Source organism: Euphorbia lathyris, chromosome 6, assembly GCF_963576675.1.
Source record: "Euphorbia lathyris chromosome 6, ddEupLath1.1, whole genome shotgun sequence".
In the NCBI taxonomy this organism is placed as follows: Eukaryota; Viridiplantae; Streptophyta; class Magnoliopsida; order Malpighiales; family Euphorbiaceae; genus Euphorbia; species Euphorbia lathyris.
The window spans coordinates 33,129,846-33,201,934 of NC_088915.1; the positions used below are offsets into that span (position 1 = coordinate 33,129,846).

The 72,089-nt window shown below is 38.6% G+C and overlaps 1 protein-coding gene across 1 annotated transcript; it reads left to right on the top strand.

The window, feature by feature from the left end:
- Positions 1 to 32,207: 32,207 nt before the first annotated feature.
- On the top strand, positions 32,208 to 34,002 carry LOC136233375 (alkane hydroxylase MAH1-like). The gene has a single exon (XM_066023008.1). The coding sequence runs from the start codon at positions 32,230 to 32,232 to the stop codon at positions 33,751 to 33,753; it is 1,524 nt and encodes a 507-aa protein (XP_065879080.1). The 5' UTR covers positions 32,208 to 32,229; the 3' UTR covers positions 33,754 to 34,002.
- The last annotated feature ends 38,087 nt before the right edge of the window (positions 34,003 to 72,089 follow it).

Here is a 72,089-nt window from a genome sequence, read left to right on the forward strand (position 1 = left end):
CATCTGGTAGGTTCGTAATCAAGCGATATTTGATGGCGCGCTCCCTTCAATCCAAAGATTAAAATATAGGTTGATTCATTTAATCAATGAAAGATCCAAAGACTCGATGACAGAAGAAAGACCGCCCCCCGGAACCAAACTATGTAACTGTTCGTTGGATTGCTCCGCCGGGTAACTGGCTGAAAGTAAACACTGATGGAGCTTCGAGTAGTTCTGGAATCGCAGGAGCAGGAGGTGTTTTTCGAAACACTAGGGGCTTCGTTCTTGGTTGCTACGCTTTTCCTATACTGAACGCTCCTGCACACATTGCTGAGCTCAAAGCAATTATCTACGCAATCATTGCAGCGAGAGAAAGAAATTGGCGGAACATCTGGATTGAATCCGATTCAAGTTATGCGGTTCAATTGTTAAATAACAACAGAGGAGAGGTCCCTTGGAGAATCAAAAGAGAATGGCAAACTTGTTTGAATCATCTCTCGATGATGAATTGGAGAGCCACACACATTTTCAGGGAAGGAAATCAAGCAGCTGACAGACTCGCGAATTAAGGACAATCGGCTTCTTCCATCTGCTGGTGGCACTCGGCACCTCAGTTCTGTCAGAGTCTAGTGTTCGATGACATGTGCAATGTAGCTCATATCCGCATGATGTAATTTTGTGTTTTCTTTTCTTGTTTTTTCTAACTCTTACTTTTATGTAATTTTCTTTTATTTTTAATAAACGGGATGTTGGATGTGCTGGAGGTGCCAACCTAGTTGGGATGTTCGGCCTTCCTTCGAGTCCCAACCTTCATTAAAAAAATGGAGAATAAAGAGATAGTTAAATCAGGAAATGTTACTCCTTATTAAATTAAGAAATGTTACTCCTTATTGAATATTGGTCATTGACCATGACCATTGACTATGACCATTAAAGAAAAGTTAATAGGAAATGAATTTAATAAAATAAAAAATTAAATCCGAATTATTAAAAATAATAATAAAAAATATTATTATTTTTTTAATAAAAAAATATAGAGTCCACATCACATCAATCCAACCCGGTCCAGATTGAAGATTAAGATTGATTTTTTTTTTTTATTTTTTATTTTTTCGTAAATTGAAAATTGGGCGAAGTGACCAGCCCATTAATAACAATTGCGAACAACAACTTCATTCACTTAACACGAAGTGAAGTTGAGCCCTATGAAGTGGTTATTAAGGGGGCCTTGAATTTTGGTCTTCAACTTGCAATTTTTTTATTGGGTCAAATACATAAATATCATAATTAACTATAAAATTACAACTAAGTTATATAACCAAACTTAATTCTTAATATATCATTATTCTCTATATATTATAATTTTACACTATAATTTAAAAAGTGTAGACTCCAATTCATAAATTATAAACCTTAGAAAATATATTCTAGACTTCTAATTTATAAATTTTAATTCTTAAAATATATTAAAAATACTAATTTTACTAATTTGACATAATCCAAAAATATGAGTTGACATAGAAGATGAATTTCTGTGTAATTTTCCTTTTTTATTTTACGATTTGGGTCGATGTCCATTGCAGGGTCCAAACTGAAGCCTTTTCACATTATAAGACAATGAGTTGGAATGAAGTTGACATATACATCAGGCTAGCCTTCTAATTGAAAACTTGTGTGATGAAGAAGATCATATCCATTTCCTATGGATTCTCATGTGCACTTTATCTTTGAGCAATAGGGGGCAGCAAAAGAAAGAGGTTGTTAAGTACTGTTTTGGATTGGTTGCGTCATCTTCTTGTTGATTTCTCCATGTTTCCTTGATTCATCTTCTTTTCAAAAGTTCCCAACTTCATCTTTTTTTTTTTTTAATATGGTTCAACAATGTTGTAGATTTTTTTTTGAATAGAGAAGAACAAATTGGAGCTCAACTTAAACTCTATTTTTAGTATGATAATGATGAATTTTATTTATTTTATAATGTTATATTATTTATTTTAAAGTCTTATACTATTTCTATCCCGATTCGGTCATGCCTTGACTGAATTGGCTTGGACAATTTTGGGCCAAAAATTTTCAACATATTTTATGTGCATTTCACCCCGAAACAAAAATTAGAGACATTCAAAATTGATTTAAAAACTCAATTGAATTAGAAATATACAAGTTCTTGTCATGAATGCGCGCTAGTGACAAAGATAGGAGGTTTGCTTGAGGTGACAGTGTGGTACATTGGTTTTGAACGACGGGGGTAGGAGAAATCTCCAACAAAGATAAACAAGGTTTGAGACATTATTGGAAAAAAATCATTTGTAATTAGAAAAAACCCAGGGTATCCATATTGGGTAAGTTCGTTACAATTGCATGCTTTACTATTGTAACGGGGTCTAAGTCCATTACATTTTTTTTTGTTACATGCACTGATAAGATCCTGTAACAAATAACTTCAGAACTGTAGGTCAATTGTAATGGATTTTAATAGATCTTGTTACAAATATGAGTAATAAATATAATATTTTCGTCAATCTAGACTACTCAAAACATGAAATGTGACTAATATTGTGCCATATTGGTCAAAATTTCTCATCAAACTGAATGTTATATGCACACAATCTTCACAAAATTAAAGAGCATGTACATGTATAAAATAAGAAAATAGGCAACAAATCATATAAAATGAACCGAAATTAATACTTTTGTATTTAACAAAAATAAGTGAGGGTACACATGAACCAAAATTAATATTTGTATATGACCTTGAATAAACAAATACACTTTTATTTTACAGTAACGATTAATAATAATTCTCATCCTAAAAACAAAATTTTCTAACAAAAACCACAAATTAATAAAACCTATATATACAAAATGAAATATCTCAATTCTCCTCTAAGTATTGTTGTTGTATTGAATCACTTTAAATAGAATCGTACATGATAAGATAGTTACAACAGAAACAATTTCAAATACAAAACCTAATTGACCTATTCTTTAGGAAACAACCTGATATGAATAAGATACTAACAACTAATAATATCTACAATATATACCCTGTATCACCTCCCCTCAAGTTAAAGGTGGATGAACCTTTAACTTGTCTCGTAAAGCTAAGAACCGAGCTTTAGAGAGTGGTTTGGTTAGGACATTAGCAGTTTGATCCAGTGTCGGTATATAACAAACTTGGAGCTCTTTCTTAGCAACGTTGTCACGAACGAAGTGGTAATCAATCTCCAAGTGTTTAGAGCGCTCATGAAAAACAGGATTCACGGTCAAGTAGGTAGCACCCAAATTATTGTATCAAAGAACAGGACATCGAGATGAACAATAGCTAATGTCATACATTAGCTTTCAGAGCCATAAAATTTTAGATGCAAGGTAGGCTAATGCCCTATACTCTACTTCAGTTAATGCACGAGACACGGTTCGTTGCTTCTTTGAACGCAATGACACTAAATTCGGACCAATATAAACTGCATAACCACACGTGGACTTGCGATCATCAACATCACCACCGCAATCGGTGTCTGTATAGCCAACAATATCTAAGGATTGACTCCGCTGGATCCGAAGACCATGATCTGGTGTAGATTGCAAATACCTAAGTATCCGTTTTGTTGCTTTCCAGTGTTCCGTGGTTGGTTGGTGCATAAAATGGCTAACTTTATTAACTGCATATGAAACATCTGGGCGTGTGATGGCCACATATTGTAACCCGTCTACAACACTCTGATAAAGGCTCCGATCAGAAAATGGTTCACCAACCTCAAGAGACAGCTTGGTCGAAGAACAAGCATGTGTAGATATATGCTTGGAATCAACCATTTTAGACCTATGCAAAAGATCCTAAATATGACAGTTTCCCAAGATTTTTAATTACAAACGGGTCCTGTAGCTTTGCAACAAGTTTTGAGAAAGCTTTATTGTCAGTCCCAATAACAAGTAGGTCATCGACATAAATTAAACAAAACATGTGAATCACATGCTTTTTGAAGCAATAAAGAGAGGAGTCATCCTTCAAGAAAACAAAACCGAGTTGTAGAAGAGCTGCAATAAGACACTTGTGCCACATCCGATGAGCTTGTTTGAGCCCATACAAGCTCTTTTTGAGACGACATACATGATTTGGAAGCATTGGATCAATAAATCCTGGTTAACACAGAACACCCATCGATTACCAACAATATTTGTTGCTTCATTAGCAGACACTAGTTCCCAAGTACCATTTTCAATCAACACATTATACACAAGTTGCATCGCCTCTCGCCAATGAGAATGTTTCATTGCCTCTGTGTAACAAGTTGGTGTCGGAACTGATGCAACAGCTTGTAACACATTGGGTTTTAAGTTTCCTGCCTTGCTTCTTGTGACCATAGGATGGGCAGATTCAGAACGACTAACGAAATTGACACCCAACGTCATTTAAAAAACTTAACAGAGATTTACACTCTTCTAATATAAAACAATAATCAGACCTAAAAGGTCATTCCCTAAGATTAACTACCCTAGCAACATCCGATTCAATCTCACATCTTCCAAAACCTTTATTTTTTAACCAGCACCACGCTTCCCTTATACCCACTGCTTCTCAATCTTTAACATGAAAATTGTCCGAGAGAAGCTTAGAAAACTGTTTACTCTTAATTTTAATAACTTAAAATTAATACAATTTTAATTCAATATAACTTAAGATTATCCATTGACCGGATAAATATACTAAATTGTCCGGCCATCGTTACTTCAGGTATATTTTTGGGACAAAATATAATCTAGGTACCAAAGTGTGAATTAGGTTAAAGTTTAAGTACCATTGGTGTAATTTATTCCAATATAAAACTTCTTAAATTAAGCTACATTGTGTTTAAGATTCTTAACATGTAAAACAAAATTGTGTCTAATAGAAAAAAATCGGATTTAGGAAGGGCTAATTGATAGGGGTATTTTACCCCTATCTTTTAGCGTGATTTACGTGTTGATTTTGGATAAAATAAATAAGTTTAATTACAAAAATAAAGTTTTTTGATAAAATAAAGAAATAAAAATAAATCTCGTACTTTCAGTTAATTTTCCATGATTTTGATTAGTTTAGGAAATAAAAACGTCAAGCTAACTCGGCTCGCAAGATTTGTGTTTGAGGTACGAGCAAGGAGCAAAAATCTACTCAAATACGCGGGGCGTATCATCCTTTACGCGGGGCGTGAAACATGTTGTCAGCAATAATTGCCTTATCCGCAGGCGCCATGTGAAATTGACTCAGCATACGCGGGGCGTATGACACATGTCGGAAATAATTGGCCTAATCCTGAAAGTCAGACTGCACTGTTGTTAGACAAGGTGCCGAACGGCCTCGCTCGGGCGGACCGAGGGATGGACACCTCATGGCGACGTAAGCGGTGATTGGCGCCGAAAGCAACCAATCGTGGAATCAAGCTGCTCGGCAGGACCGGAGCTCGGAGTATGGAAGAGTCGCCACCCACGAATGGGAAAATGAACACCGATCCCTTGCGGGAGACCGGTGAGGGTTCGGGAAACTTAGGTACGAGCCGAGAAGGCTAGCTCCTTTCCGGAGAAAGGCTATTAGGCACCCCGACATCGCCCGGTTATGAACCACCGGCCTCCTACTCAGCGTGTTAGGCGATAACGGACTAATCGCATATTTCTTTAAGTTTAAAATTCATTTGAAACCTTTTCTTTCTCGTTTTGAAAACCGTTTTGAGCATGTCATTAAAAGCCATTTTAGTAAAGAATCACCCATTTTGCATAAATTTAAAGTATATAGGAAAGAATCACCCATTTTGCATTAAAAGCCATTTTAGTAAAGAATCACCCATCTACGCTAATCTCGCTCCCAAAAACGAGTTTATTTACATGGTTCGTACCTTAATCGCCGTTGGAACGATTTAGGTACGTTTCAAAGCCCTGTTAATGATGATCACTCGAATCGCCGTTGAAACGACTTGAGCGTTTGAAAACGTTGAGCAAACAGTTTTAATCTAAAAACGTGATTAAGCATACAAGTCAATTTATTTTGTACAAAACCATTTAGTTAGGAAAACAATTCAAAACTTCATTATTTACAACGAAACAATTTACAATGTTCGCTTAATCCGTCGTTGGAACGGATTAAGGTTTCAACATGTGATGTTTTGGAAACGGTTTAAAAACGATAAAAAAGGTTATTTACACTTTAGGAATATCTAGAAAAACTTTTAATTTAAACAAACAACTTGAAATCTCTTTTTGTCTTTTATTTTCCCCTTTTCACTCAATTAACCTTCACTTGAACATAATTACAACAATTAATGAATTAAATCTCAAATTCACCCAACTCAAATACATTTGAAAGAGTATATATATAAGTATGAAAATAGAGTAAATATACATAGATATACGTATGTACAAAAAAAATGAGTAATAATGCCCACTAAAACAAAATAGAGAAAATAATACACATTAATAAGTAAAAATAGTGATGAAAATACTACTAGGTATAATATGTTTTTATTCTAATTAAAAACATGTAAAAAAATGAATAAGATTCATAAATAAGAAAATAGTATTTAACCCCCCCCCCCCCCCCCCCAAAAGGTTTGTGATAAGTATATATAGAAAATAACCCCTAATAACCCCAAAATAACAAATATGTATAGTTTAAATGAATTAAATGAAAAATCTATAAATATACATATAATCTTATCAAATCAAATTAATGAAAAATAAGATCTAAACATGTTAAATAAATATATACAAAAAAATTAAAAATAATTTGAATACATATATTACATAATTATACACACATATATATATATATATATATATATATCAAGGACCAAAAGTCTAAAAGTTGAGAAAGAATGACCAAAACAGCATTTTTTACATTTCAGCAGCTTTACCAGCGGAAATTCCGTCGGTAAACTGCCTTTTGTGACAGAAGATGGAAAATTACAGAAACAGTACCTAACATTCCAGATTTGTTCAAACACTTTAAATTAGATCTATTCTATCGTTTTGGACCTCCGAACTACCCAAATAGGATCATAGTCTATAACAGAGGCTCCTAAAACGATGTTTTATTTTTAAAACGTTAATTAAAAATATTTTCAAAAGCTTATAATTACAACGTTTTTTAATCCCGAACTACCTTTGAGTCGGATCACGGTTCGTATTGGGATATTAAAACGAGGTTTTTTTATTTTAAAAACAAAACCAAATGTTTGTTTAACACGAGACGAAAAATTAAATAAATGCGGAATAATAAATAAAATGTGATATATAAATAATTAACTAAATAAATAAAACTTTAGAATAAATAAATAAAATGAATAAATAAATAAAATAAATAAAATGAGTCTAGTCCTCGGATAATACCTCAAGATCGGTATTTGACAGCTGAAGTCAGTTGATTCCACGAGTTACGATTTTTGTGTTTTTCGGTGTTTTTAGTAAAATTATCACTTTTAGGAAATTCAGATTTTTTAGGAAAAAAAATGTTTTTTTCCAAAAAAATAATTTTTCTCTCTAAAAAATGTTTTAGAGTGAGAAGCTCCAAAAAATCCTCCATCCTCAATGCATGGGGATCCGTGCCTTTTATAGGCACGGATCCCAAAAAATTTTGGGCGTAGCCCGACGGGCGTCGGGCTACGCCCAAAATGTTGGGCGGACGCCCAACTTGCGTTGGGCGAACGCCCAACTTCTGTTGGGCGCTCGCCCAACAGGCGTTGGGCGTTCGCCATACGTCATTGGGCGTTCACCCAACGGACATTGGGCGCTCGCCCCACCTACGTTGGGCGCTCGCCCCACGTCGTTGAGCGCTCGCCCAACGGCTGTCGGGCGCGCGCGCCCAGCGGCCATCGGGCATGCGCCCCGCACTGTCGGGCGCGCGTCCAACTGTTGTCGGGCGTGCATCGACTGCCGCTAGGCGCTCCCACCACGTCGCTGAGCACTCGCGAGCCGTCCACTCGACGACCGCAACTCCTACTGAACTCTAGTTTTTTTTATTATATTTTTTTGCTTTAAAACTCCCGGAACCAACCGTTTCAACCGTCTTGTTACAGGTTTTCGTCACAGGTCCTCCGACTCGGTGTCTACAGTTGCCCCTACTTTCCTATTTTGACAGTGATGTGTGTTTTGAAAACGTTTTTTGCTAACGCAACACATGCAATGTAAATATATTAAAGTAAAAGACACGTATAGAGTAGGAGGAAGAATACCTGATCTCTGCGCTGCGCGCTCCAGCTTCGTCTTCGATCCTCTCCGTCCTTGCCTTCGAATCGGCTGCCGGCAGACGTTTTTCTTAAGGATCCTAGCCTAAATCGACCGCGGGTAAACAGCTCTTTCTAGCGACCCTAGTCTCTAAATCGATCGCGGGTAAAAATGACTCAAAAGAAACCTCGGTCGTGGACCAAAGGTAAGAAGGTTCAAAAGCAACCTTGGTCGTGGACCGTAGGTAGGATGGCTCAAAAGCAACCTCGGTCGTGGACCGAAGGTAAGATGGCTCAAAAGCTACCTCGGTCGTGGACCGTAGGTAAGATGGCTCAAAAGCAACCTCGGTCGTGGACCGTAGGTAAGATGGCTCAAAAGCAACCTCGGTCGTGGACCGTAGGTAAGATGGCTCAAAAGCAACCTCGGTCGTTGACCGTAGGTAAGATCGCTCAAAAGCAACCTCGATCGTGGACCGTAGGTAAGATGGCTCAAAAGCAACCCCGGCCGTGGACCGTAGGTAAGACGGCTCAAAAGCAACCCCGGTCGTGGACCGTAGGTAAGATTGCTCAAAAGCAAAAAGGTTCTTTCTAGCAATTCTGAATTCTAAAACACTGTCGTCTGTATTTTCACTGGAACTATTGTCTCGGGTATTTGAGTTGTTTGATAGGAACGTCCTTATCTTTTCATCTGGAACACTTTAGACTAAGAATTATTTTTCTGCTGACTGTTGTCTGTATTTTGACTGGCGCCACTGTTCTGTAAAATTTCGACTGTCGTCTGGAGTCATATTCTTGGGGTATTGGTCACCTCTTGGCAGAAACGCAGGCTCAAACGGACTGCAAATCGGAGGTCTGTGCACCTGGTAATTAATTATTTACTTTTTACCTTTATGTCACGTCGTACCTTTTTCGCTATTTACGGGAATGCCGTTCCCTTCTTCTATATAAGGTGGTGGGGTTTCATTTCAACCCCACACCTTCTCTCTCTTCTCTCTCTCTCTAGCTTCTAACTTTGAGCATTCTTGTGATGGGTTCGGATAAATACGATGGCACGAAGGGTATGGATGCGGGTTTCGAGAACCTGACTAGAGTGGTCCCCTTTCAGCATCCTGCTTCTCATCTGAGTCGGACCAACATTAATCCGGTAAGTACCCTTTTACTCTTTTATCCTTTGACCAGACTTCTAGGCTTTAGTAGCCCTATTTTGAACATCATTTGCATGCTAACCTCTAAGCCGTTTAGAAGACCTTTAGTTAGCAAACGTGAATTTCTATGCACGTGAACAATGTTTTATTTATTTTTCGAAAGAATGGGGACTATATGCATGTGAACAGTAAAAATACGAACAATGCATGCCAACTGTAAAAACGTGAATAGTGCACGTGAATAGTGAAAACATGAATAGTGCACGTGAATAGTAAAAACATGAATGATGCATGCTAATTGCAAGGAAAAACGTGAATAGTGCACGTGAATAGTGAAACGTGAATAGTAAAACCGTGAATAGCGCACGTGAATAGTAAAACCGTGAATAGTGCACGTGAATAGTAAAAATATGAATAGTAAAAAATAAACGATGAATAGTAAAAAAATAAACGACTAGATTAAATGCTTTTAACCCAAACCAGAATTGGATTAACCTCCTTGCAAACACGCAGGAGAATGGAACATCAAAGAATAATGAATCAATCAAATTCTATACAAATGATCCTACGAATGAAATCTCACAAAGTAACGATCCTAACTGATAGGAACTTCTAGGTTTAAACATAACCGAAAGAATAACCAAGTTAACAAATCTTTATTAGACGTAGGCATAGACACGAGGTTCTCGAGGAGTAATGACTTTAGTTTGGCCTTTTCCTTACCCGTTCCGTTCCTTCCAGGTCATTGGTATTTCCGGGACCACCGAGGAGATTCATATCTGGTATGCCATGCTTAGCCCAGTGGCTAAAGCCCGGGTACGAGAGTTGGGCTTCGAGCCTTTTATCCTGGCGTTGCCTCGCGCCAATGGAGTGTGCGACCGGTTCGGCCTTCGCGCTTTATGTGAGAGATGGGTAGACTCGACCCATACTTTCCACTTCTCATTCGGGGAGATGACGATCTCACCCCGCGACTTCTCCTTGCTGACCGGATTGCGGGGTAGCAGTATCCCGGTTCCCCTCTTCTTTGACATGGTGCATCCCCTGGTTGACCGTGCCGAGTTAGCTTCTCTGATTAGACCAGGAGTCTATACGGGTGTCAAGTCCACCCTGGTGAAGTTTATTACTACCTACGGATTACTGAGTCGCAGGGACTTCTACGGCCGAGATGACACGGATCAGGCCGTTCGTAGCTTTCTTCTATATGCCTTGGGCGAGACGATCTTCCGCACTAAGAGCGGGATGATACATGCGGGTCTTATCCAGGCCTTTCGTGATTTGGATGCGGTGTCGTCTTATGATTGGGCAGGAGCCGGCTTGGCTTTTCTGTACAAGTTCCTGGATTTGACTTGCCGGAAGCGTAAAGATTTCGGTGGTTATACCTTTGCCCTCCTGGTACGTCGCCTATCATTGGCTTCTCTCCTTATTCTTTTTGCGATTTCTGCTTTTGACATCCGTTTCTACGAGCAGGTTTGGGCCTACGACAGGCGGATTCTTCCGTGCACCCGCAGGAGCCGGCCGCGTGTGGTTAGGCTTCCACTCATGGCGCGGTGGAGTGATTTTGATTTGGAGGCCGAGGAGGGGCGGACAGTGGCGCGATTCCTAGCATGGATCGACTCGCGGACCTTAGGACAGGTGAATACCTTCTAACTATTCTCGATTTTCGTTCGATCACACCTAACTCTTCTCTTTTCTCTTTTTTTTCAGATTCGATTTAGATGGGACGACCTCAACTTTGGTCCCGATTACGCTTACGTTACCCGCATCCAGGGGCAGCAGTGCGTACTTACAGGTCCCTATGCGCGGGCATGGTACTTGGGCGACCGGGGAATCACCGAGGTTAGCGCCTCGCATTGGACACCTGGCGAGATTCCTGCATCCATGTTTACGGTGAGGACCATGCTCTTGTCGGACATTCGTCGCGATTTGACTAGCCGATTTGCCCCTCGAGATGTGTGGGACCATGCAGGGGGTGATCGACGTTATTGACTCCGGCGGACCTTCCTGAGGTTGTGATGGACGTGGATCCCAGGGCGGACGTGTTCTCAGCGGAGGCTGTTGCTGCAGTTTTTGGTCGTGAAGAGATCCCGGTGAGTGCTTGACTTTTTTATTCTTTATTTATGAGGTGGTTAGGGATGTTTATTGTGTCTTTACGTGCAGGAGGGTTCCTTGAGGAGCGCTCGGACGTCTGCCTTTTTCGATGGTGCTCAGGCCCGGACCTCTGCGAGCAAGCCTTCCTATTATGCAGGCGAGTCCTCCGGCGTTGCTCAACCCGAGCGGCTTCGCCTCGGCACACCCTTCCCAATCCTAGGGCGAGATTTTCTAGTGATTCATTACGGCGAGGCCGGTGTGGCCTACTCCGGCATCGAGACAGCCCCTTCGGTTTTTACCTCGAGGATGCCGTTCGATCCCCCTGATGCCCTCCATACTTCGAGGGAGACGTGTACTGATTATATGGGATTGACCGGTTATTTCAGAGAGCAGCTCACTCTACGCTGCGCCGGCCACCTGGTGAGTATTCTTATTCTGTAATAGTGTAGTGAAATGTATGCGTGTGATGCACATATGTATGTATGATATATTTTTTTCCTTTTTTTTTATTTTTTTTATTTTTTTTTATTTATTTATTTGCAGAGTGATCTTCATGCAAATGAGCAGCGGTTCAGTGAGTCGCAGCGGGATGCCGATGCTAGAGTCGGGCATGTCTATCGCGAGAGAAATGCTCATTGGTCGGGGATGATGCGAGTGGAGACCGAGGGGCATCTTGCTGCAGAGGAGAGGACGCGAGTGGAGACCGCGGGGCGCCTTGCCGCCGAGGAGGGTCCTCGGGTTGCCGAGGAGGCCTTATCTGCGGAGCGGGCTTCTCATCTGAGGGACTTTGAGGACTTCTGGGATTTTCCTCCTCATTAGGCTCATTATTTGCAGTTTCTTCATTAGTATTACCCCGATGTATAGTTTGTATATAGGGAGAGGGGTGGATAGGACGTAGGCTTTTTATGTGAAAGAGGTAGGAAATGTATAACTCATGATTCATAATACAATGCATTCAGTAGATTATAATGATTCCAATCATCCTCTTCGAATATATTCATGCCTTTATTTATTTACAAACAATAGAAATACTCAGCCGCTTGCACATTATTTTCATAATTGCTCAAAATATAACCACTGTTACCAGGATCCGCCTTTTTTCGGTTTTCAGATCCCAGCGATTTTCAACTCTCCTTTTATTATCCCGGAATTTTCAAACGAGTGCCCTTTCGGGTTTTCACCCATTGGGATGTCCCTTATTGTTGCATAGGTCGCCCTTCGCGGGTTTTCAACCTATCGGGAATTTTCATTTCTTTTTTTTCTTTTTTTTTTCTTTTTTTTACGAAAAGTATTTCTTAAGCCTATCCAGATTGGTAGGTTCGGAGAACTCCATGCCGTCCATAGTAGTAAGCTTCACCGCCCCTTTGCTTAGGATTTTCTTCACGAGGAATGGTCCTTCCCAGTTTGGCCTGAACTTGCCCCTAGGGTCGGTGTGCGTCATTCGGATCTGTTTCAGCACCAGGTCCCCTTCTTTGATAGGGCTGGCCTTGACCTTTTTGTTGAAGGCTCGGGCCATCCTTCTCTGATATAACTGCACATGGTAAAGGGCCTCCATCCTTTTCTCATCCACTAATGCTAACTGCTCATATCGCTTCTTCACCCATTCCATCTCGGGAATCTCTGCTTCTACTGCGATTCTTAACGATCGCTTTTCAATCTCAATTGGGAGGACGGCTTCGGCCCCATATACCAAGGAGAACGGCGTTGCCTTAGTTGACGTTCTAACCGTCGTCCGATAAGCCCATAAAGTGAGTGGAAGCTGCTCGTGCCAATTCCGGTGCGATTCTACTGTCTTTACGAGAATCCTTTTAAGGTTTTTATTAGCCGCCTCTACTGCGCCATTAGCTTGTGGACGATACGGAGAAGACCTATGATGCTCAATACCGTACTCTTGGAAGAGACTTCTCACCTCTCCCTGAAACTGGACCCCATTATCCGTGATCATGTGATGAGGCACTCCGAACCTGGTGATCAAGTGCTTTTCAATGAACTTCCTCATCTGCTTAGACCCCAACTTGCTAAATGATTCTGCCTCTACCCACTTGGTGAAGTAATCAATGGCGACTGCAATGAATTTGTGTCCGTTTGACGCATTAGGCCTCACCTCCCCGATGATATCAATGCCCCAAGCCGCAAACGGCCAAATGGGTGCTAACACGTGCAGTTCCATAGCTGGTAAGTGATTATAATCTCCGTGGATTTGACAATCATGGCATTTCTTCGCACATTCATTACAATCTCTTTCCATGGTGAGCCAATAGAAGCCTTGCCTCACGATTTTCTTTGCCAATACTGCTCCTCCCATATGGGCTCCACAAATTCCCGAGTGTACTGACTCCATTGCCTTACGGGCTTCTCCCTCATCCAAGCACCTCAGTTGTAATCCATCGGAATGTCTTTTGTAAAGCAAGTCATTATGGATGACGAACTGCTGAGCTAACCTTCTAATCACAGCCTGATCCCTAAGTTCTGATTCTGCCGGGTACGCCCCACTTTTCATGAAGTTTACGATATCGAAATACGAAGGCTTTTCATCCGCTCCCAATAGCATTACGTCTTTATAGCACGGTTTGTGGGACCTCCTCAGCACCAAAGGCTTCGAGGCAAGGTTCCGAGGGTTATCCCATACTGACACCAAAGTGGCCAAAGCATCCGCTGCCTGGTTCTGTGCTCGAGGAATGTGACAAAAACGACACTCGCTGAATCTCTGCGCCAATCCCTCCAACTGGTCTAGGTATGGGCGCAACCTTTCTTCCCTTACTTCCCAGTTTCCCTGCGCTTGTTCGATAATCAGTTTTGAGTCGCCCCAAATTTCAACATATGATGCTCCCAGCGCTGCTAATGACTCTAACCCATAGATGCACGCTTCATATTCGGCCATATTATTGGTGAGAGGGAAGGATAGCTTCTTTTCCATTGGGATCCTTTCTCCTTCTGGTGAGATAAGTAGCACTCCTACTCCGGCTCCATTTGAGTTAACCGCTCCATCGAAGAACATTTTCCACGGTATAACTTCTATTGCGTTCAAGTGCTCATCGGGGAAATCATAATTTATCTCCTCCTCTTCCGCGTTCAGAGGCTGATTGGCCAGAAATTCTGCTACGGCTCTCCCCTTAATAACCTTGTTTGTTACATATTCGATATCAAATTCGGACAAGAGCAACAACCACCGGGCTAGCTTCCCTGTTAGAGATGGAGTTCGGTACAGATACTTCACGGGATCCATCCGAGAAATAATGATCACTTTGTAAGATTGAAAATAGTGCCGTAGTTTCTTTGTTAGCCATACTACTGCCACACACGTCTTTTCGATCATGTTATACTTAAGCTCGTATTCCAAGAACTTCTTACTCAGATAATACACCGCGTGCTCCACACCGGTGTCCCCTTCCTGGGCCAGCATTGCCCCAATAGATCGCTCCTCGATCGCTACATAGAGGAGAAGCGGTTTTCCAAGTTTAGGCGGTCTCAGAACCGGTGGATTAGACAAATAGTTCCGGACTTGCTGGCACTTATCATTCCAAACCGTGGGTTGATCTTTTCGTAGCAGCTTAAAGATCGGCTCGCAGATCGCAGTGAGTCTTGCTATGAACCGACTGATATACTGAACCTGTCCCAGAAATCCTCTCACTTCTTTCTCATTCTTTGGTGCCGGCATTTCTCGTATGGCCTTCACTTTGTCGGGATCTACCTCAATTCCCTTGTTACTGATCACATAGCCTAAGATTTTCCCTGATGAAACGCCAAAGAAGCATTTCTTCGGGTTTAACCTTAGCTTGAATTCTGCAATTCGGGCCAAAAACTTCTCAAGTGCCGTGAAATGCCCCTCTCTCGTCTCCGACTTCACCATCATATCGTCCACATAAACTTCTACCTCTTTGTGTATCATATCATGGAACAGTGCCGTAGCCATTCGTTGATAAGTTGCCCCGGCATTCTTTAAACCAAACGGCATTACCCTATAGCAGTATGTTCCCCACTCAGTTGTGAACGAGGTCTTTGCCTTGTGCTTTTCTGCCATCTGAACTTGCATGTAGCCCATGAAGCCGTCCACATTTGTGTGCAAGATGCTCGATGCTGCACTGTCGATTAATACGTCGATGTGAGGCAATGCGAATTCATCTTTGGGGCACGCCTTGTTAAGATCTCTATAATCGACGCACATTCTCACTTTACCGTCCTTCTTCGCGATTGGCACTACATTTGCGACCCAAGGGGGATAGTCGATTACTTCAATGAACCCTGCTTCTAACTATTTCTTCACTTCCTCTCGGATCTTATCTGCCCATTCCGGCCTCATGCGTCGGAGTTTCTGTTTCACGGGCTTAGCATCAGGGTATGTCGGAATACGGTGAGTTACGATTGATTGATCGATTCCTGGCATGTCTTCGTATGTCCAAGCAAACACTATTTCGTATTTTTTAATTATTCTCTCAAATTCTTTCCTCTCTTCAGTAGTTAATTCTTGAGCAATTTGTATAAGTTTAGGATTTTCATCCGTGCCAAGATTGAAAGTTGACATTTCTTTTGTATTGATTTCAAATGTAGGCATGTTATATGAATGAGAATGCATGGAATGATCAGAATCAACATCAAGTAAGTAAGCAAAATCAGAATTCATTTCATTGATAGTGTTGGCGAGTACATCGTCGGATTCAAATAAAGCAGAAATACAATTGTCATCAACAGGGTTCTCGGGTTTCTCATAAGGCTCGGAGGTGTTGGGCTCATCCACCGCTCCCACAGTTGCTTCCATTGTGATGACATGCTCCTCGGCATTCAGATCTAACATCATGATCTCCTCGACGAAACAGCTCGCCTCTCCTTTGCCCCACTCGGTAACATCATTGAAGATCTCAAAACCTGGCAGAATCTTTCCTTCGGTGCTAGTCCACGACTCATGAGCCCCCGAATAAACCTTCCCGTGGCCTTCATTCACAAAATACTTTTTTAGGCCCACCTGTCCCTCACCACCTGTGTTGGACGGACCTCCCAGCTCATATCCCAAACCCCTCCGGGTTTTCTGACTCTTGAAGTCTGGAAATTCTGGCAACCCTTGATGGTGTGCTCCCAAGCCCATACCGGGGATGAAACCCCCTTTCATCATCTTCACCACATCGGCGGTCATGCTAGACTCGTAGATCCCAGAAACTTGGAATCCGAAGAAAAGCTGAGGCTCAATTCCCAATGCCGCCACTGAACTCAATTTCTCAGCTCTGATCGTCACTATCTCCTCCCCGAAGAAGAATTTGATCATTTGGTGGAGCGTGGAGGGCACACCTCCTAGCTTATGGAACCATGGGCGTCCCAACAACACAGCAAAGGTCACTGGTATATCCAGCATAGTGAACTCAGTTTCTTCCTCATGCGGCCCCACCTTCAGCTTGGCTTTAAAAACTCCTTCGATGTGCCTACGACTATCATTATAAGCCCTGATCACGGTTTCCGAGGCCGTCAGATCTCCTCTTTCTACTCCCAATTTGGACAAGAGTTTCAGCGGGCAAACATTAATGGTCGATCCATCATCAACCATTACACAGCTGGTTTTCTTCCCATTAATTTCAGCTCGGATGTATAAAGGCTTATTGTGCGCCTTCCCTTCTTCTGGGAGATCCTCATCGGTGAAGGTGATTTCAGTTCTCTTTTGGGCCATGATTGCCCCTACTAGTGCCGTCGGCTCAGTATCGGTAGAGATGACCAAATTCTGCAACTCTTTTATCAAATTCTCGCGGTGGTATTTAGAATGGCACAAGACCTCCCACACAGTAGACTTAGCTTGTGTTTTCTTCAGCTGCTCGAGGACTTGATCATCAGGCTTGGGAGCCGATCCTTCTCCCACCTCAGTTTCCACCATTGGTGCCTTCCCCTCGTCCACTCGACCTGATCTTGTCATAACGGCAATCTCCGGCTCGTCATCAGATTCATCCCAGATATTGATAGGAATTCTCCGATCGGCATCCTCCTCCTCCGAGGAACTCTCCCAAATGTCCACAACCATCAGATCCATTACATGAGGGACGTTTGAGTTCAAATAAAAGGGATCCGCCGATCCATACATGGCCCAGCCTATCAACTCCTCATAATCCCTAAGGGACACTCTGCTCATCCTTCTTGCCACCATCGGAATAGCGCCTCTCTGTATGCACATGAGCTGCACCTTATCACTCATCATTTCATGACACTGCTCGTAGCGATACCTCCACCTCCTAGCGTAATCCACAAACGGTTCCTCTGGGAATTGCCTGATCCTATCCAGATCTTTCAGGGATCCCGTCCATGGAACATACATCTCATACCTCGACATAAACGCATCCCTAAGAGGTATCCAATGACCCATTTCTTCCTCTGATAGGCCTTGGTGCCACAACAAGGCTTCTCCCATGAGAGTTTTCGGGAAATGTTCATGTAATTCACATTGAGGGAACCCAGCGTCATACATATGGTTGTGGAACAACCTTGCATGCTCAACAGGATCCCGATATCCGCCATACTTGGGCATTGCCAACACCGCTTCAGGTGTTTCATAAGAGGGTGAGTCTGGGGTTTGCTCCGCAAGCATCCATACTGTATATTCCTTAATGAACCTCTTGGTCATCGCGGCCCAATCACATTTGATATGCATCGGGAGAGACATATACCACATCAGCGGCTCCCCCATCAGTGAATTGCAAAACAGACTGGTGATCTCTTCTTCTTTAAAACCCAACGGCCCTATGGCTGACAAGTAGAAGTGAAGGTGCTCCATTGGATCTTTGTTGCCGTTGTATTTACTGACAGCTGGCAACGGATGCTTAATAGGCCCAATTTGGAGCGCAAAACACTCCGCAGTCTTATCTTTAGCTTTCTTGTACTCCTAAGAGGTATCCAATGACCCATTTCTTCCTCTGATAGGCCTTGGTGCCACAACAAGGCTTCTCCCATGAGAGTTTCCGGGAAATGTTCATGTAATTCACATTGAGGGAACCCAGCGTCATACATATGGTTGTGGAACAACCTTGCATGCTCAACGGGATCCCGATATCCGCCATACTTGGGCATTGCCAACACCGCTTCAGGTGTTTCATAAGAGGGTGAGTCTGGGGTTTGCTCCGCAAGCATCCATACTGTATATTCCTTAATGAACCTCTTGGTCATCGCGGCCCAATCACACTTGATATGCATCGGGAGAGACATATACCACATCAGCGGCTCCCCCATCAGTGAATTGCAAAACAGACTGGTGATCTCTTCTTCTTTAAAACCCAACGGCCCTATGGCTGACAAGTAGAAGTGAAGGTGCTCCATTGGATCTTTGTTGCCGTTGTATTTACTGACAGCTGGCAACGGATGCTTAATAGGCCCAATTTGGAGCGCAAAACACTCCGCAGTCTTATCTTTAGCTTTCTTGTACTTCTCTAGGAATAAATCGGACAACTGTTCCCAATCATGCTTGCAGGAGTCAGGCAACGAGTGGAACCATCCCAAAGGCTCGCCAATTAACGAATGGTGGAACCACTGAGCAATCTCGTCCACCCCAAAGGATTCAACAAACATATCATGCATATACTCACGCAAGTGCACATCGGGATTCTCTCCTCCACTGAATAGACTCAATTCTGGCACAATAGTTCGAGACGACCCTTCCCCGGTCTCTTCAGCACTATCTTCATCATACGGTGCTCCACCGTCTAACCCTTCATTCATCGGTTCACCCTCCTGCTCCTTGCCAAGGAAGGACACATATAAACCATTTCCAACATTACTCTTCTCATCGGAGTCCAACAACTCCTCTTCATTTTCCTCGAAGGATTCCATGACTAATCTTGCTCCGAGCCCAGACCCGATTATGTTTACCCTATGGTTAGGCAATGGATTACACCTAGTGGAAGGGTTCGCTGATGAAGGATCAGCTATCTTCTTTTCCTCAATCAAATCATGAATCTCGTGTTTCAGTCTCTCGCAATTCTCAATAGTGTGCCCATAATTACTGTGGAACTCGCAGTATCCCCTAGCTTGTATCTGCGGAGTAGGCGGTGCTTTGTTATAAGGAGTGAGGGCTTTCAACAATCCCTTCTTCTGCAATCGTTCGAAAAATTTTGCGTAGGTCTGATCAAACTTGGCGAACTGCCTCTTCTCGATAGCATTAAGATCAAGCACTTTCACCGCAGCCGACTCTGTACTCGCGTTTGGCCCTCCGGCACCATATCCAGACTTTGTCCACTTGGTATAAGCTTTCTTCGGCTCTCCGTCCCCCTCGACTGTCAAGGCACAGCTATACATCTGATTAAAATCGGTAAAAGGCATATACCGCAGCTCATTCTAAATATATGGCAACGTGTTGCCAATTACCATTCGGATCTGATCCTGCTCAAGCGGCTTTTGCTTCATAACCGCCGCCTTGGCTCTCCACCTCCTCACAAAATCAGAAAAAGACTCACCAGTTTGTTGCTTAGTGCTTTCCAGCTCCTTTAGAGTAACCTCAAGCATAGTGTTGAAACTATACTGACCGATAAATGATTTTGCCAACTCCTTCCAATCTCTCTTCGTCACCAGCGGCAACACATGAAACCATACGAGGGCAGCTCCCTCCAGATAGGTATTGAATAGTCCCAGTACTTGATCCTCAATTAGGATCGTGTGCTTCATTACTGCAACATACTGATTCATGTGAGCCGTGGGATCCCTGGTTCCATCGAACTTCTTCATGTCCGGGAGCCGGAATTTCAAGGGCAAAGCCATTGCCGACAAGCAGTTCTTCAAATTATAAAAGTCTTGACTCCCGGAACTTCCCCCACGCAGATCCTGCACTTCTTGAGTGATGTGCTGCTTCCACTCCTCTTCCTTAGCCTTCTTTTTCTCAAGCTGTTTCTGGATATAATCCTGATAGTCATCCTCGTTCCCAAAGCGGGGGCCAGTGTTTACTTCATTCTCAGCGCGCTTACTACCACTCTTGTTATCCTTCAATGCCAGCTCAGCTAGCTGGGCCAAAATTGCAGCCAACTGATCATTAATGTTGTTCACAGAATTTTCTAATTCGGCCACTTTTTCGTCGGTCGCAGACATACTGGCAGAAGACTGAGTATACTCGGACGAAGATGACTCAGAAGCCACAACTGCCGATTCGGAATTATCAATCTGTAGCTGATCAAACTGCCTGACTAGCCGGTTACTCTCGCGAAACCACAACCGTTTAATGATGAAGTCTGCGCGAACGACATCCATTAATATGTATGCATTATTTTATATGCATGATTCGTGGTGTGTGCGTTTATTTATTTACAGATATATAAGATAAGAAGAACAAACGTCAGTCTAATTACACGTATCACAACATCTCTCTTCCACCCTTATTCCTCCACACACTCGATGGTCCAAGCCTCTTTCTTGGGATTTTGGTTTGGGGCTCACATTGTGGTCCGGGGGACGCATGATGCCGTCGATTATTGCGGAAAAAGTAAATCATCCATCAGACAATACAGTTTGTTTTGACGTATCCACATCCAGTGACTAAGATATCGACCAAATGGATTGTTCTTTCGAATAACTCGTCTTTTGTCATTTCGCGAGATGCATTAGTTCGGGTTTTGATTCCCTTTTGAGCGTATCTCAGATTTAGACGTGGTACGAGTTATTCTTCTGGTTCAATCGTTCGTTATTGACACTGACTCGTTCCCTTTTATTCGCGTGGGTTCGTGTCTCGATTTTTGGATTACAACGGGATCTTTTTGGATCTATCGAGAGACGTAACCACGTGTTTATTTAGTGATGAAAGCACTTTTAAGGAACAGACTCATCGCGTAACGTGTTTGTTTTTAAGGTTAAGAATCCGTTTGCTCGTTTTTGCTACGTGAAAAGACGGCGAGTCTTATTTGAGCGCATGGTAATCTTTCGGCTAGCAACAACTCTTTATTTCTTCCCATCTGCGGGATATATCACCCTAACGTGGTTATAGAAAATCAACGTTTCGTTGAATCGCATGCTTATTCGAAGCAGGGATATTACCGTCCTTTTTTCATTTAGGCACGAGTCGAGCAAACACGCAGATCGGGCCATACTTCTTGTAGTTTTGGTAACGGTCGAAATGATCGAGCCATTAGTCAAACCCACAGTCTCGTCCATATGGCGCAATTATGCAGTTTAGCTTAATTCGGCTTTATGATTTTAAACGGCGTACATACCGGCTCGAGGCACGTATTTAACGGCATTGGTTCATTTTCTTTAACTACCCTCGGGATGGATATATATCGTAGATACAGAATGACTTTGGTCGTTTGTTTATTTTTTGTTTTTCTTAGTCACTTTTGCGGACACGTCCATTTCTCTTAAGAACAACACAAGGCATAACGTAAGAGCTCATCTTTTATTCGGAAGGGACGGGCCACGTTTGTGAAACTCTTTACGTTACAACGGGATCGTTCAAAACAGAAATGTTCTTCATTTTCGTTTCGTCATAATCTCGTTTTATCCCAACGTATTTAAAGAATGTGAATAACGGCTATCGTTAATATAATCTTTTGAATCGAGATATAACTATCCTTAATATCAAAATGATTCGTACTAATACGTGCTTACGTCATAACGTATTTCCTGAACATGTGCCTTCTTCGGGACACGGAAAGGGACCAGGCGGGTCGCATAAGTCCATTTATATGAGATGACTAAGTCGTCTTTAGTTCGCATTGTTTCGGTGTTTTGGGGTAGTTTGTATATCGATTTAAGAGTCTATATTAACGCATCGCTTCATTTCCTTTACATATTTTAGGATTAGACACGTATCATGTCAATTTGAAAACACAAACTGATTCATTTATCACATCAAAAATAGTAACGGGTAATCCTATGACAACTTCTAAGGCTACTATATGCTGACACGGCTGATCGCGGGACCTCATAGGACCGCACAAATTCGCCCCTAACGAATGGATGGGGACCCTTTGGCGCCTTACTGTAAGGGGGAACTTACACTAGCCTCTTTCGAGCGACGAATGGACTCTCGCTAGAGGTTTCACGGAAATTACCCAAAAGGTTTGCAATAATGCGTATGAATGCATACGAAAAGAAATAATACGATCTGTCCCCGTTAAGGGCTTAATACACGCCTTTCGGAATCAAATTTCTCGCTTCCCCAGCAGAGTCGCCACTTGTTAGACAAGGTGCCGAACGGCCTCGTCCGGGCGGACCGGGGGGTGGACACCTCATGGCGACGTAAGCGGTGATTGGCGCCGAAAGCAACCAATCGTGGAATCAAGCTGCTCGACAGGACCGGAGCTCGGAGTATGGAAGAGTCGCCACCCACGAATGGGAAAATGAACATTGATCCCTTGCGGGAGACCGGTGAGGGTTCGGGAAACTTAGGTACGAGCCGAGAAGGCTAGCTCCTTTCCAGAGAAAGGCTACTAGGCACCCCGACATCGCTCAGTTATGAAGCACCGGCCTCCTACTCAGCGTGTTAGGCGATAACGGACTAATCGCATATTTCTTTAAGTTTAAAATTTATTTGAAACCTTTTCTTTCTCGTTTTGAAAGCCGTTTTGAGCATGTCATTAAAAGCCATTTTAGTAAAGAATCACCGATTTTGCATAAATTTAAAGTATATAGGAAAGAGAGGGGGAGAAAAAAGAATTGATTTATTCACAGCGTGATTTAGGCTTTATGTCGTATATTACATCTACGCTAATCTCGCTCTCAAAAACGAGTTTATTTACATGGTTCGTACCTTAATCACCGTTGGAACGATTTAGGTACGTTTCAAAGCCCTGTTAATGATGATCACTCGAATCGCCGTTGAAACGACTTGAGCGTTTGAAAACGTTGAGCAAACAGTTTTAATCTAAAAACGTGATTAAGCATACAAGTCAATTTATTTTGTACAAAACCATTTAGTTAGGAAAGCAATTCAAAACTTCATTATTTACAACGAAACAATTTACAATGTTCGCTTAATCCGTCGTTGGAACGGATTAAGGTTTCAACACGTGATGTTTTGGAAACGGTTTAAAAATGACAAAAAAGGTTATTTACACTTTAGGAATATCTAGAAAAACTTTTAATTTAAATAAACAACTTGAAATCTCTTTTTGTCTTTTATTTTCCCCTTTTCACTCAATTAACCTTCACTTGAACATAATTACAACAATTAATGAATTAAATCTCAAATTCACCCAACTCAAATACATTTGAAAGAGTATATATATAAGTATGAAAATAGAGTAAATATACATAGATATACGTATGTACAAAAAATGAGTAATAATGCCCACTAAAACAAAATAGAGAAAATAATACACATTAATAAGTAAAAATAGTGATGAAAATACTACTAGGTATAATATGTTTTTATTCTAATTAAAAACATGTAAAAAATGAATAAGATTCATAAATAAGAAAATAGTATTTAACCCCCCCCCAAAGGTTTGTGATAAGTATATATAGAAAATAACCCCTAATAACCCCAAAATAACAAATATGTATAGTTTAAATGAATTAAATGGAAAATCTATAAATATACATATAATCTTATCAAATCAAATTAATGAAAAATAATATCTAAACATGTTAAATAAATATATACAAAAAAATTAAAAATAATTTGAATACATATATTACATAATTATACATATATATATATCAAGGACCAAAAGTCTAAAAGTTGAGAAAGAATGACCAAAACAGTATTTTTTACATTTCAGCAGCTTTACCGGCGGAAATTCCGTCGGAAAACTGCCTTTTGTGACAGAAAATGGAAAATTACAGAAACAGTACCTAACATTCCAGATTTGTTCAAACACTTTAAATTAGATCTATTCTATCGTTTTGGACCTCCGAACTACCCAAATAGGATCATAGTCTATAACGGAGGCTCCTAAAACGATGTTTTATTTTTAAAACGTTAATTAGAAATATTTTCAAAAGCTTATAATTACAACGTTTTTTAATCCCGAACTACCTTTGAGTCGGATCACGGTTCGTATTGGGATATTAAAACGAGGTTTTTTTATTTTAAAAACAAAACCAAATGTTTGTTTAACACGAGACGAAAAATTAAATTAATTCGGAATAATAAATAAAATGTGATAAATAAATAATTAACTAAATAAATAAAACTTTAGAATAAATAAATAAAATGAATAAATAAATAAAATAAATAAAACGAGTCTAGTCCTCGGATAATACCTCAAGATCGGTATTTGACAGCTGAAGTCAGTTGATTCCACGAGTTACGATTTTTGTGTTTTTCGGTGTTTTTAGTAAAATTTTCACTTTTAGGAAATTCAGATTTTTTAGGAAAAAAAATGTTTTTTCCCAAAAAAATAACTTTTTCTCTCTAAAAAATGTTTTAGAGTGAGAAGCTCCCAAAAATCCGCCATCCTCAATGCATGGGGATCCGTGCCTTTTATAGGCACGAATCCTAAAAAATTTTGGGCGTAGCCCGATGGGCATCGGGCTATGCCCAAAATGTTGGGTGGACGCCCAACTTGCGTTGGGCGAACGCCCAACTTGGTTGGGCGGACGCCCAACTTCTGTTGGGCGCGCGCCCAACAGATGTTGGGCGAACGCCCAACATTAGTTGGGCGAACGCCCAACTTGGTTGGGCGGACGCCCAACTTTTGTTGGGCGAAAAGTTGGGCGTCCGCCCAACCAAGTTGGGCGTTCGCCCAACTAATGTTGGACGTTCGGCCAACATCTGTTGGGCGCGCGCCCAACAGAAGTTGGGCGTACGCCCAACCAAGTTGGGCGTTCGCCCAACTAATGTTGGGTGTTTGCCCAACATTTTGGGCGTGGCCCGATGCCCGTCGGGCTACGCCCAAAATTTTTTGGAATCCCGAGTAAGTGCAAAGAAGAGTGCTAAACACCGACCCACCTAAAAATTGAGCGTAAGAGCGAAATCCCTTGGTGAGGTACTATCGGGTTCTCAAAAGATAATCAACCCCGTTAATATTGCCTATTAATCTTGATCATGGAGGTTTCAAACAAGTTTCGTACTCAATTGTTTGCGTAGGTACTTACCGAAACCTTTGCATAAAACCATAACTTTGAAATCACGCACTTGGCAAAAGCAACCTTCGGTTTGTTTCTTAATTTTCTCAATCCATTGTCTTTCGATTTCTTTTACTTGAGGACAAGTAAAACTTTAAAGTTCGAGGAGGTTTGATAGGGGTATTTTACCCCTATCTTTTAGCGTGATTTACGGGTTGATTTTGGATAAAATAAAAAAGTTTAATTACAAAAATAAAGTGTTTTGATAAAATAAAGAAATAAAAATAAATCTCGTACTTTCAGTTAATTTTCCGTGCTTTTGATTAGTTTAGGAAATAAAAACGTCAAGCTAACTCGGCTCGCAAGATTTGTGTTTCAGGTACGAGCAAGGAGCAAAAATCTACTCAAATACGTGGGGCGTATCATCCTTTACGCGGGGCGTGAAACATATTGTCAGCAATAATTGCCTTATCCGCAGGCGCCATGTGAAATTGACTCAGCATACGCGGGACGTATGCCACCCTACGCGGGACGTATGACACATGTCGGAAATAATTGGCCTAATCCTGAAAGTCAGACTGCACTGTCTCCCTGAGTCAACTCTTCGTACACGGGGCGTATAACCATACACGCGAGACGTACCAGGCAATTCCTCAATAATAAAAACTCAGAGACTCTTTTACGTGGGGCGTACTTCAGCTACGCACGGCGTAAAAGCTCCAATTCAAGCAATAAATCTTTAGAGACTCAAACACGCGGGGCGTACTTTAGCTACACAGGGCGTGCTTGAGACAACAAGGCACGGAATTGGTCCATATGCAGGAGATTTCTGACGGAATGGGCATTTACGCGGGGCGTAGACCACCTCACGCGGGGCGTATCATGGGATTTCTGCACCAAATAATGTTGCTCCATACTTGTACTTTGTGAAGTTACAACATTGCCCTTGCTTGATGTCTATAAATAGGAAGCTCTTGAACTTCATTATACACCAAGAAACAATTACACACTAGAGAGCAAACTATACTTGTTTTGATTATTGTAGTAGTATAGATTCAGTTTTTGTAGCTAAACTCTCCACCTCGAGAGCTTGTTCGGTTGTTCCGGCATTTCATCGAAGCTCCGCTCCACCATTCGTCACCAAGCTCGAGAGTTCCACCTCCACGACCTAGGAGACGGCTTTGAGTCCGGTTAGCTAGTTTCAAGGGCGGATTCTCCCCTTTTACGTGCTAATTAGCTTGTACTCTTCCTATGTACTAGGCTTGGTTGTATTCCATTTATATACATTTCATATTTATAATTTCATGATTTATAATCTCTATTTCCCTTTACATGTTAGTGTTTGCTACTTGTTTTGATATTGATAATTGATTATTGTGTAGGAGAACGCGATTTCCGACGCCATTCGGGCTATCCTTAGGGAGTTATATAGGTGTTGCCCTACCGGAAGTGACAAATCGGAAACCGTAGGAATTGACAAGCCACGGAACTTACGGGCCCTAGTTTCTAATTCCCCCGCATTAGACACGCCTTGACTAGGAATCACGTAGTCTAAGTGCTTCACGGGTCGGTCCTACTACACTTAGTCATCTTTGCAAGAGTAAACTATTATCTGTATACATTTAGAGTCGTTATTTATCGTGGTTATAACTTATCGATATTGATCCCACTTCATAGGGTTTTAGCTACACAAATCTGAGTCGCCAATAGTTAGGGATAGTGTGTAGTTGTGTCTTACTTTACCCCAAAGTAATCGTCGCTTAAATAACATACGAAACCGAGTCGTCTAATACTTGTAATTATAAATCCCGTGGATTCGATACCCGGTCTTAACCGGATTATTACTTGATACGACGGGGTACACTTGTCCCTAAGTAGTCGTAGCGTCTAGTAAAGTTAAGAGCAATTTATAAAGATCACATCCATAGATATAGAGTCCGCACTCATAATATATATATTTCGTCATAAAAACTCTACCACTAGGCGTCGCGCTATCACTAATATGCCAAAAATATTTAGAAATTTGGATTTAAGAAAAGTAACTTGTAAAAAAATTTAGAAATTTGAATTTAAGGAAACAATTATAATTTTGGATTTAAAGAGAGCTAACAAGATTGACTATCTAAAAAGTGCGCTGAAAATGAAAAGAATGTCCCTAGGGTATTGAGAAAAGTTAGCTGGATTTTTGTTTAATCCATTCCTCGAAATATAATTTGAAATGGATTCTATTCTAGTTGTACATATATAAGAAAAGTAGATATGTTAATTAACCAAATGTAGGGTAGTGATTTAATATAGGCATCTACCCTCTTGAATGCTGTTTTTTATTGGCGAAATATGTAATAACTACAATATCTAACATACTAACTAATTACGCGGTGTATGTTTCACTCAATGACCTAGGCCATACTCTATTCATTTCAACTTTGAGAATTTGGGTGGTTTCTATGCGTAGTAAATATTAATCTTGAAGACGTTAATTCCATAAAAAAAACCTAGCTTGGTTGAAAAAGAGTTATTCTTGGGTTAAATCAAGGGTCATTTATAGAATATACATACTATGGAATAGCTATATTCCTATTTAATATCATCATTCATTTCTAAAATTCAAAGAATACATTCACTTATAGAATACATATTCAATGAAACAGCTATTCCACGAAAAAGAAAAGTGGAATCAAATGTTGGAATAGGAATTATCTTTCTATTCTATGAACCAAACGAGCCCTAATAGTAATAACAGGGTACTAAAGAAAAAATTTATAATACTTCAAAATGCATATATTTTTATTAGGATAAATTTCAGATATAATCTCTGTGGTCAGGGGCGGATACAGGGAGGGGCCCGGGGCCCTCCAGCCGTCGGAACCATCAAGTATAAAAAACCTTAAATCATTAAACTTCCAAATCTAGTATAAAAAACCTTAAACCATTTTCAGTCAAGCCATCTTTAATTAGTATGTAATTTGAATCTTTCAAGTTGATTTAAGCAATCTTTGTTATATGTAAATTACTTGAAAAGTGAAAAACACATTCTTAGTATTTGTTATGTTTAATGATAATTCTTTTCTATTTTCTTATCTTCATCGTTATCTTTTAACTGATTGTGTTTAATTATCTAAGGTTGTTGTAGTATTTATGTTGTTGATGTGAAATGAGAGAAAAACTATATTTGTTCAAACTTAAAGGGTTAATACACATATTTACCCTTGTATTATCACGGAAAAACAGATATGCCTTTATATCAAATAAACTCATAAAACTATCCCTGAATTTTCCACAAACATACAATTATACCCTAATCTAACAGACCTGTTTATTTGGCACAAACTGCGTGCATCTTCACTTTCCTTCCACCCAAACATGTATCTTCTACTCTTCCACCTTCTATCTCTCTCCTTTTTTCTCCTTCAATCCTTCTCCTCAAATGGTCGATTCAACTTGAACAAAAGCTGCAACACAAATATCAAAGATTATGTAAGTAATCACCAAGAGAAATTTGCATTCTAGGTAATGTCCAATAAGTCATCACCACTTTTGGCTTCTCAAATCCGGTTAATCTCACACCACATCAAGGTTGTTAATTTTGAAAAATTCACTTCTGATACATATGGTAGAGTTTTAAATGAGTAATTTGTGACAAAAGTAGCACAACTTTTGGGTCTGTCAATATCTCCATGCCTGTTTATGTATTTCACGCTCCCTCTCTCTCTCTAAACCTCTTTCCATCTCATTTTTTTCCTCCATTTTTATTTTTGTCTGTTGATTCCAAATTCTGCTTCGTTTTTATTTTCTCTATTGAAACTATAAATTACAATTTCTTCTTATTCATTTCACATTGAATGGTTTTTTTGCCCAATTTTCTTCTTTTGGATTTGCATCAATGGTAGCTGCTAATGAATTACCAGAAAGAGATAGAAAGAGGGTTAGAGAGAGATCATGAAAGAGATAGAAGTTGAAAGAGGTTTAGAGAGAGAGAGAGAACGTATAAACGCGGTTTGTGCCAAGTAAACAGATCTGTTAGATTAGGGTATAATTGTAGGTTTCTGGAAAATTCAGGGATAGTTTTGTGGGTTTATTTGATATAAGGACATATCTATTTTTCCGTGATAATACAAGGGCAAATATATGTATTAACCCAAACTTAAAATAATAATAATAATAATAATAAAAATTAAGGACCTGTTTTTTTTATTTATGGTTTGCTATTACTGTTTGTTGTTTGCTTTTAGAAAAAATTAATTTTCTAAAAAGTAGGGATTTCCTGTTTTTTATCACTAATCAAACACCTAATAAAACTCTCACCTTTAAAATGAAAAAGGCAAACAGAAGCTTGAAAAGTAGCTACCAAACACCTCCTAAGATGATAATTAAGCCCCAACATACCTTTTATATTAACCTCTAACCATTTGAATTAAAAAGTGTTAATAATTTAAATAAAAAATTTAAGCTAATAAATAAGGTTTAAAAATAATAATTATTATTATTTTTAATATATCCCCTCATGCGAATGTTACATGTGCTTGAATGTGTATAATATGCACAAACTTATCTTACTACGAATTGAGATCTAGAATTTTTAAAATATGGTATAAAATGACATTTTATCTATTCTTTTCAATGCAAAATTGGATTTATAACTACAAAATGTTCAAGCTATTACATAGAAATAGAGGTGTATCAGAGAACCATTCCCCCTATTGAACGCTACCAATCATAGCCTTAACAAGAATATGAGTTAAAACATTGGCTGAACATCTAATAAATGACAAAAAATACCTATTAAGTTCCTGTAAAATAACCTGACGATCTTTGACTATGACATAAAAAGACGAAAGTGCCTTAAATGTGAGGGCCATCGATTTAACGACAATCTGGGCATCAGATTAGAGAACAATATGGCTCCATTTATTTTCTTTTATCCCACTCAGCACCTCTCGGATAGATAGAGTTTTGACTGTAGCAGCGTCCGAAGCAGCGGGGAGGCAGCCGTTCTTAGCAGCGACAAATTTGCCCGAATCATTTCGAGCGATGCACCCCAAACCAGCTCTTGACGATGCATCGGACCAGGCTACATCGAAATTTAATGTTAAACAACTCGAGGATGGTGGAGACCAATATGTAGCAACAGATTCATCCGTCTGGAGGGATCTTACAACGTCCGAGGTAAGTGACAACCTGTTCATAAACTGGTGCAGCTGGTGATAACAACTTATTCCATACCAGTTCGTTCCTGTTCAATCATATTGGTCAACACAACACGGTAGCGAGGTTGATTTTTTTTGCTGGGGCTCTGACGTCTCAAATGGGAGATAAACGCCAAACATCTCTTACCGTAGACAACCAACCAAGGCGTGATATGCATCTTCCGGCAATGTTGCACAAACCGCACAGATGATAGAAAATGAAACTCGTCTACTAGGAAACTTAACTATGACTGGCAAGCAGTTAGTTTTGGGAGGTATATTTGAGACCCTAGAGCAACTTCCAAATGGTAGAATGAGCCGACGAGATGGTGGAGGGATCCCGTAAAAGCAAGGTGTGATATCCACTCTTGACTGAATAAAAGTCATTTCTCTCCCCAGCCAGTACTATGAACCATCCGTTCTTCTCCTGCTCAAAGGAATTTGCAATATATATTTCTGATCTTCTAGGGAAAACAGGCCTCGAATCATATCGATGTCCCATACCATTGAGAATTAATTTTGGTAGTATGATTTAATTATAATTTTATAACTAATCATGATTTAATGCAAAAAGGCTTTTTTATTATTATCTCTAATATACCAACATATTTGAATGCCCTCTGAATTTAAAAGGTGTACAATACAAACAAATCTATGTGAGTTGTCTAGATTTAAACCATTGCCCACTTGGTTTAAAGGACTGTGAAACAATATGGAAGAACCAATTAAACTAAAAGATTTAGCTCATAGTTAACGTTAAACGTCAATACTAGCTTTTAGTACTCGATCCGGTCTCTAATAAATGAGAACTTCTATGGTAGACCGGATGCAATGAATATAACCAATAAAAAAAAAGAAACATGCTACCTTATTGGAACATCATTGGTGTAAGGAAAGAAAGGGCACAGTTGTCATGTTTCTATTGACAAGGTCCTATAAACCGGGATCATAGTAGAATTTCTCCTAATGAATGTGGTTTTAGGATCATTAATTTGTTTTAAAAAGAGAAAGAGCTCAAACTTGTCCTTATCTAGGAGAGAGAGTTAGCATTAATAAAAATAATTCTAATTAAAGCAATTTTTGTATAGAAATTAGCGTTTTAGAAGAGAAGTATCCACGGTAATCAATTAATTTTTTTTTTTTTGAAAAAGGGAAATCAATTTTTTTTTAAAGTTGTGCAAACAAAGGAAAATTACATTAAAAACAAAAGAAAATGTCTAACCCACCCCATCTCATCCCAATATGATTCCAACCCATGACCTCAATAATTAATCTTTTATTGGTTTTGATGAAAAATTTAAAGGTATATTAAAAATGGGAAAGTATAGTCTTTTACAATAATGACACATCCATGATTTAAATTTTTAAAGTTCAGTTGAAGATTGTTTGAAGAATGCATATTATTAAAAACACCTTAATTAGCTCTTACCAAAAAAAAAAAAAAAAAAACACCTTAATTAGCAATAAGTTTACACGACGATGAACATATTAAACATGCCTATAGTAACAGATATTCTGTGCATTTAATTTCTTCCTTCCAACAACTTATCAACAATTTATTTATACCTTATCTGTTTTTCTTTTTGTGGCAACCTAGAAATAACTAGTATAAGAACATGTTTGAGTGGAAGGAATGAACCATCAAATCATCACATTACCAAACAGAAAGAAATTACTAAAATGGTAGCATTAGCATATCTTGCTAGTATCTTCGCAATTCTTAGCTTTTTCTTCTTCTTGTTCCCCTCCATCTTAAAACCAAAGAATGGTCTGCCGAGGAACTTTCCGTTGATCGGAATGTCTGGAATGCTGCTTGTCAACTTCAACCATTTGTATGAAGTAGGTGTTGATCTCCTTAGCAAAAGCAAGGGTACATTTTTAATCAAAGGTGTTTGGTTCACTAACACTGACATGTTATGGACAAGTGATCCTAAAAACATTCACTATATCACCACCACAAACTTCATCAATTACCCCAAAGGACCTGACTCCCATGAGATCTTCGACACTCTCGGAATCTCACTTTTCAACATTGATTTTGATGAATGGACTTTCTACAGAAAAGCCCTCCATGCCTATTTCAAACGCCCACAGTTTCACAGGTTCTTAAACAAAGTAGTTGTTGATAACGTCAACAATGGCCTCATGCCAGTTCTTGAACATCTTTCAACACAAGGTATGGTTGTTGATTTCGTTGATGTTTTGAAAAGGCATTTACTTGATGCTGCTTGGTTGTTTTGTACTGGTTATAAAATCGATACCCTCACTGTCGATCTACCTGAAAACCCATTTGGGAAAGCGATCGACACTGCCTGTCAAGCTATGTTTTACAGGAACATTTTCCCCCCTATTGTGTGGAAGCCCCAGAGTTGGCTAGGCATCGGTATTGAGCAGAAACTACATGCTTCAAAGAAAACCGTACGAGGAATGATACAAGATTGCCTGTCAAAGAAGAAGGAAGAATTGAAGAATGAAGAAGAAATGAGGAAAGAAGCTGGAGATGATGAAGGTTATGATACTCTAAAACGTCTCCTTCTTGACCCTCTTGAAGCCGGAGAAAAGCCACACCCTGAATTAGCTATAAGAGACAATGTTCTTGGCCTAATATTTGCTGCATACGACACATCAAGTACAACACTTTCCTGGTTATTTTATCTTCTTTCTAAGCACCCAGATGTTGAAACTAAAATCCGGAAAGAGATGGAAACGTGTTTTCCAGTTAAAAAGTGGCGATTAGGTAACAAAGAGGAACTGGGTAAGCTTGTATATCTTCATTCAGCTATATATGAAGCATTAAGGCTGTACCCACCGGTTCCTTTTCAAAGCAGGAGTCCAGTTAAAGAAGATGTGCTTCCAAGTGGTCATCGTGTATATCCAAATACAAGGGTGGTTACTTCTGGTTATGCTTCTGGAAGGATGAAAAATATTTGGGGAGAAGATTGTATGGAATTTAAGCCAGAGAGATGGATTGATGGAAATGGAAACTTAAAGTATGAAACATCAGCTAAGTTTTACATATTTAATGCAGGGCCAAGGATATGTCCAGGCAAGGATATTGCTTTTGCTCTGATGAAAGCAGCTGCTGCAACCATCATTTACAATTTCAATATTCAAGTGGTGGAAACTCAACCAATAATTGCTAAAGCTAGCATTATTCTTGAAATGAAGCATGGTATGAGAGTTAAGGTCAATACTTTGGTTTGATTTACTATTTTTCCTCTTCTCATTCGAGATTCTGAATTCGAACCTCCCATTATAAGCTTCTATTTTTTGTTGTTTTTCAAAAAATAACTGTATAAATACAGTTATCAGTGTCAAGGATGTTTTTCAAGTAATTTAATTTTCTTCTACTTGGCAAATTATTGTAATGCTTCACATATGTGTAATCATATGAATAAATTTGGTTAAAAAGACCATTATTCATCTTATTTGTAACCAAACTTTTTATATATCCAGTGTGATTATTCGCAAACGGTAAAACAATATTCGAAAGCAGTAAAAACATTATTTTAATTAAATAGTATAAAATTCAATTTGAAACGCATATGAAATGAGTGACAGTATAAGAACATGTTTGAGTGGAAGGAATGTGTAATCTCCGTTCTGCGTCACATTAATTTTTGTTTTAAGAGGTGGCCAAAATAAGGAGTTACGAACGAAATCACATTAAAAATAAAGAAATCAAAAGTGCCAAACCTATTTCCTTCCCTGCTCATTCTAATTATAGTTAATTATAATAATAATAAAAAAATAAATAAATGAGACCCACTTATGAATCTATACTATAGATAATAGTGGAAGATAGAAAGCGTTTTAGAGTCATTTTTGATGAGTTGTCAAAATCGGGTGGCAAATCGGCTTGATGCAGAAGGCCATAAGGGCTTTGGGCATCTCTATTTTCTTGTCTCCCCTGATTTCCTTTTGTCTTTGGTTTCTGAAGATATTGTGGGAGTTAACTTTCCTAGGCTAATCCCGGACTAACTTGTTGTGGTGTTTTGTTTTTACTTTCTTTTCCCTACCAAAAAAAAGATTTAATTAATTAATAATAACATATTTATATTTTATAAAATAATACAATTAAAAAAATAGAAATATGTATTAATTAATTATTAATGATATAATAACTGAGATTTACAGAATTTATAATAATACAATAAAAAAGTATATGGGAAAATTACAAAACTAGGTCAAATTGGAGGCACATTTACATATTTAACCCATTTACTCAACCTACTACATATCTAGACTGATTTTGTGTGACTTTCCCATAATGCCCTCAATATTTACGCGCGTCTCGCCCCCTCCCGTATGACTTCGCAGATTCCATATTATGCGAAGCATGCGAAGCTAAAGTATGGTTTACTTGATGAATTTAGTTCGCATATGCGAAGCCTATGAAGCTAAAGTTTGGTTTACTTGATGAATTTAGTTCGCATATGCGAAGCCTGGATATGTTTTGAAGCTAATTCGCGAAGTGGTATATAACAAAAAATGGCAAGCAACAACGAATTCTAACATTAAAGTCATAACATTATCAAAATTTACAACAAGATTGCCACAATAAACTCCTAACAAATCACTTCAAAGTGAACCTGACTAATCCGGTACCAATTTTGAAGCAAATGAGTAATCTTGGTGTGCACCGTGGGACACATCCATTCCAAAAGGTCTGGACTTCCATTTCCAGAAATGGCAGTCCGGACCTTTTGGGATGGATGTGTCCCACGGTGCACACCAAGATTACTCATCCGCTTCAAAATTGGTACCTGGATTAGTCAAGTTCACTTTGAAGATTGGCACCATAAGATGGACGTGTCCCATGGTGCACCCAAGATTGGCACAATCTCTCCTAACGAACCATTTCAGGAATGAATGTGTCAATCTTGAGGGAAGTTCATCCCTATATAGGAAGGAAAATCATCTCCCCTGCAGCCCAGTACGTCGCCTTCCAGAAAGGGATGTTACGTATTCAACCACATTCAGAAAAAATTAATCGTGTTAGGCAGAAAAAAGACGATTTTAGCTTCGCGAAATGAAGATTAGCGAAGCATGCGAATGTAAATGTGCAGGAAAAGAGTGATTTTACTTCGCTAATCGATTTTTTCGCGAGGTTTGAAACATGTGGATCTACCTCGCGAATTGATGATTTCGCGAAGTCTGTGAGGTCTGAAACGTGAGGATCTATTCGCAGACTTCGCGAACTAATCAATTCGCGAGGTAGATCAACACGTTTCAGACTCTTTCTCTTCACAGATCTTCGCGAAATCATCGATTCACGAAGTAGATCGTCACTTTCCAGGCTATTTCTCTTCGTAAAGCTTCGCGAAACCATCGATTCACGAAGTTATTCATGAAAAAACGCAGAAAATACAACAGATACTTACATTTTTCGCCCCTTTCACCCCCAAAAGCGACAATAACAATATGATAACATTAGAAAAACGAAGGAAATAATGTAGAATAACCATTTCTAACATGGTAACAAGAAGAAAGAAACCAAGTAACAAACGGGAAGATGAAGAATCATGACTTCATTTTCTAGGGTTAGCAAGTTGCAGAATCAAGAGATGAAGAGAGGAAAAAGAGAAATTCATTGTGATTTGGCGAAATGGTGCATATTTCGTGCAATTTAAAGGAAGAAAGGAAGATCAAAAGTCTTGAAATCATTAATGCAGGAGCCAACTTTTCGCGTAACCAAGGAGATAGGGGGAGCGGTCGTTCGTGAGTGGTGGGAAGTGGGAAGGTTAGGGGTATTATGGAAAAGTCACACAAAATCATTCTAGATATGTAGTAGGTTGAGTAAATGGGTTAAATATGTAAATGGACCTCCAATTTGACCTAGTTTTATAATTTTCCCAAAGTATATTAATCTAATGATATAATAACTTACATTTATACAATTTATAATAATATAATACAACCCAAAAAGTGTATTAAATTTATATAGTATAGATAATACAAAAAAAACGATATATTATAATAGGTGAAGATGTATTATATTAATTAATGATATAATAACAAAGTATTAAGGCAGTAGGTGAAGATGTGTTATATTAATTAAAATATAATAACACATTAATAATTTATATTTAATAGGTATTATTATTTACATATATTATAATTTATTGTATTATATAATTTAAGGAGTTTGTGATTTTTTCTTCACAAATTTACATTCCCACAAGCTAAAAACTTGAGGTACGACTATCTTGGATTTTCATAAAGTTATATGATTTTTTTATTTGTTTTGAGTTTTATGTTGTACATTGTTATTTTGAGGTTACTTGAAAAAGCAACAATAAAGAGGACATCATGTACTCTATGATAAATTTTCATGTTATTATTCAGATTGTAAAACTTTTAAAAATTGTGTAATATAAGCATTATTTCTCGCGGTTGTATATTTGAAAAAATCGGTTTATTGGTTTAAGTTATGATTCAGTTGTTATATATTTCTTACAAAATTCAACTCTTAAATAATGTAGAAATTAACTTTATTTGTTGTATTTTTGTCATACCCGACCTAAAATAAGATCAGATAAGACGGTGAAACATTACCATTGACTTATTATATAAACCAGTAATAGTGTGTCTCTAATAAGGAGAAAAATCAAACCTCAGGGGGCGTTTGATTTAAACTTTGGAATCGGAATTGGAATCGGAATCGGAATGATAGGGAATCAGAATCGTTAAGATCTAGCATGTTGTTTCTCTACAACCCAATGTATATTGTTTCTTTTTATTTTTCATGTTTTTACTGATCGTGCGAACCCCAAAAACAGTGGCATTATTGTCTGAAAATACATTTTTGTTGGAATATCAGTTTCAGACATTTTCTCCCGATAGTGTCGATATATGATAGATATCGACACTATAAATATCTGTAGATATCTACAATATTTGTCGATATCGACAAATATCTACAGATATCGACAACACATATCTACAGATATCTACAATATTTGTCGATATCGACAGATATCTACAAATATCGACAAATATCGACAAATATCTACAGATATCTACAAATATCGACAAATATCTACAGATATCGACACTGTTAGAAAAAATCTGAAACTGATATTCAAACCAAAATGCATTTTCAGATAACAATGCCACTGTTTTTGGGGTTCGCAAAACCAGAAAAAACATGAAAAAGGAAGAGAAACAATATATATTGGGATGAGATTGCCGGAAAAAGGGTCGCATTCTTCATCCTCTTCCGTTCGCCATTCGCTTCTCCTTCTTTCTCCTCGTCGTTCACTTCTCCTCTTCCTATCGCGCCTTTCGCTTCTCCACCTCTTTGAGTGTGCCGCCGTCGCTTCTCGTTCTACCTCCTCTTCCTATCGCAGCGTTTGATACGTTAGAGAGATGAAGTTCTGTTTAGGAATAATGAGTGCAAACTTGGAAGTTACTTGTTGAAATGTGTTAGTTTTGGTTAGTTTTTTAAAAGGAGCTAGAAATGTAAACTACCCCTTGAAAAGTGTTAGTTTTATAATTCTCCCTAATAATATTAATATTAATATTAATATTAATTAATTAATGGGGTGTGCATAATAAAAAAATTAATAATTTTATTTTATAATATTATAATGGCAAAAAGCATCCTGAAGCCCCTGATCTTTCATTATTTGGTGCATTAAGCCCTCGATCTTTTATTTAGACACATTAAGCCCCTGATCTTTCATCATTTGGTGCATTAAGCCCCCGATCTTTCATTTAGACACGTTGAGCCATTGATCTTTCATATGAGTGTATTAGGCCCTTCCGTAAATCAATTAATATATAGGTTTATTAAGAGTATGTTTGGTTAGGTTTATATAACTGCAGCGTTTCGCATTTCCTCTGAACACTACAACATTTTGGAGCTTTTCACGAAAAGCACTTTTCATGAACAGTTGTTTGTAGTTACTTGTTATTGATAAAATTACCCTTCTTATTTCCACAAAATGTGCTTCAATTTTAACATTATTTTTATTTTTAGAACATAATTATCGAAAAACAAGGTTTTATTGTGTTCAATAAATTTTTTATTTAAATTATTTTTATTAATTTGTATAATATATTTTTTATTTTAGAATTTGTTATTTTTAGAACATCATTTGTTGTCACACCAAACATGCCCTTAATAAACTTATATATTAATTGGTTTATGGAAGGACCTAATACATCCATATATGAAAGATCAAGGGCTCAATGTGTCTAAATGAAAGATCGAGGGCTTAATGCACCAAATGGTGAAAGATCAGGGGCTCAATGTGCCTAAATAAAAGATCGAGGACTTAATGCACCAAACAATAAAAGATCAGGAGCCGCAGGATACTTTTTGCCTATTATAATTGTCCTACGTACCATGGCAAAAACTCCCTCTATAAAATTAGGAGATGTTAGAGAATGAATCATCAAATCCAAACAGAAAGAAATTAAAAAAAATGGTAGCATTAGCATATCTTGCTAGTGTCTTAGCAATTGTTATCTTTTTCTTCTTCTTAAAACCAAAGAATGGCCTGCCGAGGAACTTTCCGTTGATCGGAATGTCAGGAATGCTATTTGTCAACTTCAACCATTTGTACGAAGTAGGTGTTGATCTCCTTAGCAAAAGCAAGGGTACTTTTTTAATCAAAGGAGTTTGGTTCACTAACACTGATATGTTATGGACAAGTGATCCTAAAAACATTCACTATATCACCACCACAAACTTCATCAATTACCCCAAAGGACCTGACTCCCATGAGATCTTCGACACTCTCGGAATCTCACTTTTCAACATTGATTTTGATGAATGGACTTTCTACAGAAAAGCCCTCCATGCCTATTTCAAACGCCCACAGTTTCACAGGTTCTTAAACAGAGTAGTTGTTGATAACGTCAGCAATGGCCTCATTCCAGTTCTTGAACATCTTTCAACACAAGGTATGGTTGTTGATTTCGTTGATGTTTTGAAAAGGCATTTACTTGATGCTGCTTGGTTGTTTTGTACTGGCTATAAAATCGATACCCTCACCGTCGATCTCCCTGAAAACCCATTTGGGAAAGCGATCGACACTGCCTGTGAAGCTATGTTTTACAGGAACGTTTTCCCCCCTATCGTATGGAAGCCCCAGAGTTGGCTAGGCATCGGTATTGAGAAGAAACTGCACACTTCAAAGAAAACCGTACGAGGAATGATACAAGATTACCTGTCAAAGAAGAAGGAAGAATTGAAGAATGAAGAAGAAATGAGCGAAGAAGCTGAAGATGATGATGCTCTAAAACGTCTCCTTCTTGACCCTCTTGAAACGGGTGAAAAGCCACACTCTGAATTAGCTATAAGAGACAATGTTCTTGGCCTAATATTTGCTGCATACGACACGTCAAGTACAACACTTTCCTGGTTATTTTATATACTTTCTAAGCACCCAGATGTTGAAACTAAAATCCGAAAATAGATGGAAACATGTTTTCCAGTTAAAAAGTGGCGATTAGGTAACAAAGAGGAACTGAGTAAGCTTGTATATCTTCATTCAGCTATATGTGAAGCATTAAGGCTGTACCCACCGGTTCCTTTTCAAAGCAGGAGTCCAGTTAAAGAAGATGTGCTTCCAAGTGGTCATCGTGTATATCCAAATACAAGAGTGATTACTTCTGGTTATGCTTCTGGAAGGATGAAAGATATTTGGGGAGAAGATTGTATGGAATTTAAGCCAGAGAGATGGATTGATGGAAATGGAAACTTAAAATATGAAACGTCAGCTAAGTTTTACATATTTAATGCAGGGCCAAGGATATGTCCAGGGAAGGATATTGCTTTTGCTCTAATGAAAGCAGCTGCAGCAACCATCATTTACAATTTCAATATTCAAGTGGTGGAAACTCAACCAATCATTGCCAAAGCAAGTATTATTCTTGAAATGAAGCATGGTATGAGAGTTAAGGTCAATACTTTGGTTTGATTTACTATTTCTCTTCTCTTCTCAATCGAGATTCCATAATAAGCTTCTATATTTTGTTGTTTTTCAAAAAATAACTGTATGGATACAGTTATCACTGTCAAGTATGTTTTTCAAGTAATTTCCTTCTACTTGGCAAATTATTGTAATGCTTCACATATGTATAATGACTGATATGAATAAATTAGGATAAAAGACCTTTATTCATTTTATTTTCATTTTAAATTACACTTTTAATAATTTCAAACCAACTTTTTACATATTTAATGTAATTACTTTTTGGTTACAAAATTAGGTAAGGGTAATAATTATTAACTAGCATAAAAAATATTATTTTAAACATAATATACCTATGAAATGAGTAAACACTTCGAACTAAGTCTAATATTTAGGGTAAATTATACCATGACCATTAAACTTTAAAAATGTAATATAAAACTTATTGAATTTTAAATTTTGTTTCATTCAGTTTCGCTCAATTGAACCCTAAGGTTCAAGTTGTATTTGGAACTTAACCATTAGATTAACTAAATTATAATCCTACAGTATAAAAATTTGTTAATTAGATGTTATTTAACGTTTTTCCTTTTTAATCAATTAAAAAATTCCTAAAAAGAAGCAACTGTTTGTTAAGACTACTTTTTCGTTGGAGAGAAAGGAAGAACATCGCTACTGAGGAAGAACACTTAAGAGAAACCATGGCTTTTCTGGATTTTCAATACCTTTTTCTGTCAACAAATTGCAGGACTTGTTCAATCTGTTGAAGCAAAAAAAAAATTCAGAGAAAAAGGTATTGAAAATTTTGAAAATAATGAAAAGCCTATTCCCCTTAGCAAGATTCGAATTCCTGAAGTCGAAAAGTGCAGTTCAAAGGGCTGAATAGGAAGAGACAAGAGGCTTTCCACTCATAGCAAGCGAAATTTTTCGCTGGATTTTTTTTTTTCAATTAAATTATTTTTGCAACAACAATTTATTTTCATATTCATTTCACCATTACTGCAATGCAATTGCCATTTTTTCAACAGATATAAAAAGGCAAGAGAAAGAACCTCGAAGGATATAAAATTTTATGTCTTAATTACCCTGTTTAATTATCCGGTGAAATCGAAGAATAACATTCATCTGTTCTTTCTTTGGGAAAGTCCAAGAAGAACGATCATGGAGACTCGGAAAGACGTTGTTGTCTTTTTTTCTCTCTTACTGTGATGGTTAGGTTCCTTCTTTTTAGGAATAAATTAAAGATTATTAGGACTAAAAAATAATAAAATTTGTTTACTAATATTTTAATTATATAATTCTTCTAGGCGTAGGATTGAATTAATCTAATGGTTAAGGTCCAAATACAATTTGGTCATCAGGGTCCAATTGAATGGGACTGTTGTTACATTAGTGATCATTAAATTTTAACTAACTACTCAAAATGTCCCTTAACAATCTTAAAATGAAAATATTTAAGAACTAAAGTTGATTAAAACAATATTTACCACGAAACCATATTTTTTGTTTTTCAAAATCACCATTTTTGGATTTTTCACTACAACAAATGAGCACTTGTGCCACGAATCATGCCACGAGAATGTAAAATTCGTGGCATATTTTTAGTTAGCCACGGGAAAAATGGATTCCACCATAAACTTTTGATCACTTGATGTATTTATGCCACAGTTAAGTTTATTCCGTGGCAAACATATATTTGTGCCACGAATCTTGCCACGGTTTTTTTTTTTTTGTGTGGCTGAACTTGTTTATGCCACGGGAAAAGTTTAAGCGTGGCATAAACTTACTAATGCCACGGGTAATTTATTTGGTGGCAAACAATAATTTATTATGTAGCAAAATTTTCACTTTTTTTCATGTACCCGCCTTAATATTATTTCCCTCCATCTTTTTGTTCTTTTTTTAGATTTGCCGCTTTATTAAGGAAAACTAAAAGAAATTAAATTAATAAAAATATATTCCATCTAAAAGATAAAAAAAAATTGTTTTCCTCTAGATCACGTTCACTCCCATCTCATCTCATAGAGTCTTTCCAAATTCCAACAAACCACTACAAAAAAATGGGTATTTATAAGCAAAAATTAGTAAGGATATAAAATACACTTATTAAAAATATATTCTTCATACATATAATAATGATCAATCCTATCACTATATTATTAATAAACAAAATATTTCTTTATTAAATTTTACCAAAATTTCCCCTTATTAATTCATTCTAAATTAAAATATTTTTAGTTTTAATTTCTTAATAAAACTCTTATTTGAAATATTAACAAAAAAGTCACTTACTAAATGTTTTTGTTTTCACCGCCAAACACAAATATGTTTCCCTCCTCAAATTTGGTTTCCCTAAATCCAAAATTTCAAACCAAATCTGTACAATATTTGAAATCTTTTCCTCTGAATAAGCCGACATCTGCTCTCAATCCCTAATTCTTCGACCTAAATGAGTCATTCTTCGAGTCTCTCTTCGCCCTCTGCTCTCAATCCCTAATCCCTAATTCACCTGTGTCTGCTCTCAATCCCTAAATCTTCGACCTAAATGAGTCATTATTCGAGTCTTTTTCTCTCCCTCTGCTCTCAATCCCTAATCCACCCGCTTCTGCTCACAATCCCTAATTCTTCGATCTAAATGAGTCATTCTTCGAGTCTCTCTTCGCCCTTTACTCTCAACCTCTAATTCACATGCGCAGATGCTCTCAATCCCTAATTCGGTTGGGCGAGAAGATTGACTGCCATTCAAGGCAGACCACCATACTCTATTGACGATAAGTTTTTGTTTATTCTGCAAGTTGATTACTGCAGACATGATTTAAGTGTTAACTTAACAGGTATTGGCCTTGGTTTGTTGGCTTTCCATGGTTAGGGATGCTGAAAAGCTTTAAATTGTGGCGAAGAAGAGAAGGTAATGCTAAAGTTTTGTCTTTTAATCCTTAATCTATACATACACATAAGTAATGCTTATTCTTACACTTGTTTGTTTGGTGCGAATGTGAAGATTGAATTATTGAGACTACCCTTATACTCGCAAACGTCTGTTTGACCTTAGTGGACATTTTATAATTGTTATTAGATTCCCTTACAACATAAGCAGCCAACAGGAATAGATACAGGTTACTGCATAGTTGTGGTTACATAGTACCGTGATGTGCATTTGACAACGTATATAACAAATTTTAATGGCTCTTATGTAGTTAAGCTTATGGGCAATTTTGAAGAATGCAATTTATAATATAGTTCTTAATTGGTGAACCGAATCCCTTCGGATTTTGGTGGTGACATTCGGATGCTTGATTCTGTAATCTGCCATATTTCTAATAGAGATCCAAGTGGTTGGTTGATGATGAACCTAGCTTTTGAGGCACAAAACATAATAGTCCTGGCACAAACACTCCACTTTATAAGTGTTTTTGCATTTGATGTCCGTGTCCTTTTTTTGTTTAAAGGTTAGTTTATGAAATTTATGTTTTAGAAATAACATATCCATATTTCCTTGCCTCTGCGTCTGGCATTTGCGTATCTACTATAGAATTTTGCTCTAAGTATTTGATAAGTCCTTTTATATAAAGCTTTCAAACTTTAGGGACTATATGCCATTTTATGCACTATCAGTTTAATCTCCCTCCTGAAATCTAAACAGCCTTGCTACTTATTCAACCATTCTCTAAAACCATTTTTAACACCGATTTTTTTATGCTTTGGTTTTTTCTTCAGTGTCTTCCATCATTAGGGACTATAGTATGAAAATTCTGTTTTTATTCTAAAGACATGACATGGTTATATCTTTCAAACCGCTACTGTTTATGGAATGTTTGAATTGAGAGTTTAAACAATAACACAACTTTGGTGTGATTTTTTGTGAAATACATTTCTCCTTCGTCTCCAAAATTTGGTGTGATTTGATGTGTCTTCAATAACTGCAAGGGGGAAATAAATTGGTTGATGATGAGAAAAAGAAGTCTTTAAGTTTGTAACATGTTTAGCTCAAGTGACTATTTTTGGATCGGTATCTTGTGTTCTCTTGTTAATAGCATCCAATTTCGCTGCTATGTGCTATAACATAACTTGTATTGTACTGATTTTATCAAAGTCATTGGCCAGCATTTTGTAATTATATGATACTGCAGTTGTGTGAAGAAGTTATCTATGTGAAAGAGAAGTGTTTGCTATTCCTGTTTGATTTAGATTATATCTTAAATGCATAATCCTAGCTAGAGTAGAATAGAAAAGATGTAATGCATATATCTTAAATGCAGAGAAAGACTTGCTGAAAGTGGCACCTCATAAATGTTCAGTTTTGATAAAAGCCTAAGCAGATCTCAATTTTGCAGAGGCAAAAACACCTTGTGTTGCAGAGCAGTAATATGGTTTGGAGTAGTTTTTGTGCTATTTCAGTGGTGGAAAGTTTGAAAGGATGTATTCTGTCTAGGATTTCTCGATGGAGGAGGTCATTGAGTTGTATTAATATGTGTTAAAGAAGTTTTCAACTGATGCTTCTATTTTATGCTAGAATTGGTACTACAAACAGATCATGATATTCTTTATAATATATATATATATATATATATATATAATATTCTCTTGTGTTATTTATTAAATTTTGTTTCTTTTGCTTCATAGTTGATATCAATTCTTATAACTTTGGCAAATGCAGGGCGTTTGAAGTTCGGTGCCTTCATTTTTAAGTTTAACACCTTGGGAGGTAAGAATTTCTGGATGAATGTTCTTTTGAATTGTTTTACATATTCAAGAAACTGTATTATCATGTTGAATTATATTTTGCCTCTTGATCCTCATCATACTCATCTATAAAGTCAGTTTCCGGTTATGTGTTTCTGTCTCTTCAAAGTCTTTTTTTTATTTTTTTTTTATGTTGATCTTGAAAACCAAATGTGTCTACTCCAATAGTGGAGATTAAAACCCTATAAAAGGGTAAAAAATCATATGACATAAAGGTGCATCATGCTAGGTTTCCAACACAATACCAACAGAATTGTCAACTGGCTAGAACTGGTATCCAATTCCGGTGACAGAATTGTTATCCAGTTCTGGAAACAGAACTAGTATAACAATTTCGTTCCCATAACTGGTACCAGTTCTGTTTCCATAACAGAATACCAGTTCTGTTTCCAGAACTAGTACACCGGTTCTGTTTCAAGTAGTTAACAATATCACTAGATTCGCAAAGTACTAGTCCTTTTATGCCCATCTTAGAGATGAATATCATGAAATTCTGATGCAAAATGACCAAAAATTATCGAGTAGTTAAAAAAATATGGAATTCAGATATTGAAGCTAGGATATGTAATTCAATGGTCTTTTCTTATGTTTATATTTGAACCTTTTTGGACTTTCATTTTGTTTTCTAGGTTCTTGGAGCTGCAATGTTTTATGCAAAAGTGGGGGACTCTTCTATGGTGTACAGATGAGACTATAATATGAGCCAAGATAGACATATTGGATCAGCTCAAATTGATCGACTGCAACTAGACCTTCTCATAACAGAGTATGTAGAATTTTTTATACAAAACTGTCTTATGAAAGCCCCTTCACTATGAGCTTACATGTGTAATCTGTCATTTATAGATTTTCAAGTTTGGATGTTAAGACAAGTACAAGTCTGATTCAACCATTAAATATGACTATTGAAATTTCAATTATTTAATTGTGGGATAAGGTACAAAAATAGGTCTAAGGTTTTTGGGGAAGTATCAATTTAGGCTCAACGTTCGAAATAGCACCAATATAAGTTTAACGTATATAACATAGTATCAATTTAGGCTTAACGTTTACAATATAGCATCAATTTAGGCCTCACGTACAAAATAGCACAAATATAGGCTTAACGTTTACAAAATAATACGAATTTAAGCTTAACGTTTTACAAAATATATACAATTTAAGCTAAACGTCATAATTAAATTAATCATATTATATTCTTTCCCTATTAACTTTATATGCTTATTTATTATAATACAATTAATTAGTATTTTTGCCCATTAAAATCTTATATTCGTTTTTCATAAATGATTCCATCACTACTAAATTTCATTGCTCATGTAATACATGCAAACTAAAAGTAATTGAATATCCACAATATTTCGAACATTGACATGTATCAATATTATTTCAACTAGTATTCAAAATATTGTGGATATTCAATTACTTTTAATTTGCATATATTACATGAGTCATGGAATTTAGGAGTCATGGAATGGTTGATGAAAAACAAATATAAGGTTTTAATGGGTAAGAAAACTAATTAATTGTATTATAATAAATAAGAAAATAGAACTAAATAAAAAGATAACATATAAAGTTAATAGGAAAAGAATATAATATGGTTAATTTAATTGTGATGTTTAGCGTAAATTGGATATATTTTGTAAACGTTAAGCTTAAATTTGTATTATTTTGTAAACGTTAAGCCTATATTGGTGCTATTTTGTACATGAGGTCTAAATTGATGCTATATTGTAAACGTTAAGCCTAAATTGATATTATGTTGTAAACGTTAAGCCTATATTGGTGCTATTTTGAACGTTGAGCCTAAATTGGTACTTCTCCAAAAACCTTGGGCTTATTTTGGTACCTTATCCCTTTAATTGTTGTTGTAACTTTTGTTACCTTATAAAGTGATTGGATACATAGTGGAGTTCAATTACCATGGTTGTTTCTTTAAACATGTAAAATTTCAATGAACTTTTACAGGATGACTTTGAACTTAGGACCACTAGGCTCTTGCAAATCAACATTACTTTTAGCTCTTGCACGAAAACTTGAGAAGGAATTAAAGGTTAGTACTTCTCAATGCAATCTAATCATGTCAAATAGCACATACAACATACAACCTTCCTATCTCTAGTGGCTCACTAAATTTAGTTTGGCATTGCAAAAATCCTCCATCATGACCTTGAGTCTTCTTGCCAATATGGAAAGATCATAATTTTTTTCTAATTTCTGGTTCGGTAAAAAAGTTGTTTGCATATATGTTGTTATATACTAAGTTGACCAATGGAATGTAAAGCCTTATCATTCATCAATTTGTGTTATTGGTATGTAATGGCTTTATTCCTGTAGCTAGCGAGCACTAAACATAAATAAATAGGCTAAACATCTCATATTAGCTAATTATAAAGACATTTAACCATTTATCTGATGCAATTATCCTTCTATAGGTAATTTTTAGAACAAATTTATGCTTACGTTTATTCGTACACAAACAAAAATATCATAATAAAATAATTGGTTGCTCTCGAGACATTCCATCGAGCAAATTGAATAGATATAACATTGGTAACCCAGTTCTCTATACAGAACTGGTAGTTCTGTTTCCATTCTAACTGGATACAGAATTAGAACCAGTGATGTTTACAGAAATGGAAACCAGTTCTATAATGGAACTAGTAACCCAATTCTGTTTACAGAACTAGTTCCAGATGTCGGAATACATAGTTTGATTTATACATTTTTTTTGTGCATGTAATGTTGGAGGAATTTGACTCCACATATGGTCCAGCATGGCTTTGCATAGTGGAAACAAGCTTTGGTTTTTATGTTATTCATTCAATAGGAGGCTTCTTGTATTTCTGAATTGACAAGGTTTACATCTTACTCTTTAGGACTGCTTTTGAGCCTTTGGATCAATGTTTATCCTTGCATTTCTATGTTATCGTTGTCGTTCATGTTCATATTGTTTCTTACTTTGAAATTACCGAGTGCACGTAGGATTTTGTTAGTTGAGGAAACAAACTCTGCAGTTGAGGTAGCTGACTTGTAGGATTTTATATGAGTCGTTTTTGTTGAGGTAGCTAACCTTTTAATTTATTTGGAATTAAAATATACTCTAATCTAGTGTAATATCTATGGTTAAATTTAACTAGTCAGCCTGTAAGTGATTTGGTGTCATCTGCAAAAAGTTATTGAATTGCGTTCGTAATATTAATGTATATAAATATTGTCTTAACTTTGATTGTTGATTTTGTAACAGTTGGTGAATTAAACCATTTGGTTTCTTCAACTACGAGTGGGGTAACTCTAATCTTTGGAAGCTTGCTGTGAATCTCATTTTTTCTTATGATTTTTTCTATTATTATTTGTATGGTACTGATGGGGAAAAAATTATATTAGATACTTTTGATAGATTTCTTTTCCTGTTGGGATTTTTATTGGATGGATGATAGCTAGAAAGATTCATGTTTAATTAATAAATATTATTTTTGAGAAGATTGATTGAAATTTGAGTCTTTGTTCACTTTCGTATTGATTTTAATGAGGTTCATCCATTCAAAAGATCATATAATAATAATAATAAATTAAAAATAAATTACCACTGATTATGTTTGCCACGATGATGCTCGTAGTTAGGAAATCTTTACAGCCACAATGAATCTATTTTTGCCACAGTTATGCTTGTGGCTAAACAAAATTTCTAGCTAGAGGTTCTATTTTGCCACGGTTATGCCCATGGCTAAACAAGATTTCTAGCCATAATTATTTTACTTTTACCACGGTTTTGCTCGTGGCTATGTTGGATTGATTGCCATGGGTTGCTATTACTTGCCACATGTATTTTATTCTTGCCACGAGATTACCCGTGGCAAAATGATGTGATTAGCCACGAACGTTCCTGTGGCATAAGAATTCATTTATGCCACGGCCATTATTTTTCCATGGCAACTAGTTAGCCACGATCACTTGTCCCACGGAAGAATTTCTGTGGCTATGTAGTGTAGCCACGAAAATTTTAAACTTGTGCCATGATTTTAACCGTGGCACAAGTGCCCATTTGTTGTAGTGTTTCTCTCTTTAAAAATCCACTTTCTCTCCTAACCAAAGAACGGGTAAATGACCCCACGATGAAAACTTTCAACAATAAAGTTGCTTAGAACACTACAAGAAAATGGAGTATTAGGCCCCGTTTGTTTGGGAGAAAATATTGTGTTCTGGAAAATATTGTGCAGGAAAATAAAATATTTTTCTATGTTTGGCAACAACACTGGAAAATAGTTTCCGGTGTTTGGCTACAACACTGGAAAATATTTTCCGAGCACTAAAAACGTGAAAAAACACAAAAAAACGTGAAAATTTGTTCAAAACACAAAAGTGAAAAAAATGCGAAAATCACTAAAAGTAAAAAATATTAAAAACATGGAAAAAAGTGGAAAAACACGAAAATGTGAAAAAAAAATTAATGTTAAAAACGCGAAAAATGTTTTTTTCACATTTTTGGCTTTTTTTGTACGTTTTCTTGTGTTATTAACGTTATTGTGTTTTTTTTTTATTTTTTCTTTATTTTTTCGTGTTTTCACATTTAGTTTTTCGATTTTTCCCTTTTTCACGTTTTCTTTTTTTCGCGTTTTGTTACTTTTTCGTGTTATTCACGTGTTTTTCATGTTTTCGTATTTTCACATTTTCGTGTTTTTTACGCTTTTGTGTTTTGTTTGCATTTTTTATCTTTTCATGTTTATGGCGTTTTTCACTTATTGTCACGTTTTTGTGTTTTAGCGTTTTTTGTGTTTTTCGTATTTTTTCATGTTTTCGTGTTTTTTGTATTTTTCACGTTTTTGTATAATTCGTGTATTCTCACTTTTTTGCATTGTTCATGTTTTGTGCCTTTTCAATTGTTTATTTTTTTTTGCTCTCTTGTGTTTTTCACGTTTGTTCACTTTTTCATGTTTTTTTGTGGTTTTTTTTCATATTCTCGTGTTTTGTAACGTTTTCATGTTATTCATGTTTTTTATGTTTCATATTTTTATATTTTTTAACGTTTTTCCCATTTTTCTCTAAACGTGTATGTTTTGGGGAAAATGTTTTACCCTTTTGAAAAGGGTAAAACATTTTCCCTTATTTTTTCCTTCATTTTCCATTGACTTACCACTTATTTTCCTTTGACTTATTTTCCTGCCCAAACAAACACCGGAAAATTGGGAAAATATTTTCCCCCAAACAAACAGGGCATTAGTGAGAAAAAAATGAGAATAACAATATATTCTCATTAGACGCATAATTTCTACAATTTTAATGAGAATAATTTATATGTTTTAACAATTTCTATAATTTTAGGAGATTATCTATGACTAGGGAGGTCATGGGTTCGAATCACATCCGGGTGGGGTGAAGATTTTTTTTTTGTTCTTTATAATGTAAGCGCATTGTGCGCAATTTTTTTTTTAAAAAAAAATTATATGGTTTAATATTAATTACAAAACAATTTATTTACTATATTTTTTCTCATTAATGCCTATTTTTATCAATTCATTAGATTTCATTTTTCATTATTCTCATTATTTTGTTCTCACTAATTCTTCCAAATTATCAGCCCAAAAAAATTTGAGTTACTACCCAATTCTTTGCTCCCCAAATATTTTTCCTACGCTAAAAAAAAATTTGAATTACCCCCAATCATTCCCTTCCAAATATTTGTCCCAATTTTTAGAAGACTCTTATCCTCTTTCATTTCTAACCCGTATTCCTAGGTAAGCCAATTTTACACTCAATTTCACACAAACTCTCTACGCGAATATCATCGCTTCACCCTCAAACCATCTAAAATTCATACGGCCTTGTCTCATTGACATTTGAAATTCATATGACTCCATCTCCCACTCCTGGTTCTATCCGAGCTAGTTCTAAGGAATGTGACCTCATCTCTACTTGTCTCTAATTGCAGATGTGTTAAGCACTTCACTTATACGACTCTATGAAGCTCACTACCTGTAAGCTTTCTCGTCGACCTTTAACAATATTGAGCTTTTGTGTGTTATGTTTTAGTTTGGGGATACTAAATGGTTCAATTTGGGAATACTAAATGGAAGATTTCTTTGGGTAAAGTTAGTGTATTCTGTTATTAGATCATTAAATTCAGAATGTGGATAAGAAATACCATGTTTCAATTTTAGCTTAAGATGATGAGTTTTCCTATTTTCGTCTCGTAATATCCAATCAAGACATTCAATCAATTTGTTCTTCATTCTTCCATTGTATACAATATCATTTACGCTCACAAATATCACTTCTTTGATTTCATTAATATTTTTTAATAATTATATATTCTTGAATTTCGAAAGCAAGAACATGAAACAAACAAATGAATGGAAAGAAAAAATGAAGGGATGAAAAAAAATTAGGAGAGAATTATCTTTTGTCTCATTTTTTTATTTCTAAAATAAGAGAAAATATTGAGATATAGGCATATAAAGATAATAGTGGAATTTTTTTTTTGCCCATTTTTTTTTCGTAATGAAGTATTAAATCAATAAATTAATTTTAGTTAAATAGAATTAAATCGCAATTATAACCACTCAGTAAAAAAATATTTATAATTAATATGTGAAATTATTCTATTAATTAGAGTCATTATGCTCAACATTTTCAGAAATTGAAAAAGATTCAAACAATAATCTTTTTAATTAATATTTTTCAACAATTTGTCATACACCCATGTTTCATTTTCATTTGTTCATCTGTTAAAAACTCTTAAAATACTAACAATTTTATACAAACCACAATATAATGCTTAATACTATATAGGCATGTGTTACAAAAACAATTATCTCAATATTTCATAATCAATGTACATTTTCGGATTTTGAACATCAAAATTTACCTTCATTTTGAGTTCATATCTAGCATAATCCAAGTTCTTCAAGAATAATTGGACGCTTACAATCTCTCTGTCTGGGGGAGTGGGAAAAAAAAACTTAACTTCTTGTTGATAATAATAATAATAAAGGGAAAGTAAAAAATAAATTATGTGGTTTGGCTCATTTTCAAACATAACCTATGTGGTTTAAAAGATGGCAAATATGTACCTTGAGGTTGATTCCGTTAGCAAACAAAGTCAAAATTTACTAACCGTGTTTCAAAAAAAAAGTCAAAAGTCAAATGGAAAATAGTTAATTTTGTGCTTATATTTATTTATTTTATAAATTAACCCTCTTATTATCTAATTATCACAAACAAACTCCAAAATAAAAAAATAAAAATCAAATACACCATCTTCTCCATCCCTCTTTAATTTCTTATTTTTCTTCTTTTTTTCTCTCTCTCATCTTGGTTAATTTCTCTCTAAAATCAATTGAATTAAAGACTAGACATTAAAATGAACCCAATATTCAAAACGGGTAAGAAAATTAATAATAGAAAAGAGATTAAATTAATTAATTGAATGAAGATCAGTTTCTGCAAAAGCAACTTGAAAGATGCCATGAAACAATGCAAAAAAGGGGTTTATACATATATTTTAAAGACATTTTGCCCCTTCAACTATAGAACCAAAGATAATTAAATCCCATTCTTCTCAAATCAACCAAACTTTGCAAAACTTAACAATCAAACCCTCCATCATATTTACCTTGTTTCAATTGTCGCTTCTAAAACACAAAGTTTTATACAATTAAAAGTTCTCTGTATTAATTTTGGTGATGCGGGTCAAAAAAAAAAGAAATAGGAAAAGATAAATAGGGAGAGGGTAGACGGACAAGATGGGAGAGGGGCTGATCTAATTAAAAAAAATAAATTGAGTTAGAAAGAAAGGCAGAAAAAGTAGGATCAAGAAGAAGACAAAGAAAGTTTCCAGTCTCCTCGCCTCGTAGGAGTGTTTTTTCAGCTAAACTCTTCATCGTTGTGTCGATTCCGCCGCGCCGGTGATCGTTAGTTTTATTGTTTGTGTTGTACTGAATACCCCTAAAGCACGAACCACCATTGAAATCAATATCTCCGGAGCCCAACTATCAGAATGGAACGTGATATTGAAAACCTGTCAATCGGGGATGAAGAAGATGCGATGGATTTCGGAATACCAAAGGAGCCAACCCTATTGCCTGAAGCAAATCTGGTCATGATAGGGCGTTTCTTAACAGAACGTCCCATAAACTATTTCGCCATGAAAAATCAACTTGCGTGCTTATGGAGACCTGGGCGAGGGATCACAATCAGAGAACTGGAGGCAAACTTGTTCTCCTTTGAATTTTTCCATATAGTGGATCGTGATCGCATCCTTGCAGGAGGACCATGGTCTTTTAACAACAACATCCTAGTGATGAATGAATGGAAGGCTGGCAGCCCCCAGAATCGGTTTGTCTGAATTTTGCAGCTTTTTGGATTCAAGTCTATGACCTGCCAGTCGGAAGCATGAGCGAAGCAGTGGGGAAACAGATAGGAAATTTTATCGGAAAGTTTCTAGAGTATGACGCATCAAACAACTCAACTTTTCGTAGATTGTTCATGAGGATACGAGTTCTCATTGATGTCCGTGATGCGTCCCCACCTAGGTTAGAGATGGGAACTCACTAAGGGATAAATGTACCCCGTCGTTATCAAGTAATAAATTTCTGGTTTAAGTCCAGGTTATCGTCCACAGGATTTATTTCTGCAAGTACCGAGCTACTCGATCTCGGATGTTATCTAGGCTTAGGGGGTTTTGAGTTTGGTTTGTTTAATTAATCTACTCCTAGGTTGAATTATGCTAATCCTAGCTAAGTTATCTAATTCTAACTAGTTATCTAATTCTAGCTAAGTTATTCTATGCCTAACTAAATTACTCTACCCCTAATTGATCTTTCATTAATGAAACTATTCGAAGGAACATGGTATGAACGATAATAATAAAGATAGATTGTCAAGTCTATTGAATAAAAACCTAATCTGAGTCACTTGTATTCAAGGCGATTAACCCTACTTACCCTCTTGAGGTTCCTAGCGCGTGATTCCCTAAGGCCGAAACTAGGTCTAAGGCTCAGTAAATTGGCGCTTAATCAACTAAGAGGTCGTCAATCTCCTAGGCTCTGACTAGGTCAGATTCAGCTCGCAATATGTGCCTACTAGATTTTGGGGCTTTTGAATGAGTTAAACCAATTGAATAAAGCGTAAGACAGAGATTAAACAATAAACATAGAACAAAACAAGAGCCAAATTATTATTAAAGGCAGAAGCAATTGTCACAAGATACAATAAGTCAAGTTCGGCAACTGTATCAAAGAGTACAAACATGGAAAGATAAAAGGAGATACAAAAATCCCTTTCAGGGAACCTGTTTACTCTGCAGCCGGCGACTTGATCTTAAGGACGGACCTTGATAATTCCTCGGTAGAAAGCTTTGAAGGAGCTTCAATGGAGGTTGAGGAAGATGGAGAAGATGAAGAGGAATTACAAGGGGAAAGCTAAAATAATTTACAAAAACGAAAGATCCCTAATTTACAATTGAAAATTCCTATTTATAGACGCGTCTCGGGTCTCGTTTTGACCTATTTTCGTGTCCTAGTTTGTGTAGGAAGACGTGGGGCCGAGCGTGGCTTCGTGGGGGCGGAATTGGTCTTTTTGACCAATTCCCGCAGGGCTGCTCGCCGAGCAGGCGCCTGACGCCCTGCTCGGCGAGCAGAAATGGCCCGTGGGGCCCTGCTCGCCGAGCGTTTTCGCCCGAAGCGCGCTCGATCCAAGCTCGATGAGTTCCGCGACCTTTTTCGTCCGACTTCACACCTGCACACGCATAAAAACTCCGGAAAACATTAGTCCAAAAGCCAAATTGATCCGTCAATCGCTTATTTTGAGCAAACGCTTCGTTTGGTGCGACTTTTGACGGACCAATTAGCTTCAAAAGATAACGGAATTCTAATACGCATGCTATTTTGGCCGTATTTGCCTAAATTGATTACAAAACGAGCCTAAACGACGAAAAGTAAATAGAATGTTCTCAATTCCTAACTAACTCACACAAAAGCATTTAAATGCGAGAATTGCTCGCTTATTAGCCAAATAACCCTAAAAACCGTCCTAAAACCGTACCCAAAGATAGGGGTTTTTGACCCCTATCAAACCTCCTCGCACTTAAAACTTTACTTGTCCCTAAGTAAACTAAAAAACCAAACCCGCCATCACAAGCAAGCTAGAAAACTTCCCAGTTTGACTAGGTGCTTGACATAATTTCGAGCATCTGTAATTACATGCATTCGGAAGTACAAAGTAGAGACACGATACCCAAAAGCCGCATTTCAATTATCATGGGTTATAGTTTTAAGCAAATGGACACATGTTCAATTAAACGAGCTTGAGGGGATCGCTAAGTAAAACACCTCACCATAGGTAGTTCACTCATTCACACAATTTTTGGTGGCTAAGGTGTTTACTCTTGGCTTATGTTCTTGCTTAGGATTACGATGATTTTGCACGTTCATCCGAGTTCCTCTACTATGCTATATGACTCCGATGATATCAAAAACAGCCTCTAATTGTGGTTGTAATGTGGTTAGAGGGTTAAAGGTACAACAAGGGTTAAATGTTCTAGCGCTACAAAAACAGAGTTAAAATGGCTTTAGCAATCATGAAGTGACTGAGCTTTTTATTCATCCCTTATTATTTTTGTTTTCTTTTGGGATGCTCTCTTGAGACGTTTTTTATTTTTAGGAACTGGGGAATGGAGTTCTTCCCTTTTGTTCGTCTCTTTTCTTTTCTTTTTCTTTTTCTGTTTTTTTTTTCTTTTTCTTTTTGGGATAGTAATGCTCATTCACTTCTTAGCCTTTTGGCTTGCTACTGTAATGCCATAAACAAAGATAAAACGCTAGAAGAAAACAAAGGCTCAGTTCGAGCTTTGCAAAAACAAGGGTTAAGTGGCGAACCAAGTTGTGGTTCGCAAAAACGGGTTAGAACGAAAGAAAATCTACAAACTACAAAAATGTCGGCTCAAAGGGGCTTCCTAGAGTGGATGAAAAAGAAAAACAAGGTAAAGAAAAGGGTTAATTCTAATGAGGCTGATTCATCGTTTACCATCTCAAATCATTGCATGTAGGTTCAACACAGTATTAGGTGCACAATCTGTAATCTTCCACAAGTCAAAGCATTCACACAAAAATGTCAAGAAAAAGAGCTTTTTGATGTTCGCTCTTAGGCTCAAATTCAGCTCACAATTCTTTGGGTTTCAATTTTGTGTTTACTAGTTTTCCCCAAACTCAAGTTTAATATCACATGCCTTCAATTCTTAAGTTATCTACCTAAGTAATGATTTTAGCATTTCTTCAAAAGTAGGGTCTAAATGCAAAATGTAGCTCATGCTTTTACAGATACAAGAGTTGTGTCCTACGCCTAAACTAGTTGTCATGCAGTTTTAGATTCGGTTTTCAGCCCTCAAAGACAAATAACGAAGTTTAGATTCGAAGGAGGTTCACGGTTTTAGGTCCTAAACATGCAAAAACATAAATAAAGCAAAAAATAAAACACCAAAACGCAAACCTAAACTAGACACGACGCAACAAAAATTTAAAAATTTATACAATTTTTGTAAGTTTGTCTACCCCTCCTCCTCACACTAAAAATATGCAATAAGTTCCAACATTGCATCATAAATCATGAAGTACGAGTGTAAAAAGTTAGGGCGGAGAAGACAACTTACTGTTCGGCCGGGGGGTATGGCTAAGGCATGTTGTAGCGCTCGCAGTAGTCTGCCGCTACGTACTCAAGACCCGAAAGCCTTCGGTCCATGTTCTGCTCAAAGTTGGTGAACCGTTGGTCCATCTGCTGAACAGTGTTAAAGGTCCGTAGGGTAAGATCTCGCATTTTTGCCATCATGGTGTTGATGGCTTGGAACTGGGCCTCCGTCCCCGACGCTTGGTGTTACCTTTGGTCTCCTGCTGACGCAGGTTCTTCTTCCTCAGGTTCTTCATCCCTTCGTTGTTGTGGAACTCGTGCTCTTTTTCTTCCTCCTCCGCTGGAGCTTGCTCCTCCAGTTGGGTTCCTGTTTAAGACTTCTTGAAAAGTAGATTTCCCCAAAAACTTGGAGTTGAGCAGAGTAGGATAAATAGCAATTTCGGGATTATCTAAATTCTTGAATTGGCTCTCAAGTAGGTTGGTAACTAAGTGCCCAAGACCTAGGGAACCGCGTTTTCTACTTGTTTGGCTTGAGAAGCCTTCAAATATGGCCTGGACATTGTCCACGTGTTTGTGGTTGGCCACGCACCACAGTATGAGCAATTCCGTCTTTGAGACTTTATTGCTCTCGTTTTTTCCCAATAAGTTGTGGGCCACAAATTTGTGGACAAGATTGAGAAGTGGGTCTAGGAGAGCGATTGGGCTAGCAGTCTGGGAGTTAAAGTCTGATATGCCTGTGAGTTGTTCCCAAGCTATATCTTTTGTTATAGGCTTCTCAAAGTCTGAGATCGCCCCTGGGGGATTATAAGCTCCCATTAGGGCTGCTAGCGTGGTAGCATCAAGGCGGTAAGGTTTACCGTTTAGCCTAAAGGAATGCTTCCCACCGCCCAAGGGTAGCTCCTTTTTCCAAGTGGTCAAGAATTCTATGGTGAAATTGTGATAAACCGGAGTCTGTGTTGTGGCTAGCCTATACCAGCCGTGGAATTTGAGGATTTCATTGAAATCCTTCTTTAAGCCTAGACTCGATAAATAGGTTTGATCGACAACTACATGTGTAGCAAGGTCTTGCTTGGAAAACCTATCATACAAAAGTCCCTCACGTTCATCAATAAGGCCAAAGGGTGGATCGTACTTAGCTTGGAGGCTCTCGTTGAACTCGACCTCCGATTCGGCTTCGTTCTCGACGACGATCTTAGCTTTTCCTTTCCGACCCATATTTCCTGAGGAATAGACCAAAAATGGAAGAGTTAGAAAATATTTACAAGTTTCAATATAAACCCCCAATAAACCATTCATAGGCACAACCATAGCTTTAGGCACTTAGGGACTAAATCATACGTATTTGGTCCCTAAGTGTTTTACCCGAAATTCACAAAATTCATGCAAAATTGAAGATACCCAATGACTAAAACATAAAAAAAAAGTGCAATTTACAACCTTTTTGACAAGTTTCTAACTATAAATTGAATAGTTGAACTTTGAGCTAAAATGGGGGTTTTGCCCAAATTGAGCAATTTCTCCAAATATTCACAAATTGAGAATAGAAATCACACCCAAACTATAGATCAATCATTATGTTAACATAAATTGCAAGGAAATCGAGAATTTAGAAGCAAACAAGACATTAGTTTGAGAAAAGAGAAAAGAAAATCCAAAACTTAGGTTTTTCTCAAACCTCAAAAATTATCACCCTAAGCTAAAATATAAACCTATAAACATGTTAGAAATAAAAAATAGGTAAAGATTCATACCTTATATCTTGAATTCGGGTTAGAATGAAGAATTTGGGGGGTTAGGTTTTGAAGAAACAAAAGAGAAGGAGAAGAGAAGAATGAAGAAAAATGTGATAAAAAGAAAAGAAAGAAGAGAGAAGGGAAGAAGAAGGTGGGGAAGGGGATGATGAGTCATCCCCCCCCCCCATTTTTTTTTTCTTTTCTCACTCTTTTCTTTCTTTTATTTTATTAATTTATTTTTTTTGGCTCGGGATTTTTTTTTTAAAATCCCGAACAACCCTTGTCGGCTGAGCCGGCTGGCTCGACCGACCAGCCCGGCGAGTTAGGCAGTGCCCAGCTCGCCTGGGTTGGGCGAAATTCTCTTTTTTTTATAATAGAGTGCGGGGGAACAAAGTTTGACAGTAAAAACAAACGAGATCAAAATTCAATTAACCAAAATAATAAAAGGAAATGAAAAAAACAAAAAGGAAAGAAAACGCAGAATCAAATTGTTCAAACTTTGGATTAAAAACTGAGGAGAACCCGATTTCTCCCCCTTACTCAATCCTTTCTCAGGATCTTTGGGTTCTTCTCCGTTGTGCTAGGGAGAGAAACCTGTGGCCTTTCCTGTCTGTCCCTATTAATCTGAGCCACCTGATTGCTCAAGTCCTTGCAGAAGGCTTCGTTGTTGGCAAGCCTAGCTGATATCTCCTTCAGAAGAGTGATCACTTCGTCAGATTCCTTAGGGTGTTGCACTGGCCCTTGATTTTGCTGTTGGTATGGGGGCATGCCAAGCCCCTGCTCTCTATGCTCTTGAAAAAATCCGCTAGGAGGTCGGAGCACATTCTGATTTGAATTCCCATAAGAGAGGTTCGGGTGCTGAGGCCTCCTGTAGTTGCCATTGTTGTTGTAGGAGTTGTAGTTGTTGGGGTTACCGTTGTTGTAGTTCTGATTGTATCTCGGATGCCCCCCAACGTAATTGACCATCTCCACCCCATCTCCAGCGAAAGGGCTACCTGCTTGACAATCCTTTCCATTATGGTCGCCGCCACAGTGCATGCAGGTGGGAGGTCGGCTAAGCGTAGCCAACAGTACATCCATCTTCCTACTCAAATCTGCAATAGCTGGATTCTGTTCCTGTTCTTCCACAGCAAATACCCGCTGCCTAGTGGGGCCGGCGAGCTTCTGTTCTTGCCACTGTACGCTCTTTCTGGCCAGCTCATTAATCATGTCATATGCCTCTGCTGCTGTCTTTCTAAACAAATCTCCACCCGTTGCGGAGTCGACAATGGCTCTGTTTGTGGGTGTCAGTCCGTGATAGAAGACGCTCACTAACTGATGCTTAGGTATGTCATGATTAGGGCACATGCGCAGCATTTTCCTGAATCGAGTCCAAGATGTGTGGAGCGCCTCATGCTCGGGTTGGTGGAAGGATGTGATCTCACCCCTGAGCATTGCTGTCTTCGAGGGAGGGAAGTAGTAGGACAAGAATTCCTTCTCCAACCCTGCCCATGTTGTAATTGAACCAGGCTCCAGTGTTCTCAGCCATTCCAAAGCTTGCCCCGTCAGAGAGAATGGGAAAAGTTTCAGTCTAGCAGCATCTTGGGGGACCCCGTTGGTCCTTGCAGTGTCTGCGCACATTAGGAAGCGATCCAGATGATCATTCGGGCTTTCATGTGCTTCTCCTCCAAACAGTCCAGTCTGTTGGATCAAGTGAATTATACCAGACTTGATTTCGTATGTATTTGCCTGAATGTTTGCAGCAGCAATGCCTGACAGATGCTGATGTCGGTGCGGTGCCAGGATCTCACTCATTAGACGAGTGTCGGTTTCTGGTCCGGTGTTCTCAAGGTGTCGCTCATTGTTCCGTTCATTGCCAGTCATCTTGAGAGGCTTGATAGGCTCGATGATCTCGTCTTGCTTCAGCTTTCCGATCCGTTTGCTCCTGCGAAGAGTACGTTCAAGTTCAGGGTTAAGAGGGACAACCGGTATTTTTGCTGATCTCGTAGGCATACGCTGAGAAAAGATAAATACAGAAATAAATGAAAGCTGAAGGGAAATCATACAAATCATACAGTTTTGTACAAGTATAAGAATGGTATAGATAAACATATACAGACACGCATAGGTAAAGTTGATAGCTACATGTTCGTACAAACGAATACACACAAGCGCAAGTTTAAACAAGGATGGTTATCATAAATGAGTATATATAAGTAAGTGTATATAAACAAGTATAAACGGTATAAGTACGTAATAAAAAGAATCATGATTATAAACAAGCATATATGATATTAACAAAGAAAGTATTCACAAAGAATGCCTAAACTAACAAGTCAACCTTTGGTTCGATATTGCAGAAGAAATAAATCCCCGGCAACGGCGCCAAAAACTTGATGCGTCCCCACCTAGGTTAGAGATGGGAACTCACTAAGGGATAAGTGTACCCCGTCGTTATCAAGTAATAAATTTATGGTTTAAGTCCAGGTTATCGTCCACAGGATTTATTTCTGCAAGTACCGAGCTACTCGATCTCGGATGTTATCTAGGCTTAGGGGGTTTTGAGTTTGGTTTGTTTAATTAATCTACTCCTAGGTTGAATTATGCTAATCCTAGCTAAGTTATCTAATTCTAACTAGTTATCTAATTCTAGCTAAGTTATTCTATGCCTAACTAAATTACTCTACCCTTAATTGATCTTTCATTAATGAAACTATTCGAAGGAACATGGTATGAACGATAATAATAAAGATAGATTGTCAAGTCTATTGAATAAAAACCTAATCTGATTCACTTGTATTCAAGGCGATTAACCCTACTTACCCTCCTGAGGTTCCTAGCGCGTGATTCTCTAAGGCCGAAACTAGGTCTAAGGCTCAGTAAATTGGCGCTTAATCAACTAAGAGGTCGTCAATCTCCTAGGCTCTGACTAGGTCAGATTCAGCTCGCAATATGTGCCTACTAGATTTTGGGGCTTTTGAATGAGTTAAACCAATTGAATAAAGCGTAAGACAGAGATTAAACAATAAACATAGAACAAAACAAGAGCCAAATTATTATTAAAGGCGGAAGCAATTGTCACAAGATACAATAAGTCAAGTTCGGCAACTGTATCAAAGAGTACAAACATGGAAAGATAAAAGGAGATACAAAAATCCCTTTCAGGGAACCTGTTTACTCTGCAGCCGGAGACTTGATCTTAAGGACGGACCTTGATAATTCCTCGGTAGAAAGCTTTGAAGGAGCTTCAATGGAGGTTGAGGAAGATGGAGAAGATGAAGAGGAATTACAAGGGGAAAGCTAAAATAATTTACAAAAACGAAAGATCCCTAATTTACAATTGAAAATTCCTATTTATAGATGCGTCTCGGGTCTCGTTTTGACCTATTTTCGCGTCCTAGTTGGTGTAGGAAGACGTGGGGCCGAGCGTGGCTTCGTGGGGGCGGAATTGGTCTTTTTGACCAATTCCCGCAGGGCTGCTCGCGCCGAGCAGCCCCCTGCTCGGCGAGCAGGCGCCTGGCGCCCTGCTCGGCGAGCAGGCATAGCCTGCTCGGTGAGCAGGCCACCAGGGGCCTGCTCGGTGAGAAGAAATGGCCCGTGGGGCCCTGCTCACCGAGCGTTTTCGCCCGAAGCGCGCTCGATCCAAGCTCGATGAGTTCCGCGACCTTTTTCGTCCGACTTCACACCTGCACACGCATAAAAACTCCGGAAAACATTAGTCCAAAAGCCAAATTGATCCGTCAATCGCTTATTTTGAGCAAACGCTTCATTTGGTGCGACTTTTGACGGACCAATTAGCTTCAAAAGATAACGGAATTCTAATACGCATGCTATTTTGGCCGTATTTGCCTAAATTGATTACAAAACGAGCCTAAACGACGAAAAGTAAATAGAATGTTCTCAATTCCTAACTAACTCACACAAAAGCATTTAAATGCGAGAATTGCTCGCTTATTAGCCAAATAACCCTAAAAACCGTCCTAAAACCGTACTCAAAGATAGGGGTTTTTGACCCCTATCAGTCCGCATACCTCTCAAACGATACAAGAAAATTAAGAGAACACAACAAGACTTCTCCTACATCCAATTTAAGTAAGAACGACTGAGTAACTTCTGTTACCTATGCGGCATGCTGGGGCATTCAGATAAATTCTATGAAGTGCGGTTTCAAGGAACGCTGGGAGAGCCGAAGAAAGAATGGGGCGACTGGCTTAAAGCCCCAATTCGCAGAGGAGGAGAACAAATTGGAGCAAAATGGTTACGGGCACCGGGAGAGGAAGGCAACTGGCCAGGATCAAACTCTAAACAGTGGGACCAAAACCAACCACCCCACAAAGGCTTCACAATTCTATCAGACTGTACTAGTAATCTCACTGGTTGTTCAACCGGAAATCTCAGGGGTACGAGAGTGACTTCCGGTAAAGGAATTGAAACAATGGGTCCTGTAAACAGGGGAGGCAGACAAGGTATGAATGCATCAGGAAAACCAGCTAATGCTGATATGGAGCTAGAGTAGGATGAGAATTCAGCGTTGGAGCTCCAAGAGGAAAAAAAGAGACGTAGAGAAAACTCTCAGGGTAATAGTTTACCAGTTCAACCTGAATCGGTTCCATTCAACGATACTATCCCTCCTTTTTCACAAACACAATCTGGTACTATCGAAGATTCCATTTCTTTTAACATACAGGATTTGGCTTCTTTTATTGACACTAAAGCGGCGAGACCTGGCAACCAGGTCCGCCGAGGCCAATGAGTTGCCTTAGCTGGAACTGCCGGGGGTTGGGGAACTCTCGAGCAGTTCGAAGTCTCGCGGAGATTGTCAAAACTTATTCCCCGTCTATAATCTGCTTGATCGAAACATTATGTAACAAAACAAGAGTTGAACTGGTAAAAAGGAAACTAAACTACAGCAACTGCTTCGCGGTTGATAGCAATGGTCACAGTGGGGGTCTGGCTGTATTATGGAAGGAGAACTCAGATTTTTCTATCATAGGTTTCTCGGCGCGGCATATTGAAATCCAGGTTCACGATTCGACAAAAGGAGATTGGAGATTGGTATCTTTCTATGGCTATGCTGATAGGAGCCAACATCATCTATCCTGGGACCTTCTGCGAAACATCACAAACACTTCAATTCTACCAACTGTCGTAATAGGAGATTACAATTGTATTCTGGCTCAGGAGGAGAAAAGAGGAGGACTGAATTTCCCCCAATACCCGATCAACAATTTTGCAGAAGCGCTAACTGATTGTAATTTACTTGACCTTACAATGCAGGGGGAAAACTTTACATGGGATAGAGGAAGAGGATCACCGAATTGGATAAGGGAGAAACTGGACAGAGCCTTGGCAACTAATCAGTGGTTGTTTAATTTTGCAGATCACCAATTATCCTCTCTGATAGCCACATATTTTGATCATCTTCCGTTATTGCTGGAATTTACTCATCAACCCCGAAATTGGAAACCAAATAGGTTTAAATTCGAGATGGCTTGGTTGCAGGTAAAAGAATTCCCTCCAATTTTCAAACAAGGCTGGCAGAGGAATCAGGAAAGGGATCTGACATCAAGACTGGACACGATTTCATCAGAAATGGATCGATGGGGTCGCTCATATCAGCGCCGATTCACCCGACAGATCTCTCAATGCAAGTCAGTCCTATTAAGGCTCCAAAGTAAAGAAGATCAGCCCTCCATTCAACGGTACCTCGAGGAAAAAAAACGGTTAAATATTCTCCTAGAGCAGGAGGAAACTTTCTGGAAGCAGAGGGCGAAGAATTTCTGGTTGCAGGGAGGGGACAGTAATTCTAAATTTTTCCACGCATGCTTGAAAGGAAGACGGAAGAAGAATGTCATCAAAAGAATTAGAGCTGGGGACGGTCAGGTTATCAAAAGCCAAGTGGAGATTGAGAAAACAGTTCAGCAATATTTTGAGCAGGTCTTCAAAGCCTCAACGATGACGAATTTGACCCCGCTGAATGTCTTATCAGAAGTGGTGACTGAGGATATGAACTCTGTGCTGACAGGCCCTTTCAGTATCGAGGAATTCAAGACAGCTATCTTCCAGATGCATCCCGATAAATCCCCTGGTCCCGACGGTTTGAATCCAGGCTTCTTTCAAAATTTTTGGGATCTGATTGGCCAGGACATCTTTCTTGCTTGTTCAGGATGGCTCCAACGAAAAGAGTTTCCAGCCAATCTCAATAACTCAATTATAGCTCTTATTCCAAAATGTGAAAACCCAGAATGGTTAAAAGATCTGCGTCCTATAGCCCTCTGCAATGTTCTGTACAAAATAATGGCAAAGGTACTCGCTAATAGACTTAAACTTATTCTGCCTGATATTATTTCTGAGAGCCAATCCGCATTTATCCCAAGCAGGTCTATCACAGATAATGTACTGATTGCTTTTGAATCGCTGCACTTTATGAAACGAAGAAATAGAGGCCGAGAAAGGAAATGTCGCTCTTAAGATTGACATTAGTAAAGCCTATGATCGGGTTGACTGGATGTTCTTAAAAGCAGTGATGATAAGAATGGGCTTTCATACAGAATGGATTGAGTGGATTATGCTTTGTGTCACAACAGTCTCTTACAGTATAGCGGTCAACGATCACATAGTGGGTCCTTTCTCCCCTGGACGGGGCCTCAGACAGGGAGACCCTCTCTCTCCATATCTATTCATTCTGTGCACAGAAGTTTTTTCCAAATTACTGTATCGAGCTGAAGGAGCAGGCTTAATACATGGTTGTCGAATCAGCCGAGGAGCACCAAGCATATCCCACCTTCTATTTGCAGACGATTCCTTCCTCTTCTTCAATGCCTCTATGGAAGAAAGTCAGGTTATCTTAAGCATACTAAAAGAGTACGAGGAAGCTTCAGGACAAGCAATTAATCTCAGTAAATCGGGAATCTTCTTCAGCTCAAATGTGCAAACTGAGCAAAAAACAGCTATCTGCAATCTGCTACAAGTACATGATCCTCTGGATATAGGGCGCTATCTGGGACTTCCTGCACTGATTGGAAGATCCAAAATTACCATTTTTTCCTTTCTGAAAGAGCGCCTTAGAAAGAGATTCAACAACTGGGGCCTTAAATTCCTATCCAGTGCGGGGAAGGATGTGCTGATTAAATCCGTTGCACAGGCTCTGCCAACTTTTTGTATGAGCATTTTTCTATTACCAAAATCGCTCTGTGAGGAGCTACAACGGATGATGAACTCTTTCTGGTGGGGCACAAAATGGGATGGCCAGAGGAATATTCACTGGTTAGGCTGGAAGAAGCTATGTGAGAAGCGAGAAACTGGTGGATTAAATTTTCGGGATTTGCATCAATTCAATCTATCTCTTCTTGGAAAGCAGGGATGGAGGATTCTGAATAATCCAGATGCTCTTGTCTGCAGAACGCTCAAAGCAAAATACTTTCGAAATGACAACTTTTTGAACTCCAAGTTGGGCAATAACCCCAGTTTCACTTGGAGAAGCATCTGGGAATCTAGGCAAGTCCTCAAATTGGGATTGAAATGGCGTATAGGAGATGGACAAACTGTGCGTGTATGGTCTGACCCGTGGATTACTGAAAACAGGAATTTTCTGCCGCTACAAACACCACCTACTGACCAGTTAACAATGAAGGTATGTGATCTGTTTAGAACAGAGATGAAGCAATGGGATCCTAGGAAGTTATCCTCTGTGTTCAATCACCTTGACGCCAAACACATCAGCTCTATATTTCTGCCAGCTCGCGAAGTTCCTGATAGGCTAATTTGGATCCATACGAAATCTGGAGAATACTCTAGTAAGTCGGGCTATCGGGATGTGTCTCAACAAAATGATGCAGGGACGACTCATGTAGGATGGAAGCGGATGTGGAATTTACCTATTCCAGGTAAGGTAAAATTTCTCATATGGCGAATCATTTTAAATTGCCTTCCTACTCGCATGAAATTAGCCGAGAGACACATACCAATACCTATTACTTGCGTTATCTGTGAGGCTGATGTTGAGCATGTATGGCATCTATTTATGGACTGTCCATATGCGAAGAACTGCTGGGCAGCAGCTGGTATTATAATGTCGTGGGATGATGAAGCAGCTTTTGGGAGATATCTGCTGAAATTATGTTCAGAAGCATCGTCGGAGCGGTTATGTAAAATCCTCACGATTATTTGGTCTATCTGGCGTCAAAGGAACGATAAACTATGGAATGGAAGCTGTTCGACGCCTCAGATCAATACTCAACAAGGTTTGCAGTACCTGACCGATTGGCAAATTATGAGGAAAAACCCCAAACCTGCTGCTGCAATCATGAATAGGACGCCACGATGGGAACCCCCAGCTGCTGACCGACTGGTTTGCAAACTAGATGCAACACTGTTTCAAAGGGAGAACCGGTATGGATGGGGAGGAGCGGTGCGAAACTCAGCAGGAGAGTTGATGCTGTGTTTTGGAGATTTTTCGGAGGGACAGGTAACCCCACAGATTGCAGAAGCGCTGGCTTTATGGCACAGTATCAAGCAGATCATTACTCTCGATTTAAGCAACATCTCCTTCGCCTCAGATGCAAAACCTGTCGTAGATAGTTTCCACTCAAGCTCAGAAGATTTATCAGACTTTGGGCATATAATAAAAGATTGTCAATGATTACTACACAACCGACACGATGTTACTGTGTCTTTCTATCCCCGACTAGCGAACAGGGTAGCTCATACAATGGCTAGGAGTGCCCTTTCCAATGCTAGCCCATTTATTTCATTTTCGATTCCATCCTTTCTGGAATCCGCTTTGTACTATGACATTTCGCCTTCTAATCAATGAGTAATGCTCAGTTTTTCTTCAAAAAAAAAAAGAAGACAAAGAAAAAAAATTAAAAAGAGAGAAAGGAGAGTAGGCAAAGGAGAGAAAGAGGAAAGAAAGAAAAAAAGTCTTCATGAATTGAGGAGGCGGACAGCAGAAAGAGAGGAGCCTAACTGATTTGAGCAAAAGATAATGAGTGAAAGGGTGTGAAACTCAACGAAAATGGTGTGAAATTTCATGACTTTTAATGTCTAATATTTAATTCAATTGATTTTAGAGAGAAATTAACAAAGAGGATAGAGAGAAGAGAGAAAGAAGAAGAAAAATAAGAAATTAAAGAGAGATGGAGAAGATTGTGTATTTGATTTTTATTTTTTGATTTTGAGATTTGTTTATGATAATTAGATAATAGGTTTAATATCTCTTCCATGATGCTCTCCCTCAATCCAAAACCTACGTCATCGCTAACCCCTCCGCCGCCTGATTGAGAAGCTGCAGGCAACCCCCCATCCTCCTCCCAAGTCCACAAGACACGCTCGTACCGTAATATCCTGTAAGATGAGCCGATGAACAAAACTTCCACGACTACCACAGACCTCCTCGAATCAGGTATGGGAAAAATTGAATGTATTGATAGGAACCCCTTGTTTTCGGACATCACCATAGCCACAGAACTTGTTGAGGAATGGTATGCGTCATGGGCAGACTCTTTAATTGTGAAAATACTGGGACAAAACGTATGGTACGTTGCTTTACGGAACCGAGCTACTGAATTATGGAAAACCGAAGGAAGCTTTTAGTATGATTGACCTGGGATATGGATTCCACCTTGTCACCTTTGATAAATCCTCTGATAGAGAGCATGTTATGCAGGACGGACCCTGGCTGGTACAGGGGCACTATTTGACGGTCGGGACATGGTCCCCTACTCTTGTCCCATCTCATGCTACTGTGGATTTTACCTTAGTGTGGGTACAAATTCCTGAGCTACCATTATAGTCCTATCAACCTGAAGCGCTTATGCTAATTGGAAACTCAGTTGGAAAGGCGGTTCATGCAGATAAAAATACTACAGGAAAGGCTAAAGGTAAATTTGCCTGAGTCTGTGTTGAAATTGAACTTAATAAACCCTTGGTAGCCCAGTTCCGACTTAATGGTACCACCTATCATGTGGAATATGAGGGGCTTTATGTAGCTTGTACCAGGTGTGGAAGGTACGTGCATGGGAAAGATTCGTGTAACCAGGAAGTATTGACCCCTGAAAGAGTTCTGCCAGAACCCTCTCACAACCAAGCACATGTCGATACTACTCATCTTCACCTTGCTCCTGATCAACATCCTCAAGGTAACAAAGAGTCCATTCGGGGGATTCAGGGAACTACTAACCGCACTACAAAAAGCAGTGTCAGTGAGCTACATGGTGATTGGATGTGTGTGCCTAAACGCAAATACACCTCGTAAGCCAGTATAGCCAGTTAAGTCCGGAAATTATACTTTCTATCAACAGCCCTCCACAATGCCTATGGCGACTGCTGCAACAACCATCTTTCCTACTTCTGTGGCTAAGCTAGCAAAGGTGGCTAACTTTACTTTTGAGGCAGAACCTTGACTCTGAAAATAAACAAGCCACTTCGAATGGTGCTCGGGACGGAGACGCCTCATGCCTCGGAATAGCTTTGAGGCCTTGTTAAATGAAGTTAGTGACTCGACTATGGATGTGGAGACTGCTAGAAAGGGAAAGGAAAACGCCCAGCGGTCGGATTCTCCTCCAGGCAGAGTTAAGAGGAGTCACCCAGCAATAAGCATTGGAGAGCCGTTGAGCGCTTGTGATGTGAATGTGTTGCAATTGGTGCCATGTCAGCCTCCCACTAATACTCGGTAGCCTTTCTGTCGCTTCTGTTGGTCCCTTTTTACTCTTTTCATCTATGATTTTGTCTTGGAATTGCTTTGGAGCCGGTGGTAATGAGTTTCACCGGGCTCTTAGTCATTTGTTATCTGTGTATCATCCTGATATTCTGGTTCTTAGTGAAACTCGTCTTCCATCTAGCCGAGCCAAGGGTCTGCATAGCAAGCTGAATTTCACTAACGTAGAAGTTGTGGATACTAAAGGGTTCAGTGGTGGTATCTGGGTGTTCTAGAACTCTTCTGCAGTGTCAATTCAGGTTATTGCCCAAGATAAGCAGTTTCTTCACACGGAAGTGACCCTCATGATAGGAGGAATCAGAGAAACTTCGTTCTATGCGTCTATGGTTTATTTTAGGCCATAATTTTCCTTTAAATGAGAATTCTTGGAAAATATGCTCCTTATCCAGAGAAGCATCCCTGACCCATGGGTCCTAATTGGGGATTTCAATTGCATCAAGTGTTTAGAGGAAAAACAAGGAGGTGTCCCGAGTGTTATTGATCGATGGTCCCTCTTTGCTCTGTGGATTAATGATATGGAATTGGTGGATTTAGAATTTTTGGGACAGAAGTTCACTTGGTTCCGGGGCAGCACTGTCAGAACAAGGATTGCTTACAAACTAGATCGGGCGCTTTGCAACACGAACTTCCGTCTTCAGTTCCCTAATGTAGTTCTACATCATCTTCCCAGGAATCGGTCTGACCATGTTCCGATCATGCTGGATCTGAAACTGCAGGTTAATTCATCGCACCAACGCCCTTTTCGGTTTGAAGCAGCATGGCTCTAGCATACCGCCTTTAATCAGTTTGTAAGCTCAGTGTGGGATAGAGCAGTTTCTTTATCAGTTGGGCTTGTGGCTCTGACTCCAAAATTAACCAATTGGAACAAACGTGAGTTTGGAGACATTCAGATGCGTAAAATGAGAACTCTCCGTCGCTTGGAAGGTGTCCAATGCAGTATTGCAAATCAGGTCACGAGAGGGCTGTTACGGCTAGAGCGGATTCTGCTTCACGAGTTAAATACGACCCTCTTTCAAGAGGAACCCTCTGGTATCAGAAATCTCGGGTCCAGTGGCTCTAATTTGGAGATATGAACTCACGTTCTTCCACCTATCTACAATCATTCGAAGAAGACACAATAAAGTTGAGTGCCTGTGGGATATAAATGAAACTTGGATCTGGGATGAGGTGGAAATCAAGTCAATGGTTATCGGCTTCTATTCGCAGCTCTATATAGAGGAGAACGTCGCTCGACCCCAGCTCTTCACGGGCTGCTGTTTCCCTGCGCTGCCCTCCTCCACCGTTACTGATCAGACTGTGCGTTTCTCGACCAAAGATCACATGGCGCTGTTAGATATGGGTCCTTTCAAGGCCCCAGGCCCTGACGGCTTCCAAGCTGTGTTCTTCCAGCGATGTTGGCATTTAGTTGGCAAGCAGTTTACTGATTCAGTTCTGCAGGTCTTGAACTCTGGAATAATCCCTCAGGACTGGAATGATACTTTCCTTTTTATCATCCCCAAGAGCGCTGCCCCTGATTCGATCTCTCAATTCCTACCTATAAGCCTTTACAACATAAGGTATAAGGTGGTTACCAAATGTATTATGAATTTTCTGAAACCATTTCTCCTCTCTATTGTCATCTGTACACAGAGCAGCTTTGTGCCTAGCAGGCAAATTTTAGACAACATTATCATCCTGCAAGAAACGATTCACTCGTTTAAAAAGAAGAAAGGCAGCAAAGGTTACATGGTCCTCAAACTTGATTTGGAAAAGGCTTGTGACAGGATTTCCTGGGCATTCCTACATGATACTCTCCATCTGTTTAAGCTGGATCCAAATCTTATCAATCTTATTATGGCTTGTGTTTCAGGGCCCAGAATGCGAGTCCTTTGGAATGGGGAACCCCTTGGTCCTTTTTTCCCGTCCCGGGGGCTCAGACAAGGCGATCCTCTCTCACCTTATCTGTTTGTTCTTTGCTTAGAAAGACTGGGGCATATGATTACTGATGTTGTGGACCGGGGCGAGTGGAAGCTAGTGAAGCTCTCTCGAGGTGGTCTGTCTCTCTCATATCTCTTCTTCGCAGATGATATCATCCTCATGTCTGAAGCATCGGAGGACTAAGCTTATCTTATCCGGGATATTTTTTGCGACTTTGCAGATTGCTCGGGTCAGAATGTCAGTCTCTCTAAGTCCTTTGTTTTCTTTTCTGACAACGTTACTGATCTTAGTTGTTTACAAATTTGCAACATTTTAGGTATCGCGAAAACCACCAATCTTGGCCGTGATTTGTTCATGCCAATGAACCACCATCGTGTGACTCAGGCTACTTATGGTTATGTCTTAGATATGGTCCACTCAAAGCTTGCAGGGTGGAAGGCGAAATGCCTTAATATGGCTAGGAGGCTGATACTGGTAAAATCTGTTATGGCTGCGGTGCCTAATTATGCTACGTAAACTTCTCTGCTTCCTCGTGATATCTGTAATCGTTTGGACAAGATTAACAAAGGCTTTCTTTGGGGTTTGGTCAGAGGCACACGGAAAATACACTTAGTTAATTGGGCAACGGTGTGCAATAGAAAAACCGAAGGGGGGTCGAGATTCGCGAAACAGAGCCTTTCAATTTAGCCATGCTCACCAGGCTAAGTTGGAACATCCTCACAAACCAAGAGGCTTTATGGGTTCAAGTGGTGTTGTCGAAGTATGGAGGGGGTCGTGCTGGTTTATGAAGGAAAATAGGCAAACTTTTGGCAGCGGAAATATAAAAATTTTAACCTTTTTCCATTAACCCAAGATCCGTTAATCGTTATTTCATATAAAGAGGGATAGAAGAAAATACTTTTCGAT

Bases quoted from the DNA above. Each gene is read 5' to 3' on its own strand.
- LOC136233375 (XM_066023008.1), top strand. From the start codon at position 32,230: ATGGTAGCATTAGCATATCTTGCTAGTATCTTCGCAATTCTTAGCTTT.